We start from the raw sequence: 72,089 nt of genomic DNA on the forward strand, positions 1-72,089 counted from the left end.
TCCTGTTAATTGTGGCATGTTTTGGCCCTTTGCACTGCACCTCATATCATACTGGTCCATTTTCTTCTTTTCACTAAATCTCATAATTTTTTTTTTTTTTTATTTTTTCAGGATCCATGCCTTGGCTCTGATATTTTCCCCTCCGGGATTTGCCTTCCGTCTTGATATTTTCCCCTGTTTTGCAGTATCTGTCCGGTTAGTTTGGGCATCTTTTTGTCTTTTGGGCTGCATCTCATTTCCTCCCAGACCATTTCCTTGTAGTCAGTGAATCTCCGAAAATTCTGAGTTTTTTGGGTTTTTTTTCAGTTGCATTTCATTTGATCGTATCTCCTTTCCGGAGTGTTTGCAAGCCCTTCTTTCCTGGATCGCAAGATTTCGCTTCCTGTCCCGAAAGGACAAACAAAAGCTTGAACAAAATATGTTATTATGTCTCGCTCTCTGCTGACTTGAGTTTTTTATCTTTCTCTCTTTGACTGCGATATAAGAGAATTTAAAATGAATACTAAAACAGTGCACTCAATGCAGACTCTAAATACATAGCTTAGGTATCATCTTTATGCTTCCAGGCTTTTCTTCCATATTCACAGAAAAAATATTTTGCAAAAATTCAGGGTTCTACAATATATTCAATATCAAGATCAATAATTGACTTATGCTCTTGAGAGAAAATTATTAAGTGATATATATAAAGTCAGTATAAGGTGGGCTACAGAATACAAACAAAACATTTTTACCTTAACTTATTTTTATGTAAGAAGTTAAGTGGAAGGTTTAGTTAGTTGGTTTGTTTTTGCCTGTTCATTGTTCTTCCACACAATAACAGAAAATTGTGTAAATTCTATGAACCACATTACTATTATGTTCTTCCTTTCTTTTCTCCTAACTCAATTACTAGCGCCATTCATCAATCTTGTATATGTATGAAAAGTTTGTAATGGTTATTACACGGATACTTGGCATAAAAACCTTTCTTGAGAAGAGATTTTCATATTGTCAGTGTTTATTGGGAGACTTTGCTTTCCTGAGCCTCTTGTTTCTGAAAGTAACTTCAGAAAGCAAATACTACTATTTATCAATTCCCAGGGCATGTGCCATGCTTTGAAAGGCAGGGATTCCTGAGTCATGTCAGGTTATACTAAAAGCAGTGCAGAAACTGGAAAATGAAAGCAGCAGTATTAGTCAAATTCTGAAGCAAAGGGTCATTAAGGAAATAATTTACCGAAATGGCCGACTCTAGTCTATTACCCACAAATTGCTGCCAGGCACTCGACAGCCCTCTGTGAAAAAAGAAGGCAAATCACTCACACAGAATTTTTAGAAGAAATTAATCTTTAGTTCTCTAATAAAATTAGGTAAACCAAGGAGGCTGTGTCACTTAAGATGAAAGACATGAAAAATACCAATCTTTCTCTTTAGACAAAAATTATATTTTTTCCATATGCAAATAATTTTACGCAAGGTCCCATTTTATAACATAATCTGTCTACATTTTCACCCAATGCTTTCTTTCTAGTGAAAAGATCAATCTTGCATAGTTTTGGTGTATTTAGCTATGTAAGAATTTTTTTTTAGGCGAACATGTATTTACACAGATGCAAGGTACATTTAATTTTTGAATATTGAATATGGTTAGTCTTTCACATTTGGCCAGCTTTTCAAGTCCTATGAATTCCTTCTCTTAAGATATGAACAAAACCCTTAAATGTGGCTTATGCCTTGCTGAATGCCATGAAGAATGCTGTGATTATGGTTCAACTTAATGAAACTAAAATAGGTATAATGTGTTGGATCCTGGAAGAAAACTTACTTGAGCCTGCTCTCTGAGTTTTAATATGTAGTTGCAAAACATATGACACATTTTTCACATTTTTAAATTGTTGCATTCTTTTTGCTTTTTCTGACAGAACAATGCAATGGGAACTTTATTTTGAATATCTTTTAAATAAACTCACCAGCCGGGGAAAATTGCATAAACAACTTCACTAACCTGGGAAGAGAGGTGGAAGAAACCACTCAATTTTGTACCCAGATTTGTATGTAAACAAAAAAACCCCCCAGCCCTGTTAATATATGTGGAGGGCTTGGTCTGTTCTTCAAGAATCTAGCAATGGTTGTTTCCAGGTAAGGTAGATCATGAATGTTCAAATAACTTTTACCAGATGATATTCACTGAGTTTATAGGAAGTTTATCCTGGATCCTCCACAGATTTTAAGACTTTTATACCACAAGAAATACATATGTGAAGAAAGTTCATAAATTGTAACAGCATAGGAAGACAGAATTTCTGAGGTTTCATAGTTTTCTAAAGCACCAGTTTTGTCACAGATCATCAAACTAACTCTAGGTTTTCTCAGAAAAACATGTGTAATCATCATGCAGTGTGTACTTGATTAATTAATTCTTTCTGGGTCATGCATATGTTCTGTGCCCAAATCTTATTAACCTTTAGTTAAATTGCTGTGATGTTTGACTTACTCTGAATAAACATATCAGTTGGGTTGTGTATATAATATATATATGTATACACACGTATGTACACGTATGTACTTGAATCAGATTATGATACACATTGAATTACAGATTGTGTACTTATTATGCATAATAGGGCTGAAAAAAAATTAACTAAATTTAGCATTTAAACACTGAGTGGCATAGTTTCATTCTCTGCCAGTTGTCCCTCAATATTTCCTCAAGTGACTTAGTAAGTAAAATATCCCAACAGCTTAAGGGTTGGATGGACATGCTGAAATAACACTCTGTTTATTTTCATTTTTGTTTTCTCATTGTTTATTTCTCTTAACTCTCTTGCCCTCTGATATATTTTGAAGTTTTAGTATTGAAATTATAGTATTATTCACTCTTCTCTTTGCTCTTTCCCAACAGCATTTCTTAGCAAATCTGTTTGACTCGAAAGTGACTGTGCTTATCCCTCCTCAAATTTATCTCAAAATCCTTGAATGCAACTGTTGCTCTGGGTTTTTTTTAAGATATCCTTCTCAAATTTCTGAATCTGTTTCAACATAGTTCCAGATTTTTCCACTCTAGTGAAAACAATGATACTAAATTCTGTTCTTCCCATAACACATTTAATCAGAAGTGACATAAAAAAACTTTTTTTTTGAGAAGCTCTCTGCAACGTATCCTCTGGAATAAAGTCAACACACAGGAACATGTTTAGAAATATCAGTGTATGCCCTAGTGCTTCTGTCATACCATGGTGGACACTATAGGCTTATTTGAAATGATTTGATGAAATGGAAAAGACATCATAACCCAAACCAGGGATAGATAAAACTGTTAATAATAACTTTTTTTTTCACCAAGATAAGCCAGCCAAATTCCAACTGGAAACAGTTTATTTCCCTATTGCATCTTCACGTACAGGCAGCTAATAAGTGTTTGGCTTGAATCTTGAAGAAAGACCTGTATGAAAGTACACAAAATTTCCATACATTTTTTTTCCCTTCTCTTTTCCTCAGGACATTCTCCAACTTCAAGTTCTATTTATTCTTACTCTGTCTAGGCTAAATCCTTAGGTAAATTAACTTTGCAATCTAGTTGGGCCCCCAAAAGTTAGGAAGAGTAGGATGAATGTACTATTTTTCCCGCAATACCAAGGATTATTATTGTGCCCCGTGAAATAAACCTCTGTACTTACAAAAGCTATTACAGCTTAGCATGTGTTTAATGGTCTCAGACACCTCTGTGATTTTCACTCTCCATTTAAATCAGTTCAGGATCAGGCGTGCTCTGGGAGAAGTGTAATCTGCATGTTAGTACATATGCAGTATGAATGTTAAGCAGTCTGCATCCCTTCTATGCTCATCTTTTTCAATATTTTCCTTTGCATGTCTTTTAAAATTGCCATTGTGAAAGTTTATAATTGGGGGTTGTGAAAATATTAACTTGATAATGTAATTTTCTCCAGTCCTCTTCTGATCTTTCATATTTGGGAGGTTTTAAGTGGAGCCTCTTGATCATTTCTGTCCAGTGAAAATTTGGATGAATAATTTTGTTGGTCTGTTGCTTTTATTATTATGCTGGTATCATCTCCTTGGTTGTGCTTGGGATGTAGTGCATTTTTCCTCAGATATTTGCCTGGTTTTGCCTGATTTTCTCAGACCACTCCTTGTTTTCCCTTCCATAAAACAGTGTTTGTGTTGTGCTCACCTCCAGATCCCAGATGAGTTATACATATCCATATATTTATCAAGAACATTAAAATGGTCTTAATTTTGAAAACAAATGGTTGTTTTATTGATGTCAGTAAATCTTTACTTCATTGTAAGTTATAGGAGAATAAAATATCCCTTTTTATTTTTTTCCCCATGGGTTCTTTTGATGGTACTGAGGAGAATATTCTTTTTTCCCCCCATCTTTGTGACAGTTCCAATAACTGCAAAATAAGGTGTTTCAAGGGAATACCTGTTCTCAGTTGTTTCTGTTGAAGATTTCTAACTATATTTGAACATTTAGATATAGAACAGGCTGTATGACTGTTTATTTCAAAAACTTCAAACTTTTCAAATGCCTGCTTCTGATTGTCAGCTGCTGCTCCAATGACGTTTAAATTTTTCAAATAGTCACTTTGTCACCCCTATCAGAAATGGGAAACTGCAATTATGTTGCTTTTAGAGTATTCAAATAGATGATACAATGCATAGTGTTTTATTTGTGAAGACTAAAGACACATACAAAACAAAAACTACAGAAAAAGGTGCCTCTGGCTATACATGTTATCTATCATATTGTATGCTTATTTATTTTGGCTATAATGGACTTCCAAAATACAGTACTGGACAGAAAAATTTCTAAGACAATGATGTTGCTTGCATCAGTAATCAACTTTCAGGTAAGTCTTTAATCTTTAAAGCCTTGAAAATTATTTGGCAATGAATTTACTGGCTGTACATTTAAATGAGCAAGTTGTTTTGTAGCAATAAATCCATTATTTTAATTTTTTTTTAATACAGCATAACTATTAACTTGTTTAAAAAAAAAATCACCATCCCTGAAGACTCAGCATGTGCTTATATGAAGAAAGAAATGTGTTTGATTTCTCCTTGACAATGTTTGAAACAGTCCAGTAAAATTAAGTACGGTCACCTATAGATCCAAATAAATTTTCATTATATTGAGTCATAATGTCAGTATTTTATGGACTACTTGTTGTGGAATCCACTGCATACTTATCTATCTGAAATAGAAAAATCATCTTTTCTTCCAGTCTGTATGTTTTCTGGACCTTTGACATGATGATTTCTAACATATTTCTATATGTTAGAAATATTTCTAGCAGTTAGAAAATATTTCCTGGTATTGAACTTAGAGTAGGACCATCATCAGAGTCAAATATAGTCATAACACTATTGAGGTGTTCCCATGGGCTGCATCCTGGTGTTAATTAATGTGAGATACTCATGCATTCAACAGCCAGTGGTAAAATTCTGCCTCCTGCTGAACTTTGTTTCCTACTAGACCTTGAATAATCTGTGAGCCAAATGTGTTTTCAGAACTTCCTGATATTGTATTCTCTGGAACTAATTTTTAAAAATAACCATTAAAAGGTGGATAAATTCTACAATACATCTTCTTCCTTTTATTTTGTTTTCCAGCAGCAAAAAAAAAAATCTGACACAAAGGTACAAATATTGCCAGTGCTCAAAGGTTAAAAACAGTGAGTAGCTCTCTTGTGAGGGTTATGTACATTCCAGCAAGGGTAGGTTCTGTGTAGAATTTTTGAGAAACTTCTGCTAAAAATAGAAAAGTACATTTAGTAGTTCATTGATTGCTTAAAATAGGGAAACATATTACGGCTTCTACTGATAAATGTGGATAGCACGTAAAATGTCAGTTACACAGACCATTTCACAGTTCAACTGAACTTACCTTCCTAGAGTTAATTTATTGAGACGGGCACATTTATTTTACTCTTCTTTATTTTGTTTCTTTCTTGGTCAGTTAAAAAAAAAAAATCTGCAGTCATTGAAGCTCTTTAGGATATTATGCAGATAATAGAAGCAAATTGACAAAAAATATCTGCATCAAGTCTTAGCCACCAAGTAATTCTTCTCAATTATTCCTTTGTCAAGACAAATATGTTTTTGTATGCAAAACTTGTTGTAGTTAATTATCTCTGTAGATACAGCACATCAATAAGATTTTAATTAAGTAGTTCTCTGGTTATCTCTTTAGCAATCTGTTTTGGAATAGGATTGAAACTGCTAGGTAATGAAGATGCTGTGATATTTCAACTCTAATTTAAAGACAATTTTCCTGTCCAAGTCTTTGGCCTTCTCTCTCAGAGGTTACCATCAGAAATTTTACCAGAAGTTTTCTACATGAAATTATTTTCACTTTGCAATTTTTATAATGCTAAACATAAATTCTTGGAGATTAGATTACAACAACAGTGAAAGTTAGTGTACTGATAATTCTTATGGAGGAAAAAAAGATCCGTAGGTTTATTAATTAATAAATATCATCAAAATACTCTTAGATTTTTTTTTTATTTGTGTAAAAGCAAATAAATTCAAGGTATGTATTTACAACATTTAATATATTTTTATGTAGAAATACTAATAAAATTGACTTTTTAAATTTTCACCAAATCACAAAATATATGGATAGGATATCAGGTTAAAATTGCAGTAACTTCTATAATTTTTTTTATTTCAGTCAGTATTTCCTTATACAAAGAATATATGAAGAATTTACAGTGAAAATATATGTTTCTTTCAATAATTGATACTTATACACTCTTTACCATGCTAAATAAAATAAAAATGAAGGCCATCTTTTTCTCAAGGCACTTGGAAAAGTGATCTGAGAGCCCCAAACCAGCAACGTAGCTCTGAGGCAGAGTGAACAGTGTTAAAACCACCAAGCACATTGAATATCCATTAATTTCATATCCACTTTGAATCTCTATGTGTACTACAGAGGTGCTCTGCAGTGCTCTTATAAATTGTTTTAGCAGCACTATTAACAATGGATCCACTGACAGAGTTGCAGCTTAAATGTTTGAATCTGAAGTTGTGACTTTGTTAAGGATACATTAAGTTATAGTCCAACTATTTTCTCCTCTGACATAATTTTTCAAACTCTGAATAAAAATTTTTATCTTCCTGAACGAATGCTTGGATGGGTCAAACAACTCAAACCAAACCAACAGAAACACCCCCGTGTATATCTCAGCCTTTTTTTGGTGCTGAAAGATGGTGAACCCAGGCAGAAATCTTTAAAATTAGTTTCTGTATTATTCTTCCACTGTCTGACTGTCAATCTAATTTGCTTTTTGCGGCCAAAAGCAGTGCTACTATGTTTGTTTAGACACTGTTCCCAGGAAGAGCACTACCCCCTGAAACATTATTTTAGCATATAAACTTTACAAGGAAAGATAGATTGTTACAAGGAGGGCATCAGCTACTTTAATCTTTTCTGCAGTTCTGTGGTATGGGATCAATGTAGCAATTATTCAGAGTCAGCACAACACAGACTTGTGGCTCTATGTACATACCTGTGTTGACTTAGGAGTGCATGAATCCCAGAACAGTAGAGCAAAACTATGTATAGTTAATGAAATACCTAAAGAAATGGTCCTGCATCTGTCAGGCCACCTTGTGTCAATTCTTACAACTGTATACAGACAGTTTTTCTTCCGAGTTTTTCTATTTTACTCCGAAACTTCGTGCAAGATGAGTGACTTTTCTAGTCTATCACCTACAGCTTTATTTTGTTGATCATGGCTGAGGACTTTCTGTACCATAAAAATGTTTTGGATTTTATGTCAATAAGCTGACATTAAATTACCCATGACATTAAATATGCATTTAGGATTTATTTTTATTTTTATTTTTTCTTTTGGCCTTTAACTATATTTTACCAGTTACCTCTACTGTGTAGTTAATTTCCTAAGAAAAGGGACAGTTCCAGAGTGTTTTCTTATTAAGTATAATATTGCCCTACAAAAATATCTTTGAGTGAAAAATCTTTACAGTAACGGCAGTGAAATCCCATTATTTGTTTCCTGAGCAGAAAATCTATTTCTTTGCAGTGAATAGATACTTATAGTAATCTCCAACAGAAGAAAAACTACTTGGCTTTTAAAGTCCACATTATGGAAGTGTTTCTTAATTTTTTATTGTGCATTTTACTTACTGTCTAATGTTGCTGTACCTCAGAATAAATGTTTCTGTTACTAATGGAAACACTAACAAAAGTGGACTCAATTCCCCTAACTCAAGTTATCTATACCAGTCTCTTAAAATTATGCATTAAATTCCTTATCATGTGTCTTACACTTTGGAAGAAGTTTATATTCTTCCTGTAATTAACATTGATCTTGTTCCTGATGTACTGAGCTCTCTGTGGAGTTCACAGTCTCTTGAGCTCTGTCCAGAGAATTAGAGGTGGGCATATTCCAATTAAATATTTTATCAGACCCTTAACAATCTATTTTCCCCTAATTCCCTTGCTACAAATGGGAGCATAGTGTTGACCTAAAGAAGATAGTATAGAAAATATGTACTGTGGAAGAAAATACCCTGTTTTATTTTGTTTCCTGAGATACCATGACCTAATGATAGAATCAAGACAGAGGTCCATGTCTTTTATTACAGATTTCTAGTCTGTATAAATGTCATCCACATAAACAGTGGAAGTAACAAATATACTAGTACTATGTTATGAAATAATACACCTGTATTATTTCATTATTATTATTTCATTATTATTATTATTATTATTATTATTACCTGTATATATGTAAAAAAACCCCTCTCTTTTTTTGGAGGGTGTGTGATTTATGTTTGTACAGTGTAGAAACAAATATGCAGAGAGTTAAATGCAGGGAAAACAATGGGTTGTTCTGATTCAGCTTGATGGGTTCTGGTTTGGAATGATGAGAGGCAATACGTTAAGAAAAGTAGAGTGTAAATATGTTTGTCAAATGGGTTTCTGTTATTTCCCTTAAGTGAAAAAGACAGTGTATGGGACTAATTTTTCAATAAACATTTGATGATTAATTATAAAAAATCAAATTTATTTTCACTCACATAAGTATACTGCAGATTATGCAGGACTAGAAGGAATACTACAGTGATCTGTGAATACTTATAATTGAAGATAGATCACTTCACTAATGAGGGTTATGTCCATGGTCCCACTAAAAATTCTCATTTTTGTGGGGAAAGTGAAGTCAGTACAATGGGCAACAGGTTGAGACAAGTCCCAAAAATGCTGAGCCTTGTTAGTGAACTTTGTTGTATATTGTTTGTAAACTGGACTCTGTGGCTCTGTGGTAGGTGACCAGCATTTTTAGGCAGTGAGTGGTTATAGGGGTCAGTTAGGTGCTAGGATGGGGATCACAACAGTCAGTATGCTGAACTGGATGATGTCTAACCTGCTAAATAATAGGAGGGAAACCTTAATACAAGATGCATTACATACTTTTTTGAGCCTCCAGCTTGGAGATTAAGGGAGTTAACTCATATTTTTCAGGGAAGGCCATTCTGCAGGATTTGTGTACCAAGTCCTGTTACAGAGCAGGTGATGTGTGCATCCTTTCAATTATACATTGTTGTGGATTTTGCATTATTTCCTATCTTAACATTCATATATTCCTTACTCTGACAATTGTCAAAGCCAGCCTTCCAGAACCATCAGGGTTTGGTTTGTTTAAGAAGGGGAGAACTTCTTGTCTTTTAGTTATTTCCACCAGAGCTGTTCAGTTTTGCATGGGATTACAAGAGGACTGCTGCACTGAAGAGAATCCTTGGGCCACTAAGTACAGATCTATAGATCTCTTGTATTGGAACCACAGCCATGTGACTACTATCACCTGAAGTAGTTTAGCCTCTATTTCAAACCTGATTAGGTTTCTGATCTAGAAATTTCTTCTGAGGTCCAGAACATCACTTTTCTAATGCTTGCAAAGTATTAAATATCTAGCCAAACTATATGTTGGCAAACTGGTCAAAGCACAGGAAGTGAAGAGTGGATCTCTACCTGTACAGTGTTTAAGGCTTAGAAATATATGAGTGCAATAATAGACTCTGGGTCTTAGCCCAATAATAGCCCAGGTCTTAGTGCTATAGCATATACCTAGTTTTGGGATTGCAGAGGATTTGATGTGAAGCTGATATGAATTTGCTCAGTGCTACATCTCCTAAGATGCTGCTGGACATGGTGTAACAAATGTGTAGGTGAGATCTGCTGCTCTCAAGTGGTCCTGTGTAACCTGCTCCAGCTGACCCTGCTTAAGCTGGGAGGGTGGACTAAATATTCTCAAAATGTTCCTTCCAACCAGAATGGTTTTGTGGTCTTTCTGTCCTTCAAATTGCTTCCAAAAACAATTTGTCAACATCTGTTTTAATGTGGTATGAATCTTCCTGTAGAGGGACATGCCTAAGAATTCCTGAAAATACTATGTTAGATATCTAACTCTGAGGCAAATACCACATGAGAGAAGTACACTGGTTAAACTTAAATGTTTGAGGGATTGTAGCCTTTCAAATCTTAACACAGATTTTGTTCTGTGAATGAAGGGGCCTTGCACTTTAAGCATATGTTGTTCTGAAGTCAGGATAAATTAGAGCTGCTATTATTTCTGCAGAGTAAAAACTGTTTTGGTTGTTCTACTGTACTCTTAACTTGTGGTTTTTATTTTAAAATATTTTACTGGCAGCTACTTTGTAATATATACTGCAGCGCTTAGGTAACTAAAGGATTGCAGAGAAAATTATTTATTAAACTGTGAAATATTACTACTGCACGAACACAACCAGCTGGTTTGAATAACTGTATGACATTAGTTAGGAGGCAAACTTTCATTATATGTGTAATGATAGCAAAAGATCTGTTACAGATCTGTAGCTTAATGAAGTATGTGAATAATTCTATTACTAGGCTGCAACCCAGCAGACCACTCAGCCCTCACTAAAGGTAACATTACAGTGGTAATGACACAGAAGAGTAGACAAAAGAGAGGTTGACTCATGCCTTCAGTCTATTTCTGAATCAACCTTTGAATAATGCCCTACTTTTTAATATTAAAGTCTATGCCTCCTTCAGTTTCAGTATCTCTTCCACATTTGATGATCTTCAGTTACAATGAGGACATAGAGACCTGTATTACTTATTGATAAAAGAGGTACATATCATCTTTATTGTCTTTGTGCAGTGATAACTGAAATCAGAAACATGGTCTTTTGATAGGTTGTTAGGTCTCTGACTATTCTAAAAATAAGTTTCCGGGGCTACAATAAAAGCTGGTAAATCCAGGATTTCCCTTCTAAAGTTGTTACAATATATGAGTATCTGTCTCTAAAACATTTTGTCTTTGTATCTGAGTCTCAGATAATTACTAGTACCTTAATGTAAGCTTCAAAGTAGCGAAGGAATGTAAGGACAGAGAAACTGGCTCTATGAGCCTTACTTGTACAGGTCTTTCCTCTTTTGTCCATCTTTCCAAACTTTCTCATCCTACCATATACACAAATGGGGCTAAGTTCTGTTAAGATTGATCCACCTGAATGGTTTCTCAACCCTGCTACAGAGGACAGTTTCTGAAAGATTAGGAAAGTGATGCCTAGATGGATATGCATTAACTGATTAAAATATGGAGGCTTATTATGAGAAACTTCATCAGAACAGCTGTGAACTGTAGTCCACCTTCATGTAATAAAGCTCCAAGTAATCATAAAGTTTTGCAGTACTGGAAAATGAGAGTTGTGAGTTTAGTGATTTTTGTATCTAGTTCTTTATAGGTGTTAATAACAGGTTTGGCTATGGCCCAGTTAAAGATAGTAGACGACTCATTCCCTTTAGAGGTTTTTTAAAATTATTTTTTCATTTCAGTGTTAGCATTTATTATCTTTTATGTTCAATATGAAAAGCTTGGAAAGTGTTGAAAAGAGATGAAACATAATAGAAGAGCTACCCCTCATGTGAAGACATTCAGATATCAGAATAAATTTTGTAAGAGACAGAAAATTATAGCAAATGTTAAGAAATAGAACAATAAAATATATTGCACTCAAAGACTGAATGGAAACCATGAAGCATTAACTGCTCATGTCTAGGAAAGGAAATGAACGGGAGTAGGAGCTGAAAAGAAACTGATAAGTCTAGCAATAGCAATGGACTCTCATAAAGGGTCTAAATATTTAGAGTTTGATCATCAGATCCTTAAAGAGAATATACCTTCTATTCCAGAGGTGACTTTGAACTAAAGTCATACAGAAACATTTTCTAGTAAACCAATATGCAGTATACTTTTCTACCTGTATTCACAATTGTGATTTTTAATTTTCTCATTTGGGGGTCTGGTTTTTAAATTAGATGACTGTACATTTTGGAGACAATTTATTAGAACTGAAAAGAAGCAGGAAAGTCTTACTAAAATGTCTTTAGCAAACAGCACACAGCAGGTGAGCATAATCCATCCATCCATCCATTCACCATTTCAATACTATATCTAATGATATTGTCTAGCTCTTCAAGCCATTTGACAAGCAAACAATACAGCAGCTTCTCAGCCTAGGCACTTTCAAAGAAAATTTTCTAACCCTATAAGCAACGTACAGAGTGGAAAAATTGCTTCATAACATTTCATAATTTTGAGTCACCAAGGGTTACAGAGAAGAACTAGAAACACTATTTGGCTGTAATTTGGCAAGCAGTTATTTAAGGAAGGCCCCTTCACATGTGGATTTCTGAGGAAAATAGCACCTGAAAAGTAAATTGTCCCCAAATTTGGGCTCAAGAAGTGACCGATTTTTGGTTTTATTTTCCAAAGCCCTGAGACTAAATGTCTACTAAATCTAAAGAAAAATTACACGGTATCATTAGAAAAATTAAAGAACTACCACAAAGGTTATTTGAGTTTAAATTGTGTGCAGTTATTGATTTTTGAGAGAAGATGAGCCCTACAAGCACTAGCTAATGTCAATTGTATTGCTAAAGAGAGCAATACAGTAACTCAGTCATAAGACCTGATGATTTCACACCAGAAATGCAAACTATAATCACAATAAAGCTCTATCTTTGTAAAACTTCTAATTACTGTCTTAGTAACAGCTTTGTAGATTCATTTTTAAATCTTTGTTACTTGTTTGTAACTTATAAGTGGAAAATACTTACCTGGTGCTTAGAGATTTTAAGTGTGTATAACCTCTTTTTGCAGCTTCTGTTCTCCTAGGGTGAGAAAATAGGACCCCTTTTCAATCCTAGTGGAATGGAAATGTACATCGCCTTGTGTATCACTGTAAATGAAGAGATTTTACACACTAAAAGTTTGCCCATCTAGAGATGAGGTTCATCCACAATTCTGTCCATCAATTTCCTGTCCTTGTAAAAGAAATCACATCAGTCTGTTACAGAAAACAAGACTTGAAGTGGAGACCTTGCTCAAAGATCTTGCAGGATGAACTGTATTTGTGATAGGCAATTGTTCAACTTCCTTCTGAAAATAACCAGCGATGAAAATTCCATGTTCTCTTTCAATATATAATTTTCCATACTACTGAAGATTTTTTTGTTGTTATTGAAAAATTGTTGAAGGAAAAGCATTCTGTATACTGAATCATTGATCAGTCTCAACACTCAACTGTCCTACCACCATTTTATTTGCATCCCTCTGTTGCTGTGAGCAGACTGGAAAGTGCGCTAATCTTTGCTTGTAAGCTTTCAGCTGGGTAGTTAGGAGGGTTATTTCACACTTTAAAATGAGGTTTCTATTGTGTGTATGCATTTCAGCAGATTGATGTTCATAATTATTGATCACATTATGATTCACTGTATCTCCCTTGCTTCCACAGAGTGTGGTATGGAATTTTGCCTCCATTTTTAGCAAACTGCACCTTTTTTCTATGTGCCTTCTCCCAGTGTAATATGTGGCTCAAATCCCAATTGATTCTGCTGTCTGATGTGTTTGCTGCTGCTTTCAGCATGTAGATTGAATGCATGTACTCTCCCATCCTGATCATTAAAAATGTGCTGAATAGTACCAAGAGAGGGACAGACTCATGCAAAACCTTGCTTTGTGTGTTCCCCCATCTGATAACGAGCAAGAGATGACTCTTCCTGAACAACCTTATAATTCTGTTTTACCGATTTCATGGTATAAACATGCAAGTGTCAAAAACCTGGATAAAGGCAAAATATCTTCCTCCTACTGCATCTGCCACTATACCAAAACCTATAAATCTCTTGCAGAAAGAAATTAGATGAGTTAAACATATTTTGTTTTTTACAGTGCCCATCAGTCTTCTTTTCTGTGCTTACAGCTTATTTTAAAAATTTTTTGACAGTATTTTCCCAACAATTAATTTAACCAGTCTATAATTCTCTTGCTCTTACCCACTTTTACTGCATTTTCAGGGTACCCCAAGTAATTTTTCTGCTCTTCTAGTCCCTCACTAATTCTCAAAAGCAAAACTAATTTTGACTTCTCTAACAGTTACTCTGGTAGGCTTAATTTCATCAGCCTCAGTTGTGTAATCAACTGAGAATCACTACTCTGTACCTTCTGTGTTGTTTGCTTCTGTGGTTGTTGACCACTACTGATCCTAGCTGTCAGCAAGTTTGATCGTTACCAGATATTTTCTAAAAGCTTAAGCTCATATTTATAATTAAAATTTTCATATTCTTTTTGGTTTTGTCTGTAAATTACATTTGCTTGTCATTTCATTTTCTATTTGTCACTGAGGAGTTTGTGAGATATTTTTCCTGCTATCCTGTGTGTCTTATGCCTTTTGTGGATGATTTCATGTGATATCTTGTGACATTTTTCTTACAGCAGAGAGCAAGCTTTGTCCAAGAGTTTGTATTTCTTCTCCAGTCTGCACTCAGACTACAAAATCCTGTGGTTGTGTGGTGCAGGATTCCTGATAAGGTATCGGTCTGGCAGCAGGAGAAGCTGGTAGTCTCACTAGATGGCACAGTAACTTGTCATTCACCCCTTCAGTGCAGTAGAGTCCCAGGAGGTGTTATCTGGCTGCAATGGAAAAGAGAAATATCTCTAGCAGAAAATAGTGCTTTCTGTGTATATGCATAGAACAAACCAAAAAAAACCTGAGAGAAAATGAAAAAGAGAAAATGAAAAAAAGAAAATGAACTCACTAAGATGAAGTCTTGGTTTAATTGATCCCACTGAATCCATTTGTTCAGTTATTTAGAACTCTTCACCTATTGATGCTCCCCAGGTAATTATCCAGTAGTAACATTAACTCTTCAATGCTTGCCAATACTAGTAGTACTTACTCTTTTACAAGCCTGTACTGCTTCAGATAATTCTGAGCAGGCTCATTAATATTTGTGAAACTGTATAAGAAATCAAGACCGAGAAAATAATACAAAAATAGCATCTTTTATGACCTCCTTCAAAAACATTGACTGTATTGATTTTCTTCAGAATTTGAATTAGCTGGCCATATTTCTTTATCCTAATTTGTGGTTTAAAAATTTTAGCATGAAATTCTAAATGTCATTTTCCACAGTGTTCTCCTTGGGAAACTGGCTGCTCATAGCCTGGATTGATGTGCTCTCTGCTGGGTAAAAAAGTTAGCTGAAAGGCTGTGGGCGGAGAGAGGTTGTGGGTGGAGTTCCATCCAGCTGGCAATTGGTTACTCGCAGTGTTCCACAGGGCTCGGTGCTGGGGCCAGCCCTCTTTCATATCTTATTGATGGGGGGATTGAGTGCTCTATCAGTAAGTTAAATTTGCACATGAAAATAAATGAGGTGGGAGGAGTGTTGATCTGTTGGAAGGTGGGAAGGCTCTGCAGAGGGATCTGGACAGGTGGAATTGATGGGTGGAGGCCAGGGATATGAAGTGCAATGAGGTGAAGTTCTGGGTCCTGCACTTGGGTCACAACAACCCCTGGCAGTGCTACAGGCTGGGGCAAGAGTGACTGGAAAGCTGCTCAGCAGAAAGGGACCTTGGGGTCCTGGCTGACCCCCGTGAACATGAGCCAGCTGTGCCCAGGTGGCCAAGAAGGCCAATGGCATCCTGGCCTGTATCACCAATAGTGTGGCCAGCAGGACCAGGGCAGGGATTGTCCCCCTGTACTTGGCACTGGTATGGCCACACCTTGAATCCTGCGTTCAGTTTTGGGCTCCTCACTGTAAAAAGGATATTGAGGGGCTGGAGAAGGCACTGGAGCACAAATCCTGTGAGGAGCAGGTGAGGCAGAAAAGGAGGTTCAGGGGGAACTGATCACTCTCTACAACCACCTGAAAAAAGGTTTTAATGAGGTGGGTGTCAGTCTCTTCTTTCACGTAACAAGCAGTAGGATCAGAGGAAATGGCCTTAACTCGTGTCACAGGTTTAGAGTGGATATTAGGGAAAATTTCTTCATAGAAAGGGCTGTTTGACATTGCAAGAGGCTGTTCAGGGAACTGTTTTTGTCACCATTCCTGCAGGCTTTCAAATACTGGGTAGATGACATTTGGGGACATGGTTTAGTGGTGAAGGTGGCAGTGTTAGGTTAATGGTTGGACTCAATTATCTTAGAGGTCTTTTGCAGCCTAACTGAATCTATGATTCTATGCTTCTACTTCTTCAATATGGATAAATGTTTTTGCTTTATAATTTTTATATATTAAATAGTATGTATTTAATAAGTACAACAGCCACTTTATTACTAAATAAGTACAGAAATATTTTCAACACCCAGCCATTCATAAAAATCTAGCCAGGAAAAGAAGTGCCTAGTAAAAGAAAAGTTTGATACAAGTTCAGCAGTATGAAATCCTAAGATATAATTTTTATTTATTATATCATTATTGTAAATTTCTGAACCCTGAAGTTGGATAGTTTTAGTTTTTGTAGTGTCTCCAGAATGCAAAATTTGTTAAAGATAACATGTTTATTGTAGAAGCCAAGTGAGAAGAAAAAAGATAAAATCTGTTGTGTGTCTGACTGCTGCTGGTTGGGGTTTTTTATCTTGGTATTGTGAAAGCTGTGTTGTTTGCAACACCTCCTAATTCTGAAGTATTTTTTACATTTCATCTGTCATCAAAGTGAATATATTCTTGACTTTTTCCAGTGCTTCAACCAATGTAACATTTTCCCATGAGAAGAAGTTTTGCTTTGAAGACCATCAAAAGATTCAGTGTTTGTTTGGCAAGACTTTCTAAATGCATACAGGCCTGGAACTGAATAGTCTTTCATATGAGAGAAAAATCAACTTAAAACACTAAGGAGAGACTTTAGAGAAAAAGAGTTCATGTAGGTAATGTTTGCTTGCAGCAGAGATAGCCAAAGCAGTGACAGCTTTGTGTAGAAATTTTTTAAACTACACCTTCCTAGATCAGTAGCAATTCTTCCATAGTGACCTGGCTCTTAATGTGTTGGTAGAGAAAACATTGCCAGGCACCTTTACTTTTGCCACAAGCCCTGTGGAGACTAGTGCAAATCTAATGTCCTGCCTGTCTTTAGGGGAAAACAGAGAATGTTCTGTTCTCTGTTACTGCTAAGCACTAATATTCAATCTTCTTCCTGGCATTAAAGTCAGCAGGCATGTGGTGCTTTGGGAGTGCTTGGGGATGGACAGCTGGCTGCTCCTCTCTGTGGAAGACTAGCATGTTGGATGTGGGATAGCAATTGAGTGAATATTTTTATCTTGTAGTGGTAGTGTTGCCTATGTTGCTCTGCCAAATCCACTAACACTCCTTTTTCTCAGAGGTGTATAACCAAAAGGATGAGTATGTCTGCTTAAGATTTGTAACCAGAAAAAAAGAAATGCTTACTGTGCAGTTTTTAATCACGTGGATAAAGTAGAGAGCATTTGGTCCTTAAAAAAGAGTTACACTGTAAAGCAATGAGATTCCACACTGACTCTTTTTTACTGAATCATTGCAAAAATGTTTTTTTAAAATAAAGATGTTTCTGTCTCATTACTTAACTGGCCTCTCATTAAAATTTCTCACAAGCATCACAAAGGTAGTTATAACGTGTGGCTTCAATACTTGCAGAAGAACCAACTTCCCACAACTGTGATTTCAGTCACTGCAATGCAAAGTTTATAGTTGCTGCCTCCTGGTCTCTTTTGTTTGGAGCTCAGGGGTAATATAAAAACTGGATGTGTCAGCCTGTCAGGTGGAGCACATTAATGTAAAACACTGCTATAAAAGGAATGGTGAGAACATGAGTAGTAAAGTTATGATGGTAAAGAATTTAATTGTTTTACTCTTTGTCTGGATCAAGTTTATAATTGTATTCCACTGCTAGGCTGTGGTGCTGATTTTTGTTTTGTTTGGTTTTTGGGGTTCTTACTTTGCTTTGGTATTTTTTCTTCAAAAATTGGGGATAGACTGTTGTTGGGATTTGGTATTTTTTAAAAAATAATGATACTAGGCAGAACAAGATCCCTTCCCCTCACATCCTTCCCCCCATCCCTTTTTCCCCCTGGATTGCATACTTGTTTGACAAAGAGACAAATTAAAAGATGCAGTTAAAAGTAATGTTAAAAGAGAAGCATCTAGACTATATAGTAATTAAATTTTAGTTAAATCTTGAGGGCAGGGACAAGTGTGCATTTTGTGTGTTTTCCTCTGTACTTAAATGTAGACACTCCACCACTGCAACAGTTTAAATCCTGTAGAAAGGACTTAACAAATGAGGAACAAAAACTTATCATCACTTCATTTCACTTTAGTTCTGCAAGGCTAAAGCAAATAAAACAAACAAAATGATGCCTTGTTTATTTTTTCCTGAATATGAATAAAATAAACAAATAAGTTAACAATTATTTCAGTTGTTCTAAACATTCAGTTGCACAGAAAATATTTAGAAATCACTCCTGCTTTGTTTTTGAGCTTTGACTGATTTAACCTTGTTAAAAAGATCAGAAGGGGATAAATAACCTCAACCCAACTCCTCTCATGGCTTCATTTCCTCACTCCCCACTGCCCTTGCCTGTAATGCTGTTGCTCAGGCTATATTTTAAGCTTGAGCCTGTGGAGATGCCATTTAAACTTAGCATTTACCAATGGTTACCACAGAGTGGTAGCTCAGAACCCTTCTGAGTTTTCCTGTGCTTGTCTCAAATACCTCTCAGCATGAGTAAATGATAACTTTTAATGGTGAAACTAGAGTTCAGCTTGAAAGGTAAATCTGGCAATTTATGTGAAAGTTGCTTACTGGTCTTTTGATTGGCTTCGGGTATTTCACATGATCAAACAGGAAAGTCTTTCTCAGTAGAAATAATTTGCAGAGTTTTGCAGAAGCATGAGGTGTATTTTATCTGAGATCTATTTTCCAGCTGAAAAAAAAAGAACAGCTATTTTTATTTGAAGCTAGTCATCTATTTGAACATGATCTCCTTTTATCTGCTGTAGTTCTCAGGGAGATATTTAATTTATTTATAAAATTAAGTATTTTCATTATCTTCTGAAAATGAAGATATGGAAAAGGAAAATGTTTGTTTTACTGAAAATTGGTTTTGCTGCTCATGGATAGATTGGTGAGGACTATATACTGTTCTTATGAAGGGAAACACTGAGAATATAAATCTGGAAAAAGCTAAAGCCTATCTATTTCTTCACTCTGACTTCAGACAGGGTCTGTTTTAGATTGCATTAGGGTTCATTCTGTCATTCTCATTTCAATTAGGTGGCTGTATAGTTTTGAATTTTTGTTGGCCTGAAGAGAAAGTCAAATGCTTCTTAATTTTGATAAAGTTTATCTCAAGATTTCAGAGTTTAAATATAAGGTAGACTTTCTAAGAACATCATGTATATCTTTGATACTGTCATGCAATTAAGACACTTCTGAATAGCTAAATGGTTTTGGAGTGTATAAGATATTATGCTCTTATGCTCCAGTTTTTGTTGTGGCATTATAGGAACAATGGTATAGAAGCTTTTTTGAAAGCAGAAATATAGTTATTTAGTTTAAAGTATGTTTCCAAACCAATACAGTCTCTTTCTGGGAGCCATTAAATGTTATAAATTTTAAGAGGAGGTTTGAAGCAATATTCTACCCTTAAAACTGCTTTTTTTTAGTAGATATTTTGACTGGTCTTAACATAATCTTTTTCTCCAAAACTGTGCAAAGGTTATTGTGATCTGATTGTTAAGCTTAGGGCTTTGTCTAATTTCAGATCCCTTTGGGCTGTGCTCCAGGCAGGGGGATCATCACCAAACAGGCCAGATTATGTCATCTTCCAAACAGTAGAGATTGCAGGGCATGTTCCTGAGAAACCTCTCCATTTGTCATCCTGTGTTTTCTCTGATTTACTCCCATTAAAAGGAAGTGAAGAAGGTAGAGAGCAACTCCCTCTTTTTTCTTTATGTCAAAGGGTTTTCTTAACCTGGGAGTAATTCTCTGGACATTACTCAGCTTAGTATAGATTCTGGCATGGCAAGGAGTCTAAAATGTTAATAGAGCATTTTGGTTGTATCTTATAGGTTATTGGTTATTTATGTCTTAGCAAGCATAGCAACTGCTCGACACAAATATTTGAATAAAGCTTTCTAGAAATGGAGGCCTCAAGATGAATTTGGTTTATTGACATAATTTTGCTTTGCTTCTGTCATGGGCAGATTTTCAAGTACAAAAGTATACTTTTACTTCATCAGGAACTGGTCTTTGTTTTTGTGCCAGAACAGATTAAAATATTAAAAGTAGCTCAGTAAATTGATGAAAACAAATAGTGCCTTTTATTTCCTGGTGATAATATGTGATCTAAATTAGGATTACAATTAAAAATACATAATTATTGCAACAATTAAAATTGAGAGCAACAGATGGCTTATTACTTAAAATCCTGTTTCACAAATCAGACCGTGAGTGTTAAAAGGCACCAATTGCCACACTTTAATGTTATTTGGCTGCAAAATCTGTTTAAAGTCACAGTCATGGTTACAGTTTCTGGAGAGATAGTTATGAATTAAGAAGAAAAATGAAAGATATGCATCTTCTTTAAATACACATTCAGTTGCTTCCTGTAGCCTAAACAATGTACAGAACCTAGAAATATATGGTCTGAAGTGGGAGTGCTGCTTCATGCCTTCTCCACTATTCCACAATCACCACCAACTATGTAATGCACTTCTAAAGGGCTGCCTAACAATCCAGTCCTGTGTGAGTGGGCAGGTGGTGCAAGTGCAACCGAGAAGGGGTAGTGGTGCTGCAGCGATGTGCTTGATCCACCAGCCACTGATCACCTCTCTTCTGAGAGACAGAGACATCTGTATCTTGGCCAAGTAAGGCTGGGATATAGAAGACCCCAATTTGCTATCCTCCTCCCTAATAAGGTCATGTGTCCTTGTAATGAAATGGTATTACTGGCTATTAACTGTAGGTGTGTGTATTTTAAGGCTCTAATTGGAACTTCAGTTGTAGACTGATGACAGATCTTTATTTTCTAACAAATTTATATTGGATTTTTTCCCCCCAGACAATAACAAATAACTGTATATATACTTTACCAGGGGAACTTTTTTTAAAAAAAAGTATAATTTCTAAATATTAGAAGGGTAAATCCTTTTTGTCACTATTTTGTGTTTTAAATTGAATTGCTTGGTTGTGTGATTACACAAACTAAAGTGGACAAAAGTAACAAATTCTTTTTGTGTTCATAGCAATGGAAAAGACTATTGCAGAGTGCTTAGTAGGAAAAGAGACATCTGAAGTTCCTACATGGAACACAAAAACTTCTCTTTTTTAGATAAACTCAGAATTAATTTCACGCTGTCCCTTGTGTATAACATCTTTGATCCTCAGAGGACTGTGTATGAGAAACAAAAGGTAGAACCTAGTCATAAGACATTTCCCTCTCTTTGGTTTTGGCATCCAGCTGCTCTGCATTTTGAAAAGTGAAGAAATAGTGTGTGAAATATGGGCTAGTTCTGGCCTAGGATTGCTGTCTACAAGGAATTGAATTTTCAGTAACCATACTGTGGTTCAAACTGTGGTGCACGTTTTACTGCTACTTTTATCAAAACAAGCAAGGTATTTCTCTGCTCACTCTTAGCTTTAGTTCTTAAAGCAGGGAATGTAAAGCCTTGCAACAGAGGGTATTGTTTAACCTTTTCTTCACGCTTGCTTGCTCAAGGTGTCTGAGAGTGCTTGAGTGGAGCAGCTGGGGCTGCCAAGAGGGAGTCAGGAGAGGTCTTGACTCAACCTGTGCAAGATGCTGGGGAACAGGCTGCTGCCTGCAGCAAAGTGCCTGCTTTCCACACCAGGTCCAGGAAAGTCAAGCTGCCTATCACTGCTGCCTCTGGGAGGGGGGGAAAGGAAAGTAGATCAGTGATCATTTCTCAGGGAATTTTTAATCTTCTCTGCTGCCTGCTGTCATTCCCAGTCCTCATCCCTCTAATAGTGATGACAAGCCTGGTCTAATTCTTGTGTTTTCTTCTTCTTGTAGTTTCATCCCCTTATTCCTAGAGTAATATGATTATGTTGTAAAAAAGTCTCACTAGCTTTGACTCAAATTTTCTTGGATTGTAATCCCAGTTTTCGTTAGATTTGCAATGAATAGGGAGACATTTTTTCCTGCTTGTCTCACTTTCTCTGTTGTGTGAGGCAATACTGACTACCTGCACTCTGCTCTTGAATCTGTGAAAAGTTTCAATATTGCCTTATTGAAACACTGGGACTTAGATCTCATCTAAGTATTGAAATTCCTTTAAAAGACCCATACCAATAAGGCAAACTCTGGCTGTTTACTGAAGAAAACTGTGTCTAAAATGGAGTAAAACATTCTAATCTAAGATTGTTGAGGAGGAATTTCTATTATCCATGTGTGTTTTCTGCAAAACCTTATATTGCAAAACAATGTCAGCTGGAGTTTTATTGGTAGGGGAGATTCATACAGATGAAATCGCAGACTGGATTTTTGCAGGTTAAAAGCATACAGTGAGTTTAATTTAAATCCTATGGAAGTCCAGTCACATAAGGAGCTTGGTTTGATTTACAGGTTGTATTCTGTAGCCACTTTACAAAACTTGTACTCATTTTTCATGTTTAATGGCCATATGCCTCTACTGCGTTTTTGAGACTGTGTGGCCTCCATCTGGTGGCTAATTGAACACCTGAAATGTCTTGTTACTTGGTAATTAATGATTCTTTGTGGACTAATCAATGCAATATCTGATGGATAGAACATGAGTTCAAAGAGAAAGGAGGATAGATTTTCGGTAAATGACTTATTATTTATGTGACTCTTCCATGGGAGAGACGTGACCACAGGAATGAACTCTTGCCATTTAACTGATTTTCAACTCAAGAGTGACATGGAGTCTGATAAAATAAAATAATGTACAATTGAAAACAAAGGTGAAATGCATACTGAAAATATATCCTGTGGAGTTGGAGAAGTGTTCTGATTACAGATGAAATAAATAAGTATATCCTTATTATCCAGGATATATAAACTGAAGAATGGTGTTAGGTCTGTATTGAAATGAAAATGTCTGTGGAATTTCAGTCAGTAAATGAAAATGAATATACCTATTTCTAATGATGAGTTTTTTTGTTCTCAAGTTTCATCTCAGTTTGACAATAAAACAGGAGTTAAATTTATTACCCTTCTTTATAATGTGTTTAGGAGTGAATGATCTATACTGCTACTACAGATTACACCAAAACCCGGAGTAATTGTTCATTTAAATGTATATCTTAAAAGAAAGCAGTGGGGAAACTAGGTTTCTTCTGCTGTGTTTTATTTGAGCTGTTGAGTTCTGTATGTATATCTTCAGATCAGTCAAAATCAGAAGCAGAAAATGGTACATATAAATAATCTTCAGTTGAATGGTAACACATGAAAATTACAATCTTCCTCTAAACTTTTTAATTAAAGGGTTTGGATTTTTGAAATAATGTACTTTTTTTTCTCATGGCTATTCAGTATTTTCTGAGAGGTCAGTTGTTATGTCCTTCAAGCATATGCAGCAAAGGGAACAAATAAAGAAACTCAATAATAGATAAGATAAATGTTTTTCAGCCAAAACAGTAATGTGAAATAACCAAATATAGCATAGACATTTATTAAAGTGCAAAATATTAAATAAGTATAAAATAAATGTTCATTTTACAGCCTGCAGGAGGTGTTTGCAGCATTCAGGTGCCAGCCACCACCATGTTACATTTGTCTGTGTGACCTTGATTATGAGGAATATGCAAACCATGACAAAAAAGTTCTTGTCAGCATTTGTTAGCACAGCTGTCTCAGCAGCAGAAGGAAGAAAAATAAAACTGGAGTCAGCATAGGGGAGGACACAATCATCAACTTCAGGTAATTCTTTACTGGAAATGCTCAGAATGATTTATTTTACAGAGCAGCTGGTATCTTTATCAGGAGTTTTCTATAGGCAGGGTATTTTTTTCCACTAACAAGTGGGAGCAAGGCTTTGTTTTGCAAGTGTAGTTTGTTGTGCAGTGCTGTGCTGTTGCTGCCTGTGTTATGGTTCAGCATTCTCCATTTGGCCAGGGACTAAGACTACAATCTATTTCTGGATGGTGTTCTCAGTGAGATAGTAAACTCTCTGAGGATGGCACTTGGAGGTTTTTGGCTTTTTTGAGTTGGGGGCAAGAGGCAGTGTCTAAGAAAATAGTCAACTTGAGAATTAGAGATTTTGCTTGTCTATACAATTAATGTTATTTCATTTGAAACAAAATATTATTTTTAGAGCAGATTGAAAGCATGTGAGAGTGACCATAATAACCTGGTTACATCACTCATCTGGCTGACAAACCATCAAAATGAACTTGAATATAGTTAATTTTGGATCTCTCCTTCCTGTAGTTCTGTGGCATAGTTAATGCTTTCTGAATGCCAACAGAAATTGTTCCTGCTGAGAGTGAAATTTGTGGCAAATGCAGAATACATGATGTATTTTATTTCTTTTTTTTCCTTTTTTGCTGATGTGCAGTAATAAAGTCGGTTTTATCTGATGCAGTCTTGTGACTGTATGCAATTAAGGCACTAGTGGAAAAACCTAAGTGATAATGATGGCTTAGAAAGTGTTTTATTTACCCTGTTTGTGAAGATGTGTTTCATAACTATGTTCTTAAATATTAAAAGATTAATTTTTACATGCTAAGGAAATATGCACTGGTAAAGTACATAAAAGTACTGCAAATCAACTGTGCTTAATATAAATTACATCTGTCATGAAAACAATGTCAATTTATGCTGCTCCCCCAACCCTCAAAGGGACCCAAGAATTATGAAAGCAAAATTACCTTTTGAAAGTAGTGTAATTAGGTGACACTTTCACTTTTGGGAACTTTTTTGTCCAGTTTGAATGCCCTCATATGAACAAAGTTGACAAAGTTTTCAGCATTTTCTGAAGATGCAATACACATACATGCTCTCAAAATGTTCACTGAACTGACCAAAATGACTAATCAATTTTAAAATGTAATGGTCTTGGCCTTGTACTTTAATTGAAGTCAGGCCAAATACCAGTAGGAAGTCAATGGAGTTTTTTGAACAAAGTATTTTGAGTGATTTACCAATTCCTCCTTCAGTCTATCAGAGGAAAATGCTGTAAAAGTGTTGAAGCTTCAGGCTCTTTCATTTGAAAACAAGCTTGAGTACTTACTGCGAACACTTATGCACTCCATTCCTGGTAGGAATTAATTCCCTTCAAGAAGACTTAAGAAGTATAGGAAAAGAATGAAATAAAGAAAATAACTCAAATTTAATGTAGAGCATAGCACTATGCTTTCTACTTTAAATAGTCAATGCACTGAGGGTTTCCTAGACTTCCCTTGAGAAGGAGGGGAAAAAATGAACCCTGAACATGAAAAAAAAACAACCCTAAACACCAGGAAGGTAAATATCTTGCAAGAGGTAGAAGCCTGACGCTGCTGTGACTTCTTAGCGGAATGTAATTCAAAGAAAGTTGAATCCTCTTTAGTTCAAGTCCTCTTTAGCTCTTCTATCTTTTATGAAGCTTACAATAGCAGAAAGAGAAAAAAAGTTTGAAAATTGCTACGCATTAAAAATGCAGACTCCAAGTGAATATGAATCATAGTAGCAGTAGATTTTTGGTTTCTGATCAACAGCCAGTTCTGATGTCTGTCTTCCCTAACTGTAGCTTTTAGAAGTAATTTGCACTTTAATTTTCCTTCCCCTCTTTAAATGGGACACAGTAACATTTTTCACATAAACAGCTAAAAAGGGCTGCTAGAGGATAGATTTTTTGTAATGGTTACTTTGCAGTTCAGTTTTTGTCTTAGCTGAAGAGTCTTCAGCACTTTATGTACTTGTCTTGTGAGGCTACATTTTTGGGGGTTATTTTCCATTCTGTAAAATTATTTCCTATCACTCTCACCTTTTCCATTCAATTCCCATTCCTATTTCAATTTTCCCAAGGAAAATGAGTTTTTAAAAATTCTTTCCAGTTTGGAAACCTTAGCTTGCAATGAATGATCTAAATTTTTTCAGGTAAATTTAAGGAGACTGGTGGGAATGTAACACTAATTTGTATTCTCTATCTGAAAGCAGTGCATTGTGCTGGGTCACATAAGATGTTAGATGTAGTTGAAGTGATACCTACCCTGTAGACATCCGGGTTTGATTAGAAAAATCTGGTTTAAAATTAAACTGGATGTATCGTAAATTCTCTGCTGTTTTGAAAAGCAGCAACCTTTTTTCTTGGCAGGACAAGGTTTTGTGAGCCACCTGCATGGGTGTTCCTCTGCCCACCTTGCTCTCTCCACTGGATGTTCCTCCTTTTGGGCTGTTCAGGTATTTCCTGGGGATAATCTTCAGCTGGGTCAGGTACAGATTTTTCTTCTGTAACTGTGGCAACTCTGCAGAACTGTGTTCCTCAAGAACAATATCCACAGTTTAAGAGTGTAAGAGGAAGGGGCTTTTGAAGACATTATATTTCTCTAATGGATTTTTCTAATGGACAAAATTAAGGGAACCATTTCTTCTATCTGCTCCACAATAAACTCAAGACCTCTTTGACCCTGGTGTATAGTGCTATGGTTTAGTTGACATGGTTGTGTTCAGTCAAAGGCTGGACTTGATGAGATTAGGAGTCTTTTCCAAAGTTAATTATTCTATGATTCCAAAGAAATAATGTTTATTTTTAAGTGAAAATTCTTATATTTTTAACAAACTAGTCTTGGAAACCAATAACAGTCCCAAGAAATATCTGCAGGTCAGAGCACCATAGGATTAAACTTTGATTATCAAATGTGTGAAAGTTTGCATTGTCACATAATTGTGCACATTATTGGACTATATTTAAGTAGTTTGAGTTATATCTGCTAAAGAATCTACCGGCATTCTAGTACATTAAGAGAAAAATTTCTTTAGAACAGGGAAAGAATATTGTATGAAGCAGTACTTTTCTGCTGGTACCAAGAAATAAATTACACTGGTACATTTGATATTTTTTGATATTTGATGTTTTTCTTAAAGGATATAAATATCCATTCATGTATAATTTAATGTTCTTATGCTTAAGTGCATGAATTAGCTCTTCTAGAGCTGGAAAGATGGGAAGAACAAGTTTACTTAATTAAGCATTTTATTCAAGGAGGGGTGTATGTGAGAGGGATGATAATATGCTGCCTTAGGAATTTTAGAGCTGTAGATGTCATGAGCATGTTGCAGTGTAGGTGGGAAAATGGACACATTGTGTTTATTTGCTTTGCTGTCTCAGCATTCTATCAGAGAAGTTAATAATTCTTTATGTCTGACAAATAAAAGGCTCTCTTTTCAGACCCCACGGTTATTTAAATTTCAGGTACAATCCAGAGTCTTAATTTTCCATGTCAGAAGAACAGGACGATTCTTGGAGTTTTGGTGGCTCTCAGGTTTAATACTGGTTCAATAAAGTATTCCCTTGGGGTTGGCTTATAGATATGGCCAGTGAAATAAATCATTCTTTCTCTCAGTACACACTAGCACAAGTGATGCTTCTGCTTTGATGGCCCATAGGTGTGCTGGTTACCCTCCCCTCTTCAAAGTGCCATTCTGGCAGGCACTATGATTTGCTGTCATTCTCACTTCTGAAAGAATGGCTGAGCCTTCTGTCCCACAAGGCTCTGAGACAAAATACCTGAAACGAACCCAAAATGCCGATGTGGAATTCTTTATCTTCTGAATTATTTGATGAAGTTCACATATGAAATTCTGTATCCTCTTCATTTATTGTATCTGATTTTGAACTAAGAACCTGTCAAAAAGTGGGAGTGGAAGGAAAACAGGACAATAATTTAATTTTAAAGATAACAGCATAATTTAAGACCACAGAATGCTCATTACTTTTTTCAGTGATTGCTACCATTGATGCCAAAAATTACTGCTGCAAAAAGATATCTTTTATTAAAGAAAGATAAACACATAAAAGATTAACAAGGTAAAATTTTGAAAATTATCTGTTGTGCAAATTTATGAAATAAATTCATTTTAAAAGCCATAGGTAGATGTTTGGAGTGTGGATATCCTTGTCTCTACAGCTGTAGTATTCAACTGAATGAGACTTATTTTTTTCAGCTTTTAAACTCAGAGTGGAAGCTTAGATAACATTTATGATATGATTTTTTACAATTACAGAATCATAAACTGTACAGACTTGAAAGAGACATTTGATTTAATTTGCATTTTGAAAGAAGATATTCAGCTCTGTGTTTAAATTCTGTGGATACCTCAATCCTAATCCTACACCCACTTGGTGTTTAACGGAACACATGCTGGAATTTAGTTGTGGGCATCCTTACCATGAAAGGTGCAGGATGTGATGCTTTTTTTGAGGATTTTTTTTAAACTGTTATAAAAGTAAGGTCTTAAAAAAATGTGCAACTTCTTAATTTTCATTGTATTGTATGATACTTTTAATACTATTATAAGGGAGAAGTTGTCTGTTGCAGTCTATGTCCATTGTATCTTTCAAATCTGTACTCAGTTTCTGTTTGGGGTGAATATTTATCTCTGTAAATATATGTAGTGTGGTCAAAATGGAATAAAAAGATTGCCAAATAGTTTTAATACATTTTATTTAGATACTTGAGATTATGCCTTCTTAATGGGTCCCATTCTATGAGAAAAATAGTGCCTTTAAGGGTAATACATTTCATTACAAATATTGTATAGAGTGATTAGAGGTATAAATAAATTTCATCTCAGTTGATAGTGACATGAGTTAAAGGCAAAATTTCAGTGCAGGAATACAGAACAGATTGCTGGTTCTTTCAAAATTTTTCATGTTCAATTAGTTTGAGAATAATTAATTAGGTACTCATACTAATTAGAGAGAAAAATACTAAAGATATGTGATTTTTTTAATGTGGAATAATGTTATAGTTTCTGTGTTTTGGTTGGTTTGGTTGTTTTTTTTTAAGGCAAAATCTTTAGCTGCTCGGGCTAGGAACCAAATATTAATACATCATATCCTTAAGGAATAGCATCAAATATATTAAAAACCTCTGAAAATGTTTGTTTCAGTTACACAAATCACATGTCTACCCTGAGACCTTGACCTAAGTGGAATGAAAAGTTTTCTTAAACCTGCCTGTTGAATGGTATAAATGGATATTAAAAAACCTGTTTCCTCTTTGGTGCTCTGAGTCCCGCTTTTGAATATATGGCAGATGGAACTTGTTTTATTCCTGTCCCACTGTCAGTGACTGTAATAACTGGCTGTGCTGGATGTAGTGCAGGATGAGTAGGTAGGGAAATCAGAGTGGGAGTGAGGAAACTAATGCTATATTGTCCTTGAAATTTCCTAGTACTGCATGAAATTCAAAGCAATATAAATATTAAAATAGCATTAGTCTCACTTATAGGGAATAAATATTATTGTATGTAAATAGTGTTACATTTCAATATAATTTTTCTTGTAATGTCATTTGCTCTGTCATATGTTGTTAATTAAAGATTACAGGAGAGAGCTCCCTTGAGGTAATGCATGGTTATAATCTCTGTTTGAAAAAGATTTCCTTTGCCTGTCCGTTGACCTTTCCACATTTAAAATGTTTTATGAATTTTCCTGTGCTTTCTGGGACCTTGGCTAGGTGATTTTCAGTCTCATGTTCAGGTACATAAGTACTGTTTTGAACTGTGATGGCCCTATTATCCTTTAATTGTTTAAAAGGAGAACAGTTGTCTCTTCTTTCAAGCAACTGTTCCTTATACAAGAAAAGAAACAAAACCACATCAGCTAAGTTGTTCACAGAGGGAAGGTCACAGTAAGTTGTAATACAAAATACATGACTTTTTGAAGAATAGAAAGTTAAATTTTAACATTGTTATACAATGAACAAACCTCATTTTTTACAAAATATCAAGCTGTTATGTAGAATGCAGAAAGTTAGGCCAAGTGCTAGATAAGTTTCAAACAAAGAAATGATAAATGACTGTTGTATGAAAGCAGGAGAGCTAAGATAAGAAAGCCAAAAGGGACGGACTTGGTGGACAAAGTAATTTTTTCAATTTTGTAAGATTATGTTTATGAATAAATGTCCCCCAGGAACTGAACACTGGTGCAAAATGTGAAATTAAGATCTCTTCATGGACTATTTGTGGAAGTTTGATGTCATCCTCCAAATTTTATATCCTTCTTTTATTCTAATCAATAGTAAAGATTAGAAATTAAATGAATACTAATTAATTTAAATAAAACCTAAATGGGCCAATGATATTTCTGATCTATTGAGGCCATTTCCACAATCCTTATATAACTTTTAAGTTGGCAAATCTCTCTCTAAAATGAAAACTGGCTTTCTTTAGAATCTCAGAAACAGAATTTTCATAACTCATTAATGCAGTGGATTAGACATAGATTATTAATTAATTTATTTTAGTGATGCACTTATTAAATAATTTCTTTCTGATCAAGTGGGAGTCTGCTCTCTGCTACCTCTGAAGTTTCATTACTACAGGGAATAATTAGGAATTCTTTAGCAGGTAACAATAGTGTAATTTTGCTTTACGGTGCTTTGCACTTTGACAATCACTTAAACTAGCTTTGAATATCTGTTGCCTGATTAGATAGTAATTTCAATCCACTTTTGTAGGAGAGACACTTTGCAGAAATAGCTGAATAGCAAGTGTTGAGTGTAGACAAAAGGTACATAATGAAAGGAAATGTCTAATGGAAACGTGCATCACTCAGCATCTCAGGGAGGGAGGTTTGCGTGTGAGTGCGTGAAGAATATTGCAAAGGTGAAATACACTGGTGTAAGCTTTTTTTAGTTATGAGAGTCACAGTTCTGAGTCACACAGGAAATTTAAAGAAAATTATAATTCTGTATTTGATCATCTTATTTTTTATCTAGTATTCTGTGTTGTCTTGCTCCGAAGGAGAATGCATGTGTGAAATATGAAATTAGGTGCTTTAACGGGCTTTGAATGAAAGCCCTCTTGAAAAGCCATTCTGTATACATGCACATGTTTGTGTAATTGTTTGGCAGACCAAATCCTGTGGACATAGGAGGTTAACCTGCTAATGGACTTGCAGCTAAACTTTCAGGGTGGCATGTGTGTATGTTAACTCTGCTTTTAGGTAATATGAAACAGATAGGAAAAAATATGATAAATTTCCATCTTGAATTCTATTATCACATTTTTTTTGTTGAAAGTAATTGTTCCTAGATCTACTGAGAACAGTAATGTATGATAGTAAATTCTAATTTTTTTTACAGTATAACAAAACTTTCACAACTTTCTGTAATATTAAATTGAATAATTTCTTCTTGAACATTAACCTTTTATTTACTTTGTTTTACTAGCAGCTTTTGAAAGTATACTTGCTCCATATTTATCAGTAGCCTATTTTAAGCCAAACAGCTGTGGCAAGTAATTGTAATTAAACTGCAGCCTCTGGTACTAATGAATGGACAGGAGTATTCAAGTCTGACCTGTTCATTGATGTGTTCACAGCCTGAAGAAGTTTAACAAGAACGTCACAATCCATGAATAACAACTGGTGTTTCTCCTCTAACTGCAACATTCTGGATTACTTTAAATGAACAAAGCTTTATCACATATGGCATCCTGACATGATTAATTTTCTTAAGGGATAGTGTGTGAACTGGACAAGAACCCAGGATGATTTAAAGATAAAATTGTAAATGCCATGGTCAGCACTGACTCTGAATTCTATAATTACTCACCATTTGACCAAGAAACTTCATAACTTCAGTGGTGCAAAATTTTCTCTGTATTTTGTGTGGATGTTTTTATTGGTTAAGATACATTATTAGTGCTAAAAAGACCAGGCAGAAGAGAGAGATTAATTTTAGATGCATTTTCTTTGTGTGTAATAATTCTGCTAATAGTTCATTACTTCAAAGCATTGAAGACAACCTCAGGCACAGATTTTAGGGAAGGAGTAAGTCTTGCAAAATATATCCACCACAATTTACATTTAATTTACTGGATTCAGTGACTTAGTCTGAGACTCAAAGTCACACAAGACAAAGTGAATCTTGTGTCATTCTCATTTTGATAAGAAACTGTCTGACATTTTGAAAAATGACCTAGTCTGTAGTCACAATCAGAATATATAAAAGCTCAGTGATACAGAATTGTTTCCTTATTCACACTGGACTCCTGTTCATAAGCTATTACCTGAGCTGTGGATTTTGGCTGATAAAGTCAGGCTGAGGTTTTCTTCCCAAACTTGTCTTGAGCTATTGCAGAAAACCATATTGGCAGGATATTCAGGTGCCCAGAATGTGAATTCTCTTGGGAAAATAGAAACAAAATTAATAGGATTATTGTCCCTATAGGAACAGTTTTCCAAGGTTGATTCAGACACGTGATTTTCTTAGGAGACGGTATTTAATATTGATGTTATCTTAAACATAGATACAGCATATCTTTGCATATCATTCCATGTAAACAGAGAGCATACTAAGTGAACAAGCAAAAGAAGGAAAATTCAATGTGTTAACTTTAGCATTATTAAACTATTTTGACTGATGAGGCTCTCTTAGAAGTGGTATTAAAAAGGCAAAGCTGTATCAGCTGATTGAAGGAATCAATCTTCCATTAGTATTTTGCTGATTTTACAGGAAATAATGCTGAATAGGTAATGTAAGCAAGACCATCCATGTCTGAGAAGGACAATTACACAATTTATATGACCTAAATAAAAGAAATGTGATGGCTCCTTGAAGTGGAAAATTGCTTTACAGTCAGTGTGTGAACTTCACTTTTAAATATATGCAACAATTCTGGTTTTGGAAGATCTAGTCTAACTCCATTATCTGTTAAAACAAGTTTCATAATTCTCATACATAATAAAATGAGCTTATTTACAAAGACATCAAAGGAGAGCTTGATTTTTATATTATTTCTTTTTTTCAAATGTGCTCAAATAGCTATTCTCCCCTGGTCTGAAAGAAGAAATTGAAGTGGTCTTCTACCTTCCAATATCCTCTTTAAAGCACAAGTCGTTGAAGGCAGAGGTTAAGGTCTGTGTACCCTCTTTAGATAGCAATACAAAGGAGTGACTTGAAAATGGAAATGGTGAGATTCCTGTAAGAGATTTTGCTTTTAATACCTTCAGCTTTGTAATGTATAAAATTCCTCCTCCTTTTTTCTCCATGAGAGTAGATCATTCTGCTGTACTGCTTGAAAGGGATTTCTCTTCTGTTCCTTTTATTTGGCACATGGTTGTGAAACTTTGTGTTTGCTATTATCTGGTATTTATCAGATAGTTTGGCAAATTATTTTATATCTGTTACCAGATTTCTTCATTTGGAAGACATCACTATTTAATTGGCACTTGTCCCATTTACTAGACAATTTTTCAAGAGGCATCTTAAGTATTTTTCTGTCTTCCAAGATACATAGTAGGTCTGTAGAAACCTCTTGTAAGTTGTCAGGACTCTTCTAGGGCAACAGCTTGCTAAGAGTTTATTAAAACTCAGTTAAGAGATTTTATTTCCTTGTTCATCTGAAGATGACAATGTAAAGAACTTTTGTCCATTATAGTTTTCTTCTTAGTATTTTTTTTTATTCTATAGAATAGAATACATTGCCAGTTTCCCCCTGTAGTTTCTATTATGAATAGGAGCTATTATCCATAGGATTGTTTGTTTTAGATTATCCTGAAAATTAGAGATGTAGAATTAGTCATTAGCTGGTGACAGTGATAGTGTAACATTATTTTGTGACATTTTCAACAATATTGTGTGGAAATTTAAAAAAAAAAAAGAGTAAAAATATTTCCTTATTTTCAGCCAAAATATATACAGAAAAATAGGAAAAACTATCCCTAAAGGATTCAAGATTTTGAAGAATATGATTTTATACTCTAAGGAAAGTATCTGTAGATATGGATTTCTTCCAATAGAAAGGTAATATTGAATTTTAAAGGGCTGTTAACTCTTCTGTGGAAAGATGTCACTAGAACAAATGGGTTTTAATGGGTGAGCTACTCAAAATTATGTTTGACACTGTTTATGCAAGAAAGAGCTAGCAACAGGACAAACTATCAAGTAAAATACTGGTTTTTGCATTTGGTGTATTCTAATCAAACCCAGATTTTTTTTTTTTTTTCTGGATCATGCCATATGACAACAAGTTATACTTTAGTTAAATACAAATTATTCATATCAGTAGCTGAGGCAACCATGGAAGATTCTTAAGTTTCAAGGTTTGTTGTCTCATTGCTTTGGTATACCTGTGAAGGATGGGAAAATACTTGGTTTGATGTTTTCAGTCCTGTTTATTTATATAATCTCTGTATTTTCCCCAATATCAAGTACATTTTAAAAGATAACTTAAACACATTTAGTAACACGTCTTAGGCTAATCTTTTCCAGTGCAAGGGTAACTTTTAAGTTCTCCTTGTGTTTTAAAAGTAACTTTAGGTAAGGCATAGAAGAGACAAGCATTCTTTGACTCTTTAGACATGTTGAATGTCCTGCGGTTTATATACAGGACAGCACAATGGTTTAATATGCAATGTTAGGAATAGGGAACATATTTTTTCCAGGCCTCCCTAGAAACAGCATTGCAGGTTGCTGTGATTAATATCTCCAATTTTGACACAGCTGTTATCCAATTACACATTTAAAACTGTAGTATGCCTTCTAAAAAATGCATTGATTGTATTTGACATTCACTGATGTCAGAGATGCTATTAAAACTGCTGTTCTGGTAATGCAAATGACCAAGTATTGCTTGCAGGTCGTTAAGCAAGCCCACTGAACAGGAAAGAAAAGCTTGCGTTGTTTTCATAGGCTTTGGATCAGTATGGAAACCCACACAGTAACAAGAAAAGAGGTTAAGCTCAACAAGACCTTTCACTTGAAACTTTTACACTAGAGTTTACAGTACTTACCTGAAAACTTTTAATTACAGCTACTGGTGTGATATTGCCTGAGGTTTTTCAAACATTTCTTAGTTGAGAGGAAGTCTGAAGTTCACACAGCAAAAAATAAGAGAAAAACAAATGATTCTTCCCTTCTTAATTTCTTCAATTCTGCACATATCTTCTAACTAATAATGCATCATTTGTACTTGGTGTCAATTTAAGAAAAAAAAATCACAGTCAATTAAAAAACTCATCCATTAGGGTTTCAGAGGACAGTTCAATGTATTCCTGCAGTTTGACAAAGTAACGGACTACTTTCTTTTTTCACTTACCTACGTAATCCTTATCATCATAATAATAGCAGCTCAATCAATGAATTGCAGAGCCAACTGCTATATTAGTAAGGAAGTATTATGTAGTAAAAGGGTCAGGAAAAGGTGTGTCTATTAGGAGGATTGGAAGTTTGTTTTGGTTCTGTAATGAGCCAAAACTCCTACTTGCTGCAGAAAATGTGAGCAATAAATAAGATTGGAGGATGTAATTATTTTAGTCCCTTTCTGCCATGCACTATTGTAGTCTTTTGTTTTATGTTGCCAGTGTTCTGAAATTGTAGCAGATGACTGTCATTACAGTGCATCCTGAAACATGTGTTACTGAGTATCTTTAAATTTCCCTTGTAATATATTCCTATCACTGCCATTATGGCAAAAATCTTAGTGTCACTTCAGTTAATTGTAGAAGCTGAATGATGTTGTCTAACTTCCAATGATGCAGAAGAAAATATGCACTTGCATGCTGCTATTATTCAAATTGAATTTTCAAGCTGAACAGTAAAAAGTCTTTAGTTCACAGCATATTTTGCAGATAAATTCAAACAGCGTGCTGGAATTGGCTGTGACATCCAGAACAAAAAATTATATAAGCAGGTTGCTGAGCTTGCTGTCTGTAATGCATTGGGCATTCTGAGGCTATAAAGCAAAACAATGCTATAACGAACCCTTTTATATTACCAAAATTATATTTTTTACTTTGTCTTTGAAGTTACTTCTTGATCCATTGATGAACTCCTGGTTTGCTGAATGTTGTGAAGGACGCATAACAAGCAGGTTTTTCTACCTTGCAACATTAGCCACCTGTGTCAGTTTCCATCCTACAGAAGTAATATAAAGTGACTTTGAGATTTAATCTGTTACATTTGTGATCATTTCTGATAGTCAGACTTTATCAAAACTGTATGACAAAATGAAATCCTTCTTTTATGTTTGGGTCATCTCTAGGATAACATTAAGAGATGTGGTAGGTATTAATCTCTTTTTGGTCAAATTCAGACTTTATAATGCTCCGTTTGGATTACTGATGTCATAAACCAGCACATTCTGAACTTCTCAGTATTTCATATGAAGTCTTGCTTTGCTCAGCTTTTTCACTTGTGGCTGATAGTTTTCTATGTGCAGGGACTTAAAAAATGTGAAAACACACTTGACACACTGCCTTGATTTTTTGACAATGACCTGTCAGTAGGCTACTTTTGGCTAGATCAGAAGACAGAAATAATTATTTCTGTGTTCATAAAGAAATGACTGAAATGACTGAAAGAAATTACACTGAAGGAGTGACTGTATATATACTAAGATACAAATGCTTAGAGAATATGTATTTCTTGAGAGTAAAAGGAAAGGAAATGAAATCTTGCAATTTCAATGAGAATCAATTTAGCAAGCTTTGGTCCATATCCCTGCACTTCATGGCATCCCATTAATTTAGATGATTTTCCTTTCAATGAAGATGATTTTTTTATTTTATGTTGGGTAGGTCTTCTTGTACAATTCTTCTCCTGTCTTTTCTGTATTCTTGGTTTATTTTTTGAGTTTGCTACTTCAGTTAGGTTGGTTTTGGTAAGTTCTGATCCTTTTCACTTTATTTAATTTCATTCCAATCCATTTGATTATAGTCACTTCATTTCCAAATTTTGGGTTTTTTTTAATCCCTTCAATCCATAGCTAAGATGAGAGGAATCGAAACATTTCAAAAAGCAATGGATATTTTTCTTCTAGAAATCAGTTGTCAATTAGTGGATGAAATTGGGATTACAAATTTTATACAATTTGCATGGCCAAGCATTGGTAGTGGAGGGGGCAGAATACTGGGGTGGCTTCTGTGAGAACCTGCTGGAAACTTCCACCACAGCCAATTCCATGTCCACCACAGCCAGTTCCAGACAGCTCCAAAGATGGATGTGCTGGTCAAGGCTGGACCAGTTAGAAACGGTGGTAATGCCTCTTTGATAACAAATTTATGAAGAAGGAAAACCCTGTTATTGCACAGATGTAATTGTGGCCAGAGAAGGGTGAGATGAGAATAAGTGAGAGGAACAGCTCTGCAGACCCCAAGGTCAGTGGGGAAAGAGGGAGAGGAGGTGCTTCTGTTTCCAGAGCAGAGATTTCCCTGCAGCCTCTGGTGAAGACCATGAACACCTGCAGCCCATGGAGAGCCACAGGGATTCAGAGATCCACCTGCAGCCTGTGGAGGAGACCCACACCAGAGCAAGTGAATGCCTTAGAGCAGGTTTTGATGCTGTGGAAGAGCCGAGATGAGAGGGGCCCATGCTGGAGCAGCCTGTCCTTGAGGGTCTGCACCCTGTGGAAGAGTGACCCATGTGGCAGCAGTTGCAGGTTAGAGAGATGTTCCGTTTCTGCACTGTCTTGCTTCCAAGGCATTTTTTTTCTATATTCATGTCTAAAATAATTATCATGAATTCAGACTATTTCTATGAGATTTAAGGTAGTTCTTAGTTTAATATAATGACATTTGAAACAGTGTAGAATTCCTTTGCCAAGTGTCTTACAATATTATTAAATATGCTTATCACAGGTAGCCAATTCTAAAAACCTCAGTGTAAGTTGCTGCCAAATAATTTAATGAACCATGGAATAGACACCTGTTTTAGTGTTCTGTTTACACTAAAAGGAAAAGAAAAATGAAAGGACTGAGGCAATAGTTGCTCTTTTAATTGGCTTTAAATTCTTTCAGATTTGAAACATTATTACAGTTGAATGACAATGTTCCTCCTGTATTGCTCATCCATCTACTCAGTAGCTGAGACTGTGATTTGTATCCCAATAAACTTGGTTTCTAATACCTGAAGATGCTGAATTAATAGGTATTTAAAATCCTGTGCAACCCGTCTAATTTGCGACCTTATCAAGTTTTTAATAGTAAGGAGAAAAGAGGAAATAGACTTTTACTGTAATACCTCTCAGCTTTCTTTGTTTTTTGCTCACTGAAGATCATATGATGTTTCTTGTACTTCTCTTTTGAAGTTTCCTGGTGAATATGAAGTACAAGAATTAATTTAATTTGCCTTTTGAGCCTTGTTGAAATGCATATATTTGTATCATCAATTGCTTATGGTTCAGCTGCTTTCCTATTTAATCTCTTCCACTTTGAATATTTAAGTAATATTGTATTGTTTCCATTGACTCCCAAAACAATACTGCAATCACTGGCAGTTTTACATTCCTAATGATATTTTAGAACATTTCTGCTTTACTCCATTCTATTCTCTTTTAAATTATGTGTACTCAATCTGTTATTTACTAACTTCCATGTAACAGAAAATATAATGTAATCCAGTAGGATTTCAATGTTTACAACATCTGATTGATCTTAAATACTTTATTGCTTTTTAATAGCTAGATCCATCCTGAAACTGAAGGTGTATTCTTTGTTAAATCCCCTATTTGCTGTAAAATCCATATAAGAAATGTCATCATATTTACCAATTCTTACAATTAATGTCAATATCTTCCTGATATTTCTTCTCAGAAGAAATATCAGGAAGATATTGACATTAATTGTAAGAATTGGTAAATTCTGTTCTCTTTATGCTCATCCCTGAAACATTAGATGTATTTATTCAGCTATAAAACTTAGTGGTGTTTCTGAGTTCCAGTTGCTGCAAAATGAAAGATAGTTAATGGACATATAAAAATACCAACCTCAAGTACTATTACAATAAAAGTTGAATTGTGGAACAGTTATCTACAAGCCAGTGAGGTAATAAAGTCATATTTAATAGTAAGTAATCAGATCACACGGAGAATAGTCAGGGTATCATACACAGCTTCTGAAAGCTGTGCAGTTTTAACCTTGAATTTGACAGCAGAAAAACAAATAGCTGTTCTGCTTGATCTCTTTTGTTCAAAAGCAGAAACACTGAAAGGAAGCTTCACTACAATTTCTTCATCATATAGGTGATTAGCAATGATAAATCCTTATGTTTTGTAATAAGGGGAGTACACTTCTCTAGTGTCTGCAGTAACCTCCACACTGCTTCTAAGGATTTTATTCTACTTTCTTAAACCTAATTTTATAAACTTCCTTATTTTCCATTATTTAACTCTGAAATTTAATGTGCTCAGTCTTTCTTCGTTCCCAGAGTCTGCTGTATATATGCTTTTGTGATCATTGTTTAAAAACTGGCACTTTTGAAAGAGATTTGAAAGTTTTATGAGATTTATTTAAACTAAATCTCGTACATCACGTAGATCCACCTTAAGATTCATTAACTAGCTCTTTCTTGGTACAACACTCAATAGCGTTTACAAGTTTTATCTCTATATGATGGTATTATGACATGACATTCATGCAGATTTTCAGAACAATGGAAATTACCTGACAGAAATTATTTTCCTCCTTTGGTGCTCCACTGATTTCTCTAAGCATATTGCATTTGGTGGGTGTGAGTGTGGGTGTGTGGCTCCTTGATGACATAAACTCCAAATCTTAATTTTCAAATTTAGGCTTAGAATTTTATACCATGCAAATTTTGTGTTAATTTATAGGTTAGTTAATTTGATTTGATAATTCATTTAAAATGGAGAATTACTGTTCCTATAACTCAAATTACTCTACCTTTCCTGAATATTTTATGCTCTGCTCTCACACAGAGAGCAGGTTCTCACAGATTGATTGTCTGGTTCCCATAAGTTTTCAACACATATGGTATATTAATCTGGTACTTTATTTTGGATCACACATTCCAATTCCTCCATCTTGTTTCTTAGGCTTCCAGCATTTACAAAGTGGAAGACATGCTACTGATTAGTTACATTTCTGTCACTTTTAAAATGGCAGTTTGCTTCTTATTTCCATATAAGGTCCTCTGGCCTGTCCTTTTTTTTTTTGAGAATACAGACTTTTTTGTCCTCATATTTACAAATGTTATCTTAAACCCTGTGTATTTGCTCCTGTCAGCTTTCCCTCACTACTCAGCATAAAGTTCACTGTCAACCCTGCTCATTTTAATCATCAGCACCTTGGTTCCTTAGAGCTGAATTCATGTCCTTTGTTTATGTCCAGAGTGCCTTCAATTCCTGAAAAATTTAATAATCCTCCTTTTACAGCAAATTCTGAAACTGTGTGTCCATTGTTGAAACCAAGTGTGGGTTCTAACAACACGTCAGAGATGCTAGCAGAGACCTTGGCTGTGTTTTCTAGAAGTGTATATTTTGTGTCTGAAATTTTCCCTCTTGCCTATTTCATTAATATACATGGAGAAAACAATCCCATTACTCTCCCTGGCCTTTCCAAGCTGGTTCCTTTTAATGGCTGTATCTTCCTGTCTGTTACCTTCTAGGGATCAGAAACCCCAAGACTTCTCTGCCTAAGAGAGGAGGCTTCCATCTATCTAAAATGTTTTCTGTTTCCAGAAGGGTATTCTTAGTAGCGGATAATACCCATCTGTGTATTGTGTTCGTTTTCTCCTTTCTAGACTTTGATGTTTCTGAGCATTCCTATGAGCCTCTGCACCCCTGATCCTACTGCAGTGAAACCATTACTTACATGATCATTTCATGTAGTCTTGGGTCTCTGCTCATTCACTGAAAATCTCATTGCTTTGGAGAAGCACAGAATATGGGTATTCTGGGCAAAGAATTTATATGGACAATTAATTGTAGTCTTTGCACAAGGTTGTATGATGCAGTAACTTTTGTAATGGCAGATTTTTGTTATATAAATCACAATTACCTACGTGCTCCACCTCTTATGCTAAAACCTTACTTGCTAACTGATACATGCATGAAAATCTTTGGTGAAAAACCACTGCAGAATTTGAGTTGGGGAGAAAAAATAATACATTTAAATTTATAGCAGAGAGAAAAGTAACGTAATGGAATGGAACAGGTTTCAAGGGACTTTGAGTCACAATATATTTTACTTTTTCCTTTTTATTAGTAGATATTTGCTGTCTTTACATTTTCTTTCTATTTTTAAGAAGTATTTAAAACTCACAACCTATAATTATATTTTCTTCTCTTCAAATATATAGGGTTTAATAACAACAGCTCTTTTTAGAGTTTTAAATTCACACATTTATTTGCATATGCATATTCCTAAATCACAAATGCAGATTGCTTATGTGTCTAAGCAAATTAGAGTTTATTACATGCAATAAGAACCTCATCTGTGCCTGCTAGTTCTGTTCAGGTATCATGTCCATTTAGGCACAAATAACTAGTGGATATCTGTCTCATTGTGTCATTTAAAAATGCCTCCTCTCTGTCACATATGGTGTCATTTCACACCTACATAACAAGAAAAAGCAAGAATTTTCCAGTTTCAAGTTGAGAAACCGTGATAATTTATGCAAAAAAGGAAGAATTTTTTAAATGTTTTGCTTTGCATTCATATAAAGAGGAAGTGAAGTAAAAAAAATTATCTGTGACATTACTCTCTGTTTTAAAAACTTCACAAACACATGGATATGTGCATAAGGTGTAGCAGTAAATATTGAATACAAAATAGGTTTTTGCTATTTTAAATATGATTTTTTGCTTTTTGAATGTGACTATATTTTTTGCTTTATGATTGATTATGTATATATAAGTACATCAAAGTATGTCTTGCAATTAATACACACGTAACTGGTCACATCTGTGAATATTTCAACGTGTACTTTATTGCCATAGTGTCCTTGCCTCATAAAAATTCCTGTTGCAAATATCAGGTAGGTCCTGGTAATCTGCGGCATGTTGTTGCAGTTTATATTTGAAGGAAAACAGGACCAAACCTGGGATCTAAATTTGTACACAAAAGTGTTTATAATATTATTTCAGTTATCCACATAGCTTTAGGTGTCTTTGTTTTGTTTTGGGGTGTTATATTTTGTTTTTATACTGTCCTTCCAACTCAACATTGTTAATCCCATTTGGAAGAATTGTTCTGGTAATCACTTTCAATGAGCAGCCATATGAAATTTGTCGTATTTTAAAACTTTTGGAAAAGCCTTTTGCTTTTGGCTAAAGGTTAATGACGAAGCATGTCTTGCCTTCCAACTTCTTCTGTTACAATCAAACTAAAAAGATTTATTTACAACATTAAATAATTCATAAAACAAATAAAAAACCACTTCTAAGTATCACTTATGCCAATAAATTTTATTCCCTTAGATAAAGGACATAATTTTGAGATCCTTGATATTTAAAAAGTCCTTAGAAATCTCTAAATCCTGTACAATTTATACTGAGTCATTAACATCTATGCTAAATAAAAGGACATAGTGATGACATACTCCTTGTAGAATAATCATTAAAATAACAGTTTTTGTCTGTTCTCCCAGTATTACTCAATTGTAATAATGTAAATTTTAAAAGGAAATTTTAAATCCCATGGTTGTAGAAATTCTCCCTGCAAAAAGAAATGTGGAGGAAAACTGTTTACTTTTATGTGTGCAAATATTCACACTGACTTGGATGTTCCTCAAAAATAAGTGTGTGTAATATAAGCATGGCTATGCTTAAATGCCATTTTCAGTGCTTTTAGCAAACTACCGTATCTGCCACATTTGTAACTTCTAATTTTTTTTTTTAAATTTCAAGAATATCAAGAATAGATAAGTGAATGAGATTAATGAGGACTCTTCAAAACCAGATACTATGTGTTCATAGTTGAGGAATTTTATGCAAATATTGATGAATGCTCATCCTGCATGTAGGATAGAGAGGGACACTGCTTGATGGCTTAAGTCCTTTCCAGCCATCTGACTGATGGAACTGAGCATCATGACAGACTGTGCTATCCTTCCTGATTAGGATGTGCAAACGGAGTGCAGACAGCTGCAATGCATCCTCATTCTTTTTCAGTCTGTCTCACCCGAGCTGGAAGGCAGGCACTTTCATTTTCTAAACAGTTTACTTCCACTGTCGTTCCTGGCATTTCTCTTTCAAATTTACTCAGAACTTCATCTGTTGTCTGGTGATGTCCTTTTCAATATCTACTGCAATATAGAACATGGCCAGGGTTACTGATTATCTAAAACTGGATTCAGAATCACCTTACTGATGGCATTTCAAATTTCAGCAAACTACAACAGCAATTAGCTTTTAAAAACTGCTGTTAGAAACTCATCAAGCTGATATAGAAGACAAACTACATATTGATTTATAAATCCATTGATAAACCCATGGATTTCACAGCTGGGCTGGCTTAGATATTTGTACATGTAAATTTTTTAACAGCAAATTGCTGAAAATTTTTTAAGTCAACCCTTCTCCTAGTATTCTCTCTGCTAGATTTTACAATGGCTTCTGACACAGATGTAAATTTACATCTGCAGAAGAACTTGTAGGATATAGTTGGTCATCTTTATTTTCTGCTGTTTTTCCTGTCAGCATTGCCATCTGCATGCCAGTGGTTAAAGCTACATGGAACTATTTGCAAGGGAATATGAAACAATCCTTAATGGGAACTATTTGCAAGGGAATATGAAACAATCCTTAATGAGTCTGATGATCAGTGCTTAGCATTAGCAACACATTTTTTTTTGGTTGCTTCATTCACCTGCAAAACCTGAAAGTTAAAAAGCTGCATGAAAAGATTAAAACTTCCAACAGGGTTTTTTTACTAGAGTTTTAAAAAGGAAATCTTTCCACAAACCTTACTGTTTAATGGACAAATCTATGAAAGTGGCTTCTGACCATAAGCATATATAATGAAACACAGCAATCTTAATTATCCCAACAGTCATTTGAAACAGCAAAGAGATGGTGAGTCTTCCTACAGGGATAGTAATGAAACTGCCACTGGGGTGGTGGACAAAGAAAGGAGAATGAATTAGATTTTGAAGCTCCCTGACCCACCCAATTTCCAATTGCTTTTTAGATGTGGTTTATGGTCTTTTCAAGTGTTCTAAATTAATCAGCTTTTGCAGATGTTAGATCAGGGCTCACTCCAACTCCAAATGAAATCTCAAGAAAATTTGAAATAATTAACCTGTTAAACCTGACTGCTGGGTAACGTGCTGTTACTACATACGGCTTGCAGGGCCCTTCATGCAATTCACTCCACAAGATGCTCTGAAACACAGGAGGGAAAAGAATCAGCTGACAAAACCAGCAGCGATTGATTGAGGACATTGAACCTGTTATGCTTATTTTAAATTTTGTTTAATAAGAACAGGTTTTTTTCTATCTAAGACTATTGCTTATGTTTTAGTAGAAGTGACTTGAATTCTAAAGTGAAGAAAAAGTCCCAGTGAACCATGTTTCTTTTTAAATTAAATTGTCTTTATCTTGTAGCTGCAGTCTGGTAGACAGTGAATTTCATTTGAAATCTGAGGACAAGAGAAGAGTGACTGAGTTTATTCTAAGTTTATTCTAACTTGTTCATTACCAACACCCAATGTCTCTCATCAGTTTAGGAGAAAACTTGATATAGAGATTCTTCCTTCAGGAAAGGGTCTTGTAGAGGAACACAATAGTTCACAGATACTTGTTTCTCACAAAACTAGCAAAGGGCTTGCTGTTTCAATAGATTTAATTTTAAAAATATATAGATTTATAGGTAAAAAACATTTTTTCCCATCCTGCCTCTAGCAGTACTTCTATCAAAGTAGGAGGTAGTAATTATGTTTATTAGCACCTTCATGAGTGGATATAAACAGAGGCATAAAAAGATTTTTCCAAGGATTGTTTTGTGCTTATTTAGATCTGTTCAGTTATTTATCTTGTCATTAATTCAGTGGGAGTCTGGGTGACTCACACACTTACACACTTAGTGACTCCTTGGTTACATTTCCCTCCCTTGTTCTTTAGTCCATTTAACTACTCTTTTGGGCAGAGTTTATTTGAAAAGTGTAAGTTTGAAACTGTCCTTATGAATTTCCTAGTCTGCAGAAGAATTTTTATCGTTTTGTATTCCTTTAAACCTCTTGTGTGATGACATTGGAGGAGTGGGAAGCTGTAAATTTAAACAGCTGATAAAAATTACTTGAAATGAAAATAAATTTAATGAGATTCTCATACATTGTTATGAACTTGGAACCCAGTTTCTCAGAGGGAAAAAACAGAGACATGTCCATGGAAGCTTGTGGACTCTCCATCCGTGGAGATTTTCAAGGCCAGGCTGGATGGGGCTCTGAATGAAGTGATCAGGTAGGTGGCTTCCCTGCCTGTAGTGGGGGTGGCAGAAATATATTATGTTTGAGGTCCTTCCAGCCCTAGGTATTCCATGATTTTATGCTAAACCAGCTGACATGTTTAATTTATTAATTTATTTATTTATTTTAATCCTGATTTTTTTGCAGGGCTAGGCAATTTAAAATTAGGAAGAAATTCTGTATTTGCAATAACTTCTGACCCTGGCACAGGCTGCCCAGAGAAGTTGTGGGTGCCCCATCCCTGGAGGTGCTCAGGACCAGTTTGGAGATGCCTGTAATAATCTGGTCAAGCAGAAGGTGTCCCTGCACGTGGCAGGGGGTTTGGAACTAGAAGATCATCTCCCTTCCAAACCAGGCCATACTATGAATATAGGTTTCCTAAGGATTTGAAATCCTTAGGAAATAGGAAAATAGTAATTGCTGTGTGATAGTGACTGGAAAACAGATGGATAAATGAAAAATAAGTAACTCTGGAACAGCATCTGCCGATGCTGACTATCAGTCTTGTAGCAGCTCCTGTTTCCAGTGTGAACTGCTATTTTGCCAAGTAAATGACAAGTAATAAACACTGATAAATGGAGTACGGAAATCCTAAAGTATATTTTCTATTTCTCTTGCCTTCAGCTGATAATAAATTGATGTTTTTAAAATTCCAACTTTGCTCATTAGTATCAGAATTCCTATTTTCAGCATGAAATTGTATTTCATATGTGAATATGATAGCTGTTTTTTTTTCATTATTACAAACACTGAAAACCATCTGGTTTGGTTTATGTTAATTATTGGGATATATTAAATCTTGCTGTCTGTTTTTAAACTTTCAATGCCTTGTACTGGAAGGAGAACATTTACCTGCAGGTGCCATATAGTTTAAGTAATAATAATGGTGTATCATATAAATAAGCAAATATTTATAGAATTAAACTGTAAAAGAGGATGTGGCAGCACAGCAAAATATTATCATACATAAATGATATGTAACTGGAATAAATGTGGGGGATTTTGGTCATTGTTAAGTTACACAACCTTTCCATGTAACTGCCTGTGACATTTCTTACTGCTGCTTTCTCACTGGTGGTAAGCATAATGTAAAAGCTGTCATGAGGTAAGCAGGATCTGGTTTTGAGCACTGTGGAAAGCTATAAGACTAATGGATGCTGAGTTTGATAAGAGACCAGGAGCTGTGTCTACAGCTGTTAATTCAGAGGTGGTGATGCTCCACAATTGTGATCCTAGCAGTATTCAAGGGAAGGGTGGGAGTACGACAAATTGATGAAAGAACATAGATCAAGTTCAGAGTGTTCTTAGCACGTTTAGATAAAATGACCAGAAAGAAATACTGAGCCTGCAGAGTTAAAACACAGTTTGCAAACCTGAGTCATTGTGAATGCAGTTTTTCTGTCTTTACTTTTTAATCCTTATTTCCTATGCTTGTTTACAAATGGAGAAAATTAAGCATATTCATGATCATGTAATTTGGGCTAAATCATTATAATTGTGAGATAAATGGGACACTGGTACCAGGCAGTTCAGGAGGTGAAACACTTTCCTCACTGGCCATTTTAAAGATAATCGTGTTCACTGCAAGTGAGTGAACATGAGATTCTTAGCTGCTCTGACAATCCTAAAATTTGGCCAAAACCAAAACACAGTTTGAGTTGTGCAACCTTCTCTCTTTGCTTAATCTTTCTTTGTTCATTATGACTTAGTAGGATGGATCCTGTTTTTCTCATCTGTATCTTTGCTTTCCTCTTCAATGTGTGCTCTCTGAGGAAATTATGCAAAGGCTGCTTTTCTCTCTACTCCCTGGCTGTAGCCTGCTTGAGAAAAACAGAGGGTCCAGTGGTGTTAGAAAAACTTAACAGTCCTTCACATACACAGACTTAACCTTCAGTTTTCTTTTCACCTTTGGGAAATAGGAGGACAAAAAGCCACTGCAAATCCCTTATGCATTTCACTTGTAGTAGTAGGAATGCTGCCTATAAGTTATTTCAAAAAGAAAAAAAGGCATGTTGCGTGACTCAAATGAAAAGGAGCAAAGCAGAAAAGGTGTTTATCAACTGATAATTTAAAAATTACAGGTAAAATGAGTTCAATAAAGGAATGTTCAGATGTTAGGAATTATCAAGCTCAGTATCTAAGCTTGAGCTGTGTGCAATATAAAATCAATCATGCAGTGACATATTTTTCTTCCAGTGTGCTTGGAATTCTCCAATAAGGAATTTTAGTGAAACATTGTTCTCCCTGCATTTACAGCACACTATCAGGGTTTTAAATAATGACTCCCCTTCCCAAATTCTGGAAGTTTAAAAATAATGGACTATGTATTAAAATGCTGTTGGGAAGAGTTATACATGCATGTATTAATTCCATTTTAATAAGAGAATAAATTCAGTGAGCTACAAATAGAAGGGGAGCGAAAGAAAGGTAGGAAATTTAGTCAGGCAAGCATTTTCCTTTTTTCAATTGTTGCAATGTAACACTACAATCTAGATATAGATTAAATTTCATTTCTGCTAATCAGTTCTTTCTTCTATTTTAGGAAATAATTTCTTGATATCAGCCTAAGTTCTATTGTGTGAACTATAGTTTTATTAGTTAGAGTTATTCATAATCTTACAGCCTTAGGATGTAGGCTATACACTGGCTATATAAAACTTTACAACTAGTAAGAAAATAATTCAGTATAAAATCCATTAAAAAGAAATTACTTAAGTCAGAACATGCAGCTATGCTTCATTCGTGATTTCTATGAGGCTACTGGGCAGAATACTTAACTCAGATCTCCTCAGGTCAATTCCTTTCTTTAATACTAACCTGCAGCTATGAACATGTATTATTAGAGAAATGATGTAATGGAAAATCACCCTGATGTGAAAGCATATTAGAAATCACAAGGGAAATGTCTCGCTTGGGGCATTTGAATAACAAAGCAATGGATGACTGAAAGTTGGCAACACTTCAGCTCCTTTAAGGCTCATAGATTACGTGGATTTGGTTCAGTTCATAGCATCTAAGTAGGTTTCACTTTGTATTGCTTCTGAGATTTGTCACCAGATAACAGGTTGCAAACATGTTTGAAACTTTAGAGAATGTCTAACCCAGAATAAGATGAATGGTAGAACTGGGAAGATCTTATTAATTTGCTGGTAATTTTAGTTGCTATACAAAGCTCAGTTTTAAAACTGTATGCACTGATTTCAATAAATAATCAAAGTTAATACATTATCCTTTAACATTTGAATTATTTTCCTGAGGAAATGTGTTTAAGAAATAAATCTTGATGTAGTCTAAGTATTGTTTAATAGTTTAAATGGATTTTGACAAATTCTGTAGAACATGTTATTTACCAGATCCAACATAACATGAAAATATAAATTTTAAGTGTAATTGTACAAACTATCCTTGTATTCTTCATCATTTGAAAAAGAGATCTGCTCTTTTTGACAGGTGATGGCAAAAAGAGGAGATCAAATTATTTGCCACAGCAATGACTGTAAAAAATCAGCTCAATCATAGAGAAGTAAAATTGGCAAGGTAGAGATAAAAAACCCAAACCAATTTCCAGCCACATAACAATTCAAAATATTGTATTAAAGTGAAATTGCATGAAAATTGTAACTAAAGACATAAATAAATTGTATCAACTTTTTTGGCCAGTGCTTTTAGGATATTCAATTAATGAATTGCAGAACACTACGTATATTCTTGCACAAAACCTAAATTAAAAACAGTCACCTGACATAACATCTTCTCATCCAGTGGCTTTGAGACACTTGGAAAATTCAGTGTAAAAGTAACTTATGTATGTAGTAAAACTTTACATACTTTTACATATGTAGTAAAGTTGGACTAAGAATCTGAGGAAAGGATATACTTTATTTGCTTGGGAAATGAGTTTTCTGAGAATTATTTAAGAAATTTTGCCAAATAAGGTAAAGGCACTCATGACAGAATTGATAGTTATTTAATACTGAAGTTTCACAGAATAGCCTTCCAAAGCCAGACGATGGAAATCTTTTGATGATTTACAGTTATAGTGTTAAAATTATTAGCTAAAATAAATCATATTGTCTTCTAACAGATTTTGCCAAGCTGGGACAAATGTGGTTGATTTTCAGCTCTGGCTTCACCTGTGCTTAAGATCTAAGAACAAAGGCACAAAACTTTGCAATGATTCACTGATAGACCTCACCTCAACCTGGACATTTTTAAGGAGGGCAAAATTGAAATATCAGTCTGCACTATCTTAACACCAATGGGAAAAGGGAGACATGAAAAGGGAATATGGGATATTGTTCAAGGGACCACACAAAATCATCCTTCTGTTTATTCGGCACTCTCACATATGATGCTCCCCTTGTTTCACAGTCAGTCCTTTACAGGTAGAGGATCTGATACTCATCTTTTCAAATCAGTGGGTGTTTTGACTTCTGTGTCAGTGAGAGCTGGGATCAAGTTGAAACCAATTGCAGAAGTCATGCAGTGAGCCTCTAAAAGCAGTCAGTGGCTGCTTTCAAAAACAAATCACTTGCTGGGGAGAAAAGATGAGTTAATGTGCACAGCAGAATCCAGCTGAAGACAGACCAGCTGGAAGGCAAAAAACATCATGGGCAGAAATGCAGCGTATTGGAATTCCTTTAATATTTTACAGTATGAAATGGTCTTGACATAATTATGGAAAAAAAGTCCCTTTATGAGCTATGGAAAGAGGCTGACAGAAAAGACCACAGATTTTAAAATGTGGTTGTGAGTGAATCAAGGACTGGCAGCTGGGACTATAGTTATGTGGATAGTTCATTTTCAGGCAAATTCTAGGTGATTTCCAGTTTCCTATATCCCACATATCTGACTAAAATAGAAAAAAGAAACCCAAACCCCTCTTCTGCCTCACTTATAAAATGAAATAAAATAGGTACTGGAATTGCTGTAGTTTTTGTGAAATAGCTAAAACTACTGTTGTTTTTGAAAAATATAACCTAGGGCACAGAAAAATTAAAGAGGGGCAGACTTAAATCACTTTGCAGTTCTATATGACTGTTGATGGGAATAAACCCCTTCCTTACTGAGAAGGAAAAGAGAGTCAAAAATGTTATTTTCTGCTTAAATTTCATATTCTTGGAATGAGCCTCTGAACCAAATAATTTTGAAAGCCAGGCAAGAAACCAAAGACACTTGCTTAAATATTCTTGAAAATATTGTAGGTTACATAGCAGGGTAGTTTTGCCTATGTTTTGAGTTGGATTGCACACACGATTCTTTAAGAAAAATACAGTTAAATTAATCTGTTCAAGAGTTATTTTATATAATCTTTGCAATTGTGTGCTTTATGCTGTTTAGAAGAATAATTATGCTCGCTACATGTTAGGTAGATTGCTTGGGAATTTTGAGATACTGAAAGTTTGTTTCTGATCTTTGGGAAGTTTATCTTTATTCTACTAGTTTGTTTTTTTAATTCCCTTACTTCTTATAAAATTATTTAGTAATGCCCAGTTTGTTTAATAAATTTTTCTATTTTCATTATAATATGGTTATTTTGTTCAAGAACGATTGAAGGGCTTATAAAGCAGGCGTTGTAGTATTTTGAGCTATTCTCTTGATTATCATGTCATTATTACATCAGATTTCATTGTACCAGGTTTATTTTGGAAATGGCTTGTATGTTCCATAATTATTATTATTGCACATGTTTCTAGAGCTTTTGTTCAACATGTTAGAGCTGAATATATTAATCACTTGACCATTGTGTAGCTAATTTCTGCTCTTGGCTCAGTAATCTAAATCCAGAGTAGCTCCATTTGCTACTTTCTGACCAGAAAATAGCCCACTAATGTTTTTTCTATAATGTTCAGAGTACTGTAAGATTCGTTTGATCTGCCATAATAGCTCTTTTATATTAATATCTTTGTAAGTGTTTCCAGACAAATGATGCCCTCATTTAAATGCAGGAGATCATAGAAAGGGTCTTAATGGTCTCGTGCAGCTTCTAGAACATTAAAAATGTCCTTGAAATACTGTGGAAGCTCATGCAAATCCTGGCTCTGTGCCTCTCCATTCCAATACATGAGATTTGAGAATGTGGCAATGAAAATGTGTTGGTTTATAAAGTCCAGACATTTTTCCCTCAGCAATAGCCTTAAAGAAATAAACAATTGTATTTGAATCTCTGTAATGTAAATGTCTGTAAATGTATATTTACAGTAGTTAATTTGGTGAATTTTTCATTTTATGTTTATGTCCTGATCAAACCAGAAGCATAATGTTGCTTTAAACACTGTAATGTTCAGGTACTAATATGCATTTAGATCTGTAAAACAAACTGCCTCCGCAAGAGCACAAAATCCTTATTACTAGAATAAAGATCTTGTTCAGCTTTTCCAGAAAGCTGAGTTTGTAAGGAAAAGGAGAGGGGTGTCTTTTTAATTGTTTTGGTGTTTCATTTTTAATCTCTCCAGTTCTGAAAATTATTGAAGACCATTTCAGCATCTAATTTAATTTAGGCAAGTCTCAAAGAACAGAAGATGGGGGTGTGGCACTGGGCACAATCTTCTTGTAAAGATAGTATTCTACCAGTCTGAAATTTGGCAGCTTGTATATGTTATTGTGTTTGTGGCATCTATTTCCTTATTGCTTTAGCAGGGAAATTGATGGGAGCTGAAGCTCTACTGAATGCATTGAGAGGCCGTGCTGCCTGTTACCTGCCATTCTCTTGGGCTAAGAAAGTGCTGTCTTGTTTTCAGTTTGTGGGAAATGGTAATGGCAGAGTGTGGGAGCATTCTCAATGAGAATCTGAGATGAAGGGAAGGAATATAAGGAAAAAACTACCTAAACCATGGCAAACCATCTGTCATGGGGAGCACCATCCCATCACCATGGATACTTTTACAGTCTGCTCTGCTGTCATGAACTGCTCATGTAATATGAGCAAGGTAGCTTCTGGACACTAGGCATATGAATTTAGGACAGAAAATGAAATCATTTTATGAACCTTTTTTTTCTATTCTAAACATTTGTTTCAATTCTAGCCCAACAATTTAACAACCCTTGGTGTTATGTTCTTATGCGCTAAGTTTCAAAGGCTGAAAAATCAGCCTTTCTTCATTTTTACTGCTTTGCTGTAGCAAATAATTCATGACTGCTTTCTGAAATGTCATTAAAATGTGGAGGAACTGCAAGGTTACTTTGCACCTTGAGAAAGACAAAGCCAGTTATAATGCATTAAAGTACACCTCTTTTGCCATCTGCACAGCCTGACACTTCTGCACAGTCTGAAGCTATTTTTTCAGTAGTGAAATATGTAAACAGTTGACTTTAATTCTGCTCAATGCCTGGGCTTCTATTCCATGTGATGTTATTTCTCCATCAGATTAACTGGGTCCTTTTGAGATTGTATAAATCACAGTTTATCAGAAAGGACAATGGAAAGACATTTTGTACAGAGGGAATTTGGTATGCAGAAATAATCTTTTACAGAATAAAAGCTGCATAATTCAAATTATATGTTTAGTCACAGGGTGTTCTTGATTCAGATGAACAGAAAGTAACATAATTACAATGACAGACATTATAGACTTTCTTTGAGCTGCAGAGGGAAACGGAAAGTATGTGAAAAGGGGAGGTGGAAAATAGTTGACATACACCAACCCTTAGCAGCGGGTCTTTCACAAGGAATATCTCCCCAAAAGGCTAGCTAAAAAGAAAATAATTCCAGGCAAGAATAATGGCTTAAAAAGCTGTAAAGTGACTTGTGCTATTTCAGTGAGGACAAGACAGCATTTTAAGATGTAAGGCTGAGCTGTATGTGGTACTGGAAGACCTCACACACTCACCTCTGTGCAAAAAATGGTCTTCTGTGGCAAAGAATTTCTGGGCTTTGAAAAAAAACTACTTCTCATAGTTCCATGTAAATTTTATTCTACTTTTAACAATATTTTCAAATAAACCTGGGGATGTGTACTGACTTCCTTAAGGGAGCGATGCTTGCAATCTAAAGAAACCAATAAAAGGACAGAGAAAAGAGAAAAGGTAGAAGGCAAAAAAATTCAGTAAATAGTTTATTCCAGCTAACACCAGGAAGTTTTAGAAAAAGTATAAACAAACAGATGGAATGTGAAAAAGGAGAAGTACACAATGTTCACAGGCCTGTGCTTATTTTCCTGACTTCTATATTTTTTTTTTAATTCCTTCAGACAAAGAGATTCTGGAAGAATACAATTATTGCTAATGTTTTGTTCAGGAACTTATAATTTAGTCCTGTATGACTGAGTAAGATTTGGGCTGCTGGATTCTTTGGGGCTGGGAACAGAAATTTCTATTTCTGACACTGAAAATTTTCAGATCTTTTTTAAAAAATGAAGTGGTTTCCCTGAAGAATTGACAAAAGAAGCCTTTTCCACTGATTTAATTTCCAAATATTCTCTAACCACTAAATATTTCATAGGTACTTGGATAATACCTTTTTTCCTCTTTTTGACTTCCATCTTCTTCTAGAACACATTTGTTACTCTGCAGGGTTTTTTGGCTTTCTCTCATCTCCATCCAGCAGCACCAAGGAATATCTCTGTCTATCTTTATCGCATTTCAAGTGAATGGTGCTATAGTTTGCAATGCCTGCTTCCATAAAGAGTTGAACTATTATAACTATCCTGAGATTAGAGTTGCTTTACACTGGATTGCAGTATCAATATTAATCTATATGAGGCCTGGGTATATTATTACTGAAATAAACATTAGCTTTGGAGGCTCAATGTTTGCCACCTTTTAAAAATCCACTGAGCATGAGGCACAGCCAATGATTTGCTTGTTATTTTTGTTAGAAAATGAGAGGGTTTTTCCCGAAGTGTCCTTATTCCATTTATTTGTAAGCTTTCTGCAGGACATTTCTGATCTTTAAGTCCAATTGCTTCTCCTCCAAGACTATTTATAATGGTTTAAGGGGCCTCCAGGGCATCCTGCTCAGAGTGCTCTAAATCATCACTTTTGCAGGAATCACATTTGCCATATATAAGAGATCTCAGAATTTGTTGAACATTCGAGATAGGATATCTCATTTTCATCATATTAAGACAGAAGTAATGAATGGAGAAAGAAGTTGGAAGAAATAATTTTATTGCCTCTGTTAACAGGGCACATAGCTTTTCTGCTTATGGTGTGGATTTCAGTCTTGGCTGACTCTTGGGCTCTTCATTTTTTCTCATCCCAGGTTATTGGCAAATGTGCCTTTGCATGTCTAAAATTGGTATAATATGTTGCTCCTTGTTTAAGTTTTACATTTGAAAGTGTTAGGGGGAACCAAATTTCTGAAATAAAGACAAGGCAGTTTGGAGTGTTGGCAGTATCTATGCTGCTCTAAATAGCCCCATGGTGCAGCAAGTAGAGTGCAGATCGCTCTACCTGGAAAAGCAAGAAAAGATGATATTTTCCCAAGGTAGGACTTGCATGGGTGTTTGATGGACTAGGAGTTTGTGATCACCTTACCATGGCAAATGAGTGAAAGCCAGAATAAGGTAGTTTAAGTAAATTTCATCAGTCTCTTTTATCTAAGAGCAGATGAAGTATTTTTCATAAGTTGTCTACTGATTTTTCACTGTAATATTTCAAGTTAATCAGAAGCTAATGGAACAGAATGTCAGCTCCTGCATTTGACTGATAAATAGCATGCTATTTACAAACTCCTGGAAGTTTGTAAAAGTTACTCTCATGATGAAAATAGATTCTTCAGGTTTATTTTAATCAGAATTTTAGAAATGGTAGAGACTATCAAAGTAACATCTTCAGTTCCAACTTAGATGTTTAGTTCTTCTAAATGATGAGTATTCTGGGGGTCACCTTGTTTAACCTAAGATTTTATAAATTATTCTTGATGAAATAAGAAAAGCTATTTCTTTGAAACAGAATCCAAAACCTACTGGAGGAAAACAATTGGGTTTTGATGAATTGTAATATTTTGATTCAGTGTTTCCAGGAATTATACATGGAAAAGAATAGTAGGGAACTCCATGAAATTATTGTGACAGCTGAAATCAAACTCTCAATAGCTTCAAAAAAGCATATTTTTGAAAAATATATTTTCTTTTCAGAGCTGAGTGAACATATGGAATGAGACATGAAGTTTTATGATTTTCAGTGTGTAATCAGTGAACTATTTTAATTTGGCATATTTGACACCACCATTCTTGTTTGCAAAGAGAATACCACTAATCAGAGATAGTCTAATTGAATAGCCTAATTAGCATTAAGGTTTCAGCAGAGATTGAACAGTTTTTATTGTGTCATTATTTTTTCCAAGCCACAGACATCTTTTTATTTTATCTTTATGATCCTAAGGCGACAAGCAAAAGTATAGAAAGCTATCAGAAAAAGAAAGAGGGAAAATACACCATTTCCAGCCCTTCTAGAAATCAGAGGTTTGCATTATAGTGCAGCCTGAGACAAGACCTGCAGATTTATGAAGATCAGGTTGTTCTTCTGAACTCAAAGGTGTTTTCTCTGGAGATGAGTTCTGCTTCAGGCTCCTAAGAGACAATGTCTCACCCATGAGACAACATATTTCCCTCTGAACTTCCATGAACCTGGGACCAGTCATACACGTCTGTGTGCCCCGAGAGCCTTGCAAGGCAGAAGAAAGACTGATAAGGAGCTCAGGTCCTCTTTCTCCTTTCCTGTGGGAGATGTTGAAATTGCTCCCTGGGAGAGCAGGAACCACAGCATGGAATTGCTCAGGGAGCAGCAGGGATTTGCAGGACTCTTTCCTGCCTGGCCAAAGTCCCAGGGGCTGGGCTGGCTGCACTGCCCCCTGCTCTGATAAGTTAGCCATGGGTACTTGGGCTGCACTGACCCCAGTGTTTCACTGTGCTGTGCAGGTAGCAGGCACTCTCATGTGACAGGGAACCTTATTTCATTCTGCTTGGCTGTTTCTAAATTACCCCACAGGAAGCACAAACTATGAATGCTAAGATGAAAGGTTTTTCCAAATCTTCACAACTGTCTCTATCATCAGTAAAAAGAAAAAAGAATAATTTGCTTAAACAAAACTATTCCTGACAGTAGGGAGTTATTTTATATTGTTATTTGCAAATGACTAAGCATTGTTACTTTTTGCCTAGCACGTTTGTCTGGTTTGCTTTGCTTTATCTGCTACTCAGAGTTTGAGCTGAATGGTGAGTCTGTGAATGTTCAAACCTTCTTATGCAATTACTTAGGTATGGGGGAAAAGGAAAATATGCAGGATACTGATCCTGCTTTATATTTGAACACAGAGTAAAGTCCTTTTGTTTAAGCATAAAGTACAAATGTTTACCTTGGAGCCTTGTATAATTTTAATTAAAACACAAAGTCATGCCTTTGAACCTCTACCTCTGAGTCATATGAAATGAAATCTCAAAATTAAAATTTCTGTGAATGGTTGTTTGTTTTGCTCTATTGCTAATCTTAATAAACACACTGCAGGTTAGTCCCATTTATAGTTTTCTGTCTGATCTTCTTAAATCTCATTCTGTGATCATGTTTCAGCACCTAGCTAATTCTGATTAGCATATATTAGATATAATCAAGTACAATAAATGCAGTTTAATCAGAAATTGCAAATGAGTCTCAACCACATCTAATATAATCAGCTATTTTGCTGACATTGCTTCAGTTGGCAGGATTGTCAAGCACAGAATGAATGAGCTATATGTATGAATAGCTTTAGGATATGTTTGATACTGATTTAGAGGAGAATTTGCATAAACAGTAGTTAAAACTTAATTAAAAGTAAAAACCCTGTGTATGCTTCTAAGGTTGAACAATTTCTGCTAAATTTAATGATGATGTAGTTTGTACTCAACTAATCCTTTCCACTCTCTCAATCTGTCATAAGCACAACCTCCTGCATTGATTATGTAGACAGTTGCTATAGGTTCTAAGCATCACAATAATTTACAGGAAGTCTAGCTACTTAATGTCCATGGTTCAGCACTTAATTAATTTTTAAATGTTTCTTTTTTTTTTATTTTATGACTGAAAAATTTACTTTGGCATGGAGCATCTTGTCCTATTGAAAAACTACTTTACGCTGGTGATGTATTAAAAGACCCAAAAGTTTTATTGAACTCAGGAGTCTGGATGATGAACAGTATGCAGAAATTTTGCATTTTTTACCTTAGCAGACTTGAAAACAAAGAATGCTAAGCATTAAAGGAACCTTAGAAACTGGAATGATATATTAGTTTGAAAAACATTCAATAATAAGTCTGGATTACAAATTGTTTTCAAATAAGATGAACAATAATTTGGCTTAGAGGCTATAATTTTTCTTCCTTTTCTCTTTGTTGAACTAAAGAAAAGATATTAATTCCTTTGCATTTATTGCTTCAGGTACATTAATTGATGCTGAGATTAGGTCAGTTGGTTAGAGCTGGGTGCTAATAATGATAATCAATGGGTTTGATCCCTGTATGGGCTATTCACATGAGAGTTGAATAATCCTTGTAGGTTCCTTTTAACTCAGAATATTCTGTGATTAATGCATCCATCTGGAGTCTTGAATTGGTGTTATCAGAGCAAAATATATGAATGCAAAATGCTGTCTACAGTTAAAAACTTGTGATATATATGGCAAAGTTTTTGAAGTCTTTAGTTAAATCCATGTGCAGTTTAATATTTGGCTAAACATACAAGCATGGATCCTTTTCAGAGAAGTAAACAGACTACTGAGGAATAGGCCACTTATGTTTATTTAAAAAAACTAATTTAAGTCCATATAAGTTGGACCAAACTTTCCCATTAAAATTCCCATTGCCTTTCAAATCCTGCTGCATGATCATTATAATTCAAAAAATCTCACAAGAGAAAACTTTAAATAAGTTTAATGCTGACGTTTTAATTATATGAGGTAAAAATATGTTATATTGAAAAGGATGTTTTCCTTACAGATAAGGAAGTTAATAAATAGATATTTTAATAGAAATCCTAAAATACAAAAATATTCAGTAATAAGCAGATTTTCCCAAAGAAAACATGGTTTAAATATTTTTGACACAATGCATCCTCAATGCATTCTACACACATTTAAGACAAAAAACGTTCCAGCTGTGCAAGTGGATTTCAAAATTTACAAAAAAGTGTAATACAGAATTGCACTGGAGTGCCACATTTGGATGACATAACCAAATTATTAAGACACTGGATGACTAAATATAGCCAAGAAAAATAACTTCTCCAGAGCTACAAACTTATAATAACAAATATTGTCCTCCCTGATCTATAAAACAATAAAAGAAATGGGAATAGTGAGTGATTATTGGAATGGTAGTAAGATCTTATGTTTTTTTGTTCTTGACTGAAACAGGTCAGAGGGTTGGAATTCCTTCTGTCAGTTCTTTTCACTGCCTTTTTTTTTAGTTTTGGGAGATAGAAACACCATGTAATTTGGCACTGAGAAAAATGTGTGTGGAGAAACGGGATAGCTCCATTTTATTCCTGTATTATTTTAAAAGTAACTTGCATTCCTAGTTCACAGGCTACAATACCTATGCAATATAAATTGCAGCCTAGTAGGTTCTTTAGGCAGGGAGGTTAATGTGATTGTGCTTTATTACCATTTACCATTACATTTGATCTCTTAGGCAAAGAATACTTGAAAAAAACTGATAGGAAAATGTTATTCCCCTATTGTAATGCAAATTTAAAAATAACCATTAAAAATGTTTCTCTGCTCCAATCACATAAAAAATGAAGGTTCCATAGAAGCAGAATAGAGGCTCTTTTGACCATTTCCAGTCTATATATGAACAATTTGAAAACTGCACTTGCACTGGGAGATTTGTTCGACTTGCAAGACTTACTGTATGACTCTTTTAGCAGATCTTGCCTTTCATCCTACTCTTGGCAAGTTTGATAATTTATGTATGTTGTGTCCTTTTGCTTCAACACAAAATCTTTTGACTGAAATAAATTCAGTACTCTGTTGGTCTTGAAAATATACCTGACATAACAGCATATTGCTCATTATACTTTCCACTTTAAAACAGGAAAATAGCCTGAATTGCATGGGCACTCTTTTTGGATATTGAAGCCTTTGTTGTTATATTTATTTTGTTTTATGGTTAGATATCTTTTCCCGGAGTCTAATCCTTCAATTCTTATCCCTCAATTTCTCTAAGCTTTTTTGAATTGTCTGTACTACCAGAGTTCTAGAATTTTATTGTTTACTCTCAGCTTTTTTCATTGTCTTTTTTCTTCCCAATCTTTTAGTGAAATGCCTATATGGACATGCAGTCTATAAATACCTCTTTATTGCTAAAGCAGGCTATGGACTTTAATGATGGGAGTGAGGTGGGAAGAGGCAATGGAAGGAGAGGAAATGAATTTGTTGTCCCACCTGCCAGTTATACCAAAAAGAGGATAATTTCTTCTTTATTGTACTGAGTGAGTAATAGCTGGTTAGTCTCCTCCTTTCCTTGTGCACATTTTCAGTGAAGTTTGACACAACCTAAAGTGATATCAGCTGGTATGCCATTAACATATAATAGTACAAATCATAATTTTGAAATGTAGTGCAGTGAAGAAAGGAAGTAAGTAATTGGGTACTGATTGACTCAACAATTGAAGCTGTTAAAATTTGACTTTCGTGCCCCCCCCCATCATTTAATTCTCTTCTGCTTGACAATGAAACTTCTGACTTAATTCCTTTCTTTTATATAGAGCAGTCCAATCTCTTTGTAGTTTGAAACATGTCCTGCTAATAACAGTGAATATATATTTTCTTTTTTGTTCCTGTTGTCTTTATAACTGAATGTTTTTATCTCAGTCTCAATCTTCCTGTCAGACCTATTCTAAAACAGAATGCAGGTAGAATTAGAAAAATGTAGCTTTTAAATGTAAACAAATGCTTTACCTTCAAGGAAACCAAAAAGTAGTGACTCAAAGTCTTAAAGTAAAGAAAAAATGGTGTTAGCTGAACAGTAAATCCATGTTTGTGAAGAATTTTTGCCTTTAGACTTGAACTTTTATTACTGAATTTATCTTTCTGAATTACTGGAAATTATTTACTGAATTTCTGTTGAACCTAGTCTTTGACTAAAATTATTTAATATCTTTATTAATGTCATACCTAAAGTAGTATTTTGTTGATTCTACTGATTTAACTTAAATATATCTTCAATATGACAGTTATTTTAATACAACAATGGAATAGAGTTTTGCATTTTTTAAACACCATTTACTTTGGATTATTGCCATTAACTGTGGATAAAATGACCACAACATTTTTGTACATCTATTTCTAGCTTGTTACTATGTTTCAGTGTTCATGTTAGGATGAGGAAATTTAACTTTGATTTTAGGAAACTGTGCTGGAATACATTATCCTTTTAAAGTAATTATCCATATGTTATATACGTTATCCTTTGAGTAAATACAACTCTTACTTATTGAGGTTATTCCTTAGCTAGTATCATGATGTCAAAAAATGATCTGTGTGCAGAAAAGGACCTGTCCTCAGAGATTCTGGACATGAAATCTGGAATTTGCGATTATTAGAGAAAAACATTGTTGCATGTAATTTTGTCACATAAATTCCTTTATAAACTTAGTGCTCAAGCCATATTTTTCTAAGATATTTTTCAAGATTTATTATAACTTTGCTGACTTTTCTTTTTTTCACTTCAAAACATTTTCTTCTAGTGATGGCTAGCCAGCGAAGCATATATAGCTCCTATATAGGCTAATGGAAAGTGCACAATAACAGCATTATATTTCTTTTTATTGTAATCTATTCATCTACACATTCACAGTAATGTTTTGTTTGCTTTTTTTGCTGCAACTGTGTTTTGTGTTTCTGGTTAAAATGATTTTCCATAATAACCTTCAAATTGTTTTCCTGATCAGTGTGCTAAATTATTGGGCCATTTGCCATATATTGTATAGCTTGTTTTCTTGCTCTAAGCCTAATTATTTTACATGTTTCTGTACAACAAAACACCTTTACCATCTGCTGTGTTGCTCATGTAAACAATCAAAATCTAACTTAGTTTGTACCATTCAACCTTACTTGTTCCATCTTCTAATCCTTTTATTATCTGCAATCTTGAACATGGTGTCCTTATTTCCATGTTTCTCTTAAAATTATTCAGGCACCAGAGTGCAACACAGTCCTTCAGTCAGATTGCCATTTTTATGCTTCATTTCTACAATTAGGATGTGTCCTTGTTGATTACTTTTTATTTCTATTTTTCTTTTTACTTTTTTCTTATCTTTTCAGAAGTAGCGTACCATAATTATTTTTACCTTAAACCTTAATGTACACTATTGCTCTAGGTTCAAATCCTAGCAAATAAGCTTTGCATATCTGAATGCATATTTTACTTTATTTGTTGGGATAATATCCTGATAGCTGGGCTTATTAGGAGAACTTTAAACTAGATTTGGTGGGGGGAAAGGGATGTTCTCCTGAGTGTCGGAGAGGAACAAGGAAGCAACAACCTTCCAGGAAACAAGTACTAGCCATGATGTCAAGCACAATGTAGAAAAAATTTCCTGTCTACGTGCACAGTGCCACTGAGAAAAGCACATTACTCTCGAGTAATATAATGAAGAACTTCACTGGTATGATCACACAGAAATTAGAAAACAGAGATGAAAATTTATAAGAGGGATTATGACTTACCAGATGATAAACCATCTACTTAAATTAAAACGTGTCTTACAGGAAAGAGAATGAGATGTGCAAAAAAATACAAGAGAATTACCAGTTACAGAAGAAAGATTTGATCTCAATAACAATCGTGAAGCCTTCTGCCACTGGCAAATGGCAATGAAATATTGTTCTATTTTCACTTCATATGAGGCATATGCAGAATGAATCTCTTAAGGCAGTGACCATGGATCCCAAAAGGAGAGCTGCAGAATACTGAAATTAGCTGAGCACATCCTTACTTTAAGCATGAAGAAGTCTAATTAAGGAGAGTATTCTTTTGCCAAACAGTAAGAATATGCATCATACCTTTACAGGTTTGTGGAGTAAGTCAACATCTTGCTAGGGAAAAGCCTAGGTATATAAAAGAAGACTCTCCTTTTTTTTTTTTTTTTTTTTTTTAATGTATGTAATGCTCCACAGAATGAAATACAAGAAATAAATACCTAAAAGAAAATTGCACTCATTTTAAGAATAAAGACTTAATTTTCTGGGGCTGGAGAGAACAATTTTTTCACACATTGCCTTTGATTCTGTAGATTACAGAATATTTTGATCTGGGTGCCCCTGTATGTATATGAATCCCTAAAGCTGAATCCTCTTCATTGCTGCGTTGTGTGCATCCTGAACATAATAATGACATAAAATAGAATCTTATTTGTTTCAGTTTTAACAAAATGTTATTCAAACTCATTGGAAATGGTAAATTTATTATTTGTAGTATTAGTATACTCTCCTGATAACATTACTAATTAATTGCAAGGGTAAGTTGCTGGTAGACATATTTAAATGATATTTACTAGTGATTCTTTACCAAAGTTTTTGACTTACATGAAGCCATGGTTTTGCTCACATTTGTCTATGGGTCAAATATCACTGAGGGATCTATTTGTGATCATTGACAGCTCTATATGAGCTACCAGCAACTTCTTCAAATTCTCGGCAGGACATTTAAAGCCATTTAAAAAGTAGCATAACTTTTTGAGAGGAGATTCCTGGGGGTTTCTTTCCATAGCACAGTATTTTTAAAAGCCTGCTTTTTAATAAATACCTGAGGCAGGAACATATTCTTTAGAAAATCATGAAGATTTATTATTCTACTCCTCCTTACATCCTGTGCTTTTCCCTTGATATTTGTGATGATTAACCCTTTTTCATTGCAGGAAATCTTACTTAAATCTTTCTTTTTTCACCACAGGAATGGATTTTAATACAAGGCTAAGTTATATGTGTTAAGAAATGTTCCTTCCTTTATCTTTTGGTACCTAGCCAGAATAATAAAAGTGGTTTCTGAATATATATATGAAGTGGTTGGGATTTTATCAACTTGCTTCTCATCTACCTCAGAGGACAAACCCCCTCAAACTGCAGAAATAGTGAAAAAATCTCAAAATAAACCTCCAAAAGCCTTGACATTTCTCAAACCCCCATTCAAGTGCTCTCAATATCCCTCTGCCTTCAGGAATTTACAGAGTCAATGTTCAAGGAACTAATAACAATTAAATATTTACTGTAAGCTAATGGAATCAGTTTTCTGTCTGCATTCTGCACTTGAACATTTAACTCTCAGGTAGGAGTTCCCTGCATGTGATCTCTACTTCTTTGCATTTAGGTCCCTTCACTTATGCCTCAGTTTTTGGGCTCCTAATGGGAGCTGCTCATTAAATGTGTTTCAAATATTCTCCAGGAACACCTTTGCTAGAACAAAATGTTTCTTGAAAATTGATGTAGTGAGAATGAGATCTGCTTTTTAAGATACCTTGGGATGGGATGTGCTTTTGATTCTAGCAATTAGAGAAATATGGAAGCAAATAGTTGTATTGAGAAGGCTTATTTCTTAGCAGAAAAGGGCTAAATTTATGCTCTTAAATTTAAGAATGAAGACCAAAAATAAATTAATGTTTTGGTCACATTTTGGGGCTCAAATGCAGTAGTGTGACTCACCAAAGACAGTGTTACTGGAGTTATGTTGAAGGCTTCATGTCAGACTTAAAAGAAAAATAAAAATAAATATTTGTGCTTCTAAAATTGTAATTCTCTATAGTGTAAAGAAATATAGTTAAATATTAGCTAGTGTTTTGAGTTTTGTTTTTTATTGTTTTTCTTGTCCAGTGTCAATGGAGAGGTAGCAATTTCATCCTCCAATCCACTGTCACTTTTCAAATTCTATAAATATTAGAGTTTGAAAATAAACTTCCCTTCCTTTTACCTTGGAAGTTCCATCATGCATATAATTTTTTTTAGTGTCCTATCGCAACATATGATAACTAAAAACATATGGGAATTGCTATGCACAAAAAACCACAATGCCAATTAATGTATAACACTGTTCAACAAATGAGGTGACGACATTCCGAGAAAATTGAAAACAAAATTCATGCACACAGGTATCTCAGAAAAAGATAGTGAAGTGTTTCTCTTTTTAAACCAGTCAAAGACAGTAAGAGAGGTTGTTCCTGGCACCGGCCGTTTATGTACAGACACGAATGGAACTGGACCACATCTGAATAGTGTCGTGAGCTGTTTATTTAAGCAGCATCAGGACCTTATACTCACAGGCAAGGAAAGTCTAGTGGGAGATATGAACTTTAGGGGTAGCCTTGGCTAAGTGACCATGAGCTCAGAATTCTGCAAGGAGGAGGCAAGGCAATGAGTAACACTGCAACCCTAACTTCAGGACTGCTAACTTTGGCCTCTTTGGTGAACTTCTTGGAAGAATTCCATGGGTATGTGCTCTACAAGGAAGAAGGGTCCAAGAGAGCTAGTCAATATTGCAGGATCACTTCCTCTTGGCTGGCTCGAGTCCCTCTGAGTACGAAAATGTGAAAGATGAACAAGGAACTACTGTCAGCAGATATGCATGAAACAGGCACAGGATGCTTGCAATGAATTTTGTGATGTCAGAGTATTCAGAAATGCAATAAAGAAGGCCAAGGCTCATCTGGAGCTAAATTTGTGTGAAGATGTTGAGGATAACAAGAAGGGCTTCTTCAAATACATCAATAACAAAAGAAATACTAAGGAAAATATTTCCCCCTTACTCAGTGGAACAGTGGCTGTTGCAATAGAGGCTGCAGAGAAGGCTGAGATACCTTTTTTGCTGCAGTCTTCACTGCCAAGGCCAGGTCTCAGGAATTAGTGACCCAGGAGACTAGGGACAAGGCCTGGAGATAAGATGACTTTCCCTTGATTGAGAAGGATTGGGTTAGAGACCATTTTGTCAAACTTGATATCAAGAAGTCCATGGGCCCTGATGGGATGCACTCACAAGTGCTGTCAGATATCATTACTAGGCTACTCTCAATCACCTTTGAAAAGTCATGGCAGTCAGAAGAAGTGCCTGAGGACTGGAAGAAAGCAAATGCCACCCCAGTCTTCAAAAAGGACAAAAAGGATTTTTTTGACAGAAGAAATTATAGGCCAGTCAGACTCACCACAGTCCCTGGACAGGTGATGAGACAGCTCATCCTAGGGGGATATCTCTAAACACATGGAAGAAAAGAAGGTGATCAAAAATAGTCAGAGTGGATTCACCAAAGGGAAATCATGCTTAACCAACATTACTGCCTTTTTTGATGGGAGAACTGGCTGGATAGAAGGGGCGAGTGCAGTGGAAGCTACCTAGACTCTAACAAGTTTTTGACACTGTTTTCCCAGAGATTGTGGAGATATTTGAAAGCTGTCTGGACATATTTCTAAATAACATTCTCTAGATGACTCTGCTTGAACAGAACAGTGGACTAGATGACCTCCAACAGTTGCTTCCAACTATTCTGTGATTCTTTGATATTCAAGGTCCATCGAGACAGATGCCAGAATGGCATTTTTTCCTCAAAACTGCATAAATATTTTCAGAAGGGAGACTCTTTGAATCTAAAGACAAAAATTGAATTATGTCATACAGGCTTAATAATTAATGTGTTCTGTATACTCACTGCTTAGAATTATTCTAATGCTATATGAGCTCCAAATGTGACTTTTGTTACAACTGAATGAATCACCAATATGTACCTTGTCAGTAATATGCAGAAACTACTGATATTTAGAATTGCTTTTTGCTCATTTGTAGTTTAGGTTTATATAATCCCAGTGGTAAAATAAACGTGAAAAAAACATCTGTTCAACTAAATTCAGAATTACTAAATGACTTACTCTCAAATGACACCAGAAAGAAGGCTCATGGGAAAATGTTAACAAACAGTAATGTCGCATCACAGCTTCTATAACTTTGTCTCAGCATGGCACACCACAAAGCAAGCTGTCTCCTAGTTTCATTAAATTATTTGGAAATTGGTTTTTGTTATGCAGTATGGGAACATTTTTCAGACAACATTATTTTGCTTTCAAAGTTGAAACCAATTTTCATTGATTCAGTCAGTTTACCATGTATTGCTTTTAGGGAATGGTGAGTTATAGAAACACTGGAGTTCCTGCATGTTGCTAACCTGACTCCATTAATGCTTCCACACAAATAAGCACTGATGAACACAAATGAAGAGAAGCTGTCACTTCAAAAGCTTTCTTTGCAATGAAAAAGGGAAAGATGAGAGGAGGAATAGAACACTGTAAATTTAAAGCAAAAATACAGGCTATTAATTGTACTGTTGAAAATTCTAAACCCAAGCTTCCAGGTTGATTGATGACTTTGCATTACCACAAGGCCTTTCCAGAATGTCTTATGCTCTTATGGTCTTTCTGGTTCTGTTCTCTACTGCAGGGCCATCTAATACTGTTACCTGTCTGATTTGCATGGATACCTACTAAGAGGTAAGGATTCCCATATTCTCACACTTTCTTGTTTTGTTGGAGGCAGAACGGGACAGACGGAAAGCTGGGCAACTCAGTTGGCTTTATGTGGGATGCTGACAGTTAACTTGAAATATAAACCTTGCTTTAAGGCTCAAACTAGCTAGTCCACAAAATGTGGTGGTGCACGCAGAAGGAGAAACACTTGCTGAAATGGAACTGAAAGATCTTGGTGTTTCTTATTATTATGGACTCATTTCTGATACTGCAAGTCCTAATTGCCTGGTGTCAATAGACCAGAAAACTTACTCCAAATCACCATTGTGGTCTCCTTTCTTCCAGATTGTGTAAAGTGGACAACTAATTTTTTTCAGTCATGTGTGGCCATGTCTTCTGCAGTTTGTGCCTCTGTAATACCCTTGAGAATGCCAATCTTGCCCAATCTGCAGGAAGAATTTCACTCACAGTCAATATAATCCCATTTATACATAAGGACTTACATTTTTCAGGATAGAGTCAGCTGGATTTCAGGGAAAAAATGAACCTTTAAAGATATATATTTGATTCCAGCGATGTTTCACATTAGCAAAAACTGACAGGTGATATAAAGATATTTTTATTTGTGTAAATATATGTCTTGTTGGTTACTGTTATTTTTCCAAGTTTTAATATTATTCAAGTCTGACTGTCCCATCTTTTTTGGACTCTTCTGCTAGACAGAATGTTCCATCAGATGAAAATAAAACTATTGCTTTGTATCAATCAGAAGAATTTATTCTCTTTATCACAATGTAATAATTGTTTTTTGGGGGGAAAAACTCAAGGCCCAAGCCTTTTAATTCTTGTGGGCCTTGTGTATTGCTGTAGTCTGTTTGTTGCATTAAGGGTATAGAAATTTAGCATAAATTGAGGCTCTTCTGTGTCTCACTGAAACAAAGTGGGGCTGTGAGTTGCAGACACCCTTCAGCCTTGCTGGAGCCCAGTGCAAAGTGACGGGCCCAGCCCCGTTCATCTCAGCCAGCCTCATCAGCTCTGCCTGAATGGCAGGAGAACAGAGCACAGCTGACATTGGCCACGCTGTTGCAGGCAGCCTCTGAGGGCTGCGAGGCAGGTGCCCATCCCTCCAGCCTCTTCCAGCCCTTCTGAAGGGCTGCACAGCACGCTGGGGCATGGACCCAGCCTTGTTGTGTCAGCAAACTCGCTCAGGAGGCCTCTGCCCCTTCAGTGGAGTCACTGATGGATGAGCTAAACATACCAGATCCAGCCTAAACCCTCGGGGCAGTGTCTGCTGATCACAAACCTCTGAGACTTGCCATTCAGCCCTTTACTTGTTTATTGGCAATTCATAGAGCATGTCCACCAGGATTGCTTGTATATGCAAATGCACTACATCAGAGATCTACCTGAAATCTTGATTCTTCAAGTATGTTCCAAAGGCAGAACTGCTGTGAACTTAGAGTTGATCATAATTTTTAATTAGCATTTGAATATCAGCTTTAAACCAAAATAAAGAACTAAACAAAGTGATTAGTGGTCACGGTATTCAGCTCCATTATCTAGTCTAACACAACTCAAATTGTATAATATTAATATAAAATGATTTCTTTACTTTTTGTTGTTTGTTTGGGTTTTGTTGTTGTTTTAATGTTGGAGGGGACTTACTTGGTCATTGAATTATCTAATATTAAAAAAAAGTCATTAAAGGTATTGTTGTTTGGATAAATATCACTGGTCAGGTCTGAATGTGAGCATTTTCTTGACTGTAACTGCATTACTCCAAACAGGGAACCTCCAAACTGCCATTTTCCTGACCTGTGTCCTACACCACCATAGGATTGGATGTCATTGGGACTGTTTGGTGTGAGAAATCTATCTGCACGTTCAGATGGTTCTGTGATACTTGTTATGATTATTAACCACTCCAAAAGCTTTTTCACTGACTAAATGAAAGAACTATCTATAACATGATTTTAACTATCTGATGTATTTTCTCAGCTAAGTTATGAATGTCTAGATATTAAATACCCAAATCACTCACCAAACCTTTGAAAAGTATTAAGGTCAATGATGTAGTTAATATATTGCTGTCTTTTTTTTTTTTTTTTTTTTTTTTTTTTAATGAAATACTTTCAACTGATATAAAATGATGGCTCTGGAAAAGCCATGAAAGCTTTTGGATACAGGACAAGGGTAAATGAAATGAAAATGGAAATGTAAGCTTTGTTGAGCATGAGCCAAAGGATTTTAGAGATGATATGAAGGATACATTAACATCTCAGGGGATTGATGATTCAGTCTTGAGGTCCATTCAGTCTGTAGTCATTTTACTGGGGTTATACTTTTGTAGTTCCAGTCAAATAGGACGAGATAAATCCTAACATAATTATGTTTAATGGTTAGATTTACCAGCTTTTCAACTTTTATCTTTTCTGTGAAGTAAAAGTAATTTATGTTCGGTGGCAAATGTTTTCTCCTCTAATGGTTTATTTCAGCCTTTAATTAAAGCACTTTTTTCTTTCTTTTATCAACTGCTAAAAACCTCAGATCCTCTTATCTGCACTATTTCTTCTATGTACTGCTCTTGAATCATGATTTTGCATCTCAACTAAGGAGGAGAAAGACACAATTACTTAATGTATCAAAAATACCTTAAATTTAGTTTCTGTTATTGAATGTTACCATCCTTTTCTCTTAAAACAGCTGTTTTAGGGAATATATATTTTAGCTCCAAAGGAATAATGCATCAGGACCAAAAGGGAGATATTTCATTTACTTTGGCACCTGTGCCTTTGAAGAGTATATCATTCATTGTTCCTATAATTTATAATCTGAGTTCTTAAATGAGTGTAGTAAAAATGCCACTGTCCCCCTTTTTACCATAGGCTATGCCATCATTCAATTGCTTACACTGCTAATAACTTCTTCCTGATGTCTGTCTAAACTTTTCTTAGCCTCAAGACATTGTTCTTCATCTGTCATTTCTTGAGACCGTGACTGAGATTTTTATCATGTAATCTGTCACTGTGAGGGCATTTGTAGACTGTTGGAGACACATAATATCCCCTTAGTATTCACCATTCTAAATTCCTTACATGCAGCTTGCTCAGTCTCTCATTACAGGATTTATCCTCCAGCAATTGTGTCAGCCTCATTTCCTTTGTAATTTCTCTGTTTTTTATTCTATTTTCCTATTCCCTTTTGGGGATAGGAACATGTAACCAAAGAAATGAGTAACCTGTAGTTTGGCCCAACACAAAAATGCTAGGACTACATTAAGGCAGTAAATACTCATGTATTCTAAAGAACACTTTCCCATGTGGTTTTCTATCATTCTAATAATGTCTAATTCATGGGACCTTATTTGCACACATTTCCTTCTTTTAGTATTTTGTCTTGAAATGTTGTTTCAGTTTTATAAAAGCTACACAAAAATTTGAAAGTACATTAGATTATGATAAAGTAGCTCTTCATCATAATAAATTGCTCTTCAACCATAATGGTAATTGAAACCACTTTCTGATTATTCCTCTGCTGGGAAGTTGAATTGATCTGATATATTGCATCTTTCATGTTTCATTAATGGTTTTCAGAATGCATCAGACAAGTGTGTAGGTTTCTGCATTTTATAATAAAAATACAAAATTCAGAAAAAGTGTGTTTAGGTTTTATAAAATCCTTAAACTTTAACAAAATGTAGAGGTTATACATTATTGATGTTTGGAAAATTTCATGCTGGTCCTCCAAATAAAATGAGGAGCTCCTGGGTTTTGACTTAGTTTTTGAGTTTCTAATGTTACCCGTGCTTTGCCTTCTAGGTACTTTAGTATCAAACTCAATCAACATCCAAAATGAAATGGTTAAGATCCTGACACACACACACACAATCACAGAAACATAGAGTAGAAAATGGAAAAGAAGCTAAGTAATATTTATGACACAAGTGCAAATATCAAAACATATTTGCAGACTTGTATTGTTTCATAGAGTCAACAGTAACTTTCCCTGAATACCCATCAAATATATTTATACAGCAAAACTCACACATGGTGAGCACCATTACAATTGTTGTTGCTGCATATAGTACTTCAGGTTCTGGGTTATGTGCAAGTTTCTAAATACATTACTTTGGGAAAGAAATACAAAAAAAACCCCAACATCTTCTGGGGATGATTTAATTTCAGAGTATAGAAGCAGTTCAGAGACAGGTCTTGGAGAGCTACTGAGGCAGCTCCAGTGTTAGATGCTCAAACACACCTTAGCTGTGCTCCACTATAGCAGAGCAGTTGGCATCCAGTGCATGGGAGAAAGGAAAGAGGAGTTCGTGGAATATTCTTTATCTGCTGAGGTCAATAGATACTAATATGAAACTGTTGCTAATTTAAATCATCTGACCATGGTCCAGGCTCTCCTGCCTTTTCTAAAGTAAAATCTTGTTTTTAATACATTAGTATTGAAGCAGAGGAGTCATGTAAGTAAAGAATCCATTCTCTGCCAGTCCAGTAAACTTGCATAAATGTTATTGTGATCTTGATTTTAAGACTTTTAGTGGAACTAGATTTATTTTTGATAAACTCTTCTACTGGTAAATTATACTCTGTGCTTGTTTTGTCTGGGGTGAAGCTGTTTTTCCTGACAGTGGCTAGTGTGGGGTTAGGTTTTGGATTTGCCCTGACAGGGCAATCACAGGCTTGGTGATATAGAGATGTTTTTGTTATTGTTTAGGAGGGCTTACATAGAGCCAAGGCCTTTTCTCCTTTCCATAGTGGTGAGGTAGCTGGGGATATGTGGGGGGACTGGGAGGTGACACAGCTGGGACAGGGGACCCAAACTCATCAAAGGGATATTCCAGACCATGTGACATCATGCTCAGTATGTAAAGTGGGAGAAAGGAGGAAAGGTGGCTGTTTGGAGTTTGCCTTCCCAACTAACTGTTATATGTGATGGGGCCCTGCTCTCCTGGAGATGTCTGAACACCATGGGAAGCAATG

At 35.2% G+C, this 72,089-nt stretch overlaps 1 long non-coding RNA gene across 1 annotated transcript; it reads left to right on the forward strand.

The window, feature by feature from the left end:
- Window positions 1-15,640: 15,640 nt before the first annotated feature.
- Window positions 15,641-32,755, forward strand: LOC135300015 (uncharacterized). Its single transcript, XR_010361876.1, has 3 exons — window positions 15,641-15,710; window positions 26,621-26,706; window positions 31,855-32,755. It is a non-coding gene; the product is annotated as an uncharacterized LOC135300015 (long non-coding RNA).
- Window positions 32,756-72,089: the final 39,334 nt, after the last annotated feature.

The sequence above is a fragment of the Passer domesticus genome, chromosome 4 (genome assembly GCF_036417665.1).
Source record: "Passer domesticus isolate bPasDom1 chromosome 4, bPasDom1.hap1, whole genome shotgun sequence".
NCBI lineage: Eukaryota > Metazoa > Chordata > Aves > Passeriformes > Passeridae > Passer > Passer domesticus.